At 36.4% G+C, this 72,089-nt stretch overlaps 2 protein-coding genes and 1 pseudogene across 4 annotated transcripts; 1 reads left to right on the top strand and 2 right to left on the bottom strand.

Moving 5' to 3' along the window:
- Positions 1-24,117: 24,117 nt before the first annotated feature.
- Positions 24,118-60,948, top strand: LOC104599480 (uncharacterized). 2 transcript variants are annotated; one of them, XM_010262036.3, is made up of 14 exons: positions 24,118-24,536; positions 35,365-35,526; positions 43,187-43,252; positions 43,399-43,542; positions 43,675-43,788; positions 44,093-44,194; positions 44,295-44,480; positions 44,585-44,674; positions 44,743-44,877; positions 46,684-46,806; positions 57,872-57,957; positions 58,030-58,642; positions 58,736-58,813; positions 59,185-60,948. In XM_010262036.3, exons 1-14 carry the CDS (start codon positions 24,267-24,269, stop codon positions 60,226-60,228), a joined length of 3,213 nt encoding a protein of 1,070 aa, XP_010260338.1. In that variant the 5' UTR covers positions 24,118-24,266; the 3' UTR covers positions 60,229-60,948. The 2 variants fall into 2 exon arrangements, with proteins under 2 accessions (XP_010260338.1, XP_088743111.1); XM_088886985.1 differs by having other exon boundaries at positions 24,167-24,536; positions 35,376-35,526.
- On the bottom strand, positions 36,840-38,071 carry LOC104599596 (flotillin-like protein 4 pseudogene; annotated as a pseudogene).
- Positions 60,949-62,392: 1,444 nt separating the features above from the next.
- LOC104599479 (NAC domain-containing protein 73-like) lies at positions 62,393-65,120 on the bottom strand. Of its 2 annotated transcripts, none has more exons than XM_010262035.3 (3): positions 64,167-65,120; positions 63,807-63,996; positions 62,393-63,528 (listed from the first exon to the last, which is right to left on the bottom strand). In XM_010262035.3, the coding sequence occupies exons 1-3, from the start codon at positions 64,320-64,322 to the stop codon at positions 62,966-62,968; spliced, it is 909 nt and encodes a 302-aa protein (XP_010260337.1). In that variant the 5' UTR covers positions 64,323-65,120; the 3' UTR covers positions 62,393-62,965. The 2 variants fall into 2 exon arrangements, with proteins under 2 accessions (XP_010260337.1, XP_088743118.1); XM_088886992.1 differs by having other exon boundaries at positions 62,393-63,582; positions 64,167-64,581.
- Between the last annotated feature and the right edge of the window lie 6,969 nt (positions 65,121-72,089).

Here is a 72,089-nt window from a genome sequence, read left to right as displayed (position 1 = left end):
CCTGCTAGATACGGGAGCAACTCTACTTGGCTCCCCCTACTGGCCTGCTTTATTGTTATTATTACTTTGTACAAAATTCCTCAGGTATCCGCAACGAATGAGCTCCTCTATCTTGTCGCGGAGGTTTTTACAGTTTTCCGTACTATGACCATGGTCTTTATGGAAATTACAATACAAATTTTTATTCCTTGCATTAGGGTCTGCCTTCAACCAAGGCGGCCACTTCACATACGAGGCGTCCTTGATGGCCATAAGGATCTCGGCCTGCTTCGCGTTCAGGGGCATGTAGTCTGTCCTTTCTGTTGCTGGAGCTCGGAAAGGTTGTCTTGGTCTTGCCCCCCGAGCTTGATCCTTCTTCTTCTTACTATCGCCCTGGGTTGAGGGCTCTGTCTCCCTCTTTCTTTTCTCAAGGGCCTGTTCGCCTTTCTGGTTGATCTCCTCCTCCGTCCCTATAAATTGATCCGCGAGCTTGAGGAACTCGGTCACAGTCTTGGGATGATTCACAACCACATGCCACTTGAATTCTTTATGGGTGATGCCTCGCTTGGCCGCAGTGAGCCGAACTACGGGGTCCAGGTCGGGTATTTGCAAACAACCGTCGTTGAATCACTTGATATAGCTTCGGATGGACTCCCCTTCCTTTTGGACTATGCCAAGGAGGCTCTCTTGAGTTCTTGGACATCTCTTGTTGGTGACAAAGTAGGAAACAATGACTTGCACGAACTGCGCCCAGCTCCTTATCGATCCAGACGCAAGGTTTTGGTACCATGTACGGGCTACCCCTTTAAAGGTGGTGGAGAAAGCCACACACATACAGGACTCACTGCCCCTTTCCAGGTGCATCTGGGACTAGAAGGCGTCCACATGGTCGTTCGGGTCAAAGGACCCGTCATACATATCCAGTGGGGGAAGCTTGAAATCCTTTGGCATAGGAACGACAAGGATTTCTGGCGACAGAGGAGAAGGAACTGAAAGAAGTGGAGTAACTTTTACTTCGCCCGAGTTTACCTCTTCCTTACCCCGGAGCTCGGGCAGATCGTGAGTGGGAGCTCGGCGAGCACGGCGGCGCCTCTGCTGCTTCCTTGTTGGCTCAGCGTTGGTGCTGCTGGCTTCGGTATGGCCGAGCTCGATGGGCCTAGGGAGGGGCTCGGACTGCTGTTGGTAGCTGCAAACTGAGGGGCTCTGGCTCTGCGACCAGCACCTCAAACTGGTTCTCAGCAAGCAGGAGCCCGAACTGAGAATGCTGAGGCGACGCAGGCCTAACTGGCTAGGAGGCCCCCGACCTGACTACAGGTTGTGAGGCAGGGGTAGTTGGTCTCTCTTTTCCGCCACAAGACGACGCCGAGGTCTCTCCTCGGTGAGAAGGAAGTTTGTTCCGACGGCGGGGCTTGGCTTGCTGTGTGGCCGGATGCCGATGAGGGAGTTGCTGCTGGACCTGAGGCAATGGAGGAAACTACTGTTGATACTGATACTGGGAGACTTGGTGTAACACTTGCTGCTGATAAAGTTGAAGCTGTTGGAACTGTTGCATTTGAGCTTGCATAGCTCGCATGCTTTGCATCAAGTCCTCAAGTTGGCTTTGGTTGGCCACCAGTGGGATGATGGAGGGTTCAACAAAGGTTGTTCCGATCGTAGAGGGAAGTGGAACATTTACGGGTGTCACTGTCTGAGACACATTCAGACTGGGAACTCCGTCCGCGGAGAGGGGCACAGTGAACTGTCCAATGCAGACAGTGGAAAGCTGGGGTTGTTCCTAAGAGGCGTTTCGGTTTGCACCTCATCCGGCATTGCTGGAAGAAGCCATGGATGCTGAGTTCTGGGAGTTGCAGTGGTTGGAGGAAGGCTTTTTGCAAGATCCCACAGACAGCGGAAAATGATGTTGCGCGATCTGGACGCTCTTAGCTGGCGGAAACCTGGCTCCTAGCTAGTGACGGACGGTACCTGAGAGGATGAAGAAGGTGAATAATCCCCGGGGGCTTGCCCGGCGGGAACACTCTGATGCTTAAGTTAGAGCTCTGAGGAAGTTGAAGAATACAAAAATAAAGAGTTGGGAGTGCAGATGGCGCAGGTTCAATACCTCCTCTCTTCGATGGTCGGGGTCTTTTTATATCGAAGATCTCTCCGATCAGGCGTAACCGCCTCTGCCACAGCTGTAATTGCCAGAGCCAAGGTGGCGGATGTGGGCAGCCGTTGCAGGGTACGGACCTGTCAGGCGTGCCACATTTGGCAGAAGTGGCAGGCACGATGCTGCCTGGCAAGAGACGTGGGTGCAGCCTCCAGATTCGGCAGGTACTGTTGTCAGGCCGATCTTTTCTGCAGGTCGCCGAGCTACTTTGCACCAAGCTGCCTTGGTCCAAGCTACCCTGCACCGGGGTGTTGGGGTGGCTGAGGTGCGAGTGCTTGAGGCGAGCCTTAAGCAAGTATGGAAGGGAGTGTTAATGGTGCTGACCCGAAGTGTTTCCACTTCGGGATACTTAGCTGCAGGTCGGGGTGTTCCCTTCTTAGGAAGAGCTCGGGGCTTAATGGGAGGAGCTCGGGTCCTAAGAGGAACTCGGTTCGCTCCACCCTTGGAGAGAATTTGGGGTGAACTGGATGTTACTTCCCGGCGAATTGCCTCGTCCGCCGAGCTGTCCGGCCAGGCTTCGGCGAGTTTGTTACGTCGATTTATAGCCAGGCTGTCACGCTGAGTTGTCACTTATGCCAGGTCATGTCCATATGCCCCCATGCTATGAGGTCGGGCCAAATCACCCTCCATCAAAAATCATTAATCTATTTATAAAATAGTAAATTAGATGGATGTTTACAACAATATCACCAATACTGCTTAATATTTAGGGGCATATGAATGGATAAAAAACATTTAAATGATATCCATTCAAAGAGGCAAAGAAGGAAGAAAATCATTCAAAGAGCTGTTAAGAAAAACAATCCATGCCAAACAACCTTTGCAGACGCATCCATCCTCTAAAGTAAGAGATGAAAAATATATGACTATAATCAAATCATCATGTATGGCTGCAATCAACTGATAATTTAATCAGGCCTCCAAAACCCATCCAATAGAGGAAACATGAAAGAAAGGAGAATAATGGGACCACCCTAAGTATGGAAGTTACCTCCAAATCAACTGATAATTTAATCAGGACTCTAAAACCCATCCAATAGAGGAAACATGAAAGAAAGGAGAATAATGGGACCACCCTAAGTATGGAAGTCACCTCCAAGTTAGGTGGCAACGCTTCTTTTGGTCGATCATGGTAACGGATTTTAAGTCTAAGATCTCCATAGTGCACATAGACTCGCTAGAGTTTATTTTTAGGAAAAAGGTAGGGAAACATGTACATAACATAATGGTATGTTTGGATTATGGGAATTGGGAGATAGTAATAGGAAATGTAGGTTGAAATTTTAATTTTGGGCATGTTGATGTGTCAAATTCAAGTCAATTAGAATACTCATAGATTTTTAGTTCATGCATTTAGTAGCAATTTGAATATTTTTTTATTCCATATCTTTATTGAGTAATATAGATTAATAATATATTAATAATTATGAAATCAGTAATGATAATAAGTATATTATTACTACTATTATTTACTAATAATATATTCTTATTGTGTGTATTGATTTCGAAATCAATAACGTTAAATTATTATTATTATTATTATTATTATTATTATTATTATTATTATTATTACTACTTTTATTATGAAATAATAGATTTGTTATAGTAATGATTTTTAGTTAATTCCTGAAATAATAATTGCCTTTATATTTCTTTTAGTTTAACAATAATGGATAATTGAAAGTTTATAATTTAACTTTAACTAAATAAAATATATATTGGAGAATAAAAATATTATTAATTATAATTATAATAATAATAATAATAATAATAATAATAATAAGTAACACTAAATATATATTTATAAAATAATTAATATAAATATAAAATGATTTTATCCCGATTAATAATTAATAATATTAAAATACTTATTAATTATCATTAATTAATTAACACTCCGAGGTAATAATTACCATTGTTATAATTAAGGAATTAATTATCAGTAAGTAATTATAATCAGTAATTAAATTTTATCAGAAATTTAATTATAATTACTGATAACAATAATATAATTAATTATTTCATATAAATGTATGAATTATAATTTCTGATAATAATTCTACTATAAATAATTAACATTAAATATTTATTTTCAAAATAATTATTATGAGTTAGTATAAATATAAAATGATCATTTTCGAACTATTAATAACCATTATAAAAATCATTATTAATTATCATTCCGACTTAATAATGAGAAATATTATCAGTAAATATTTAATATTAGCAATTAAGTATTAGCAGTAATTATTAAAAGAAATTATTATCAATAATTAATTATTATCAGTGAGTTATTATTATTAGTAATTAATAGCCAAAATTAATTAATTAGAAGTCATTAATTATTATTAGTACTCCTCTCTTTCAAAAAGTTGACTCATCATCATCATCATCGTCAATGACAGAAAATTGATAAATACATAATTTGATAAAAATAAGTCAATATCATTAATTTATTTTTTTTATTTTTTGAAAAACTGAATAAGAGAAAAATAAAATGGTTAGCAATGCAAATGAAAAATTATTTGGAACTTTTCAAAAAACAATTATTGAACATAAAAAACCAATTATTCAAAAATAAGGTCGTTAATCAAAGACTATTTAAAATTATTCAGTAAATAATAATTTTAAGAAATTATAATCATTAATTAAATATCTATCTGAATTAAAATGGGTAATTTCAGAAAATAATTTTAAGTAATTAAATTTTGCTATTAACATTTTTTAATAATAATCAGTATTATTAAGAGATTATTAATATATTAATAATTATGAAATCAGTAATATTAAAGTATTATTATTACTACTACAATTATTATTATTTTATTTTTATTTTTATTTAGTAATTAATTTGTTATAAATACGATTTTTAGTTTATTCATAAAATAATATTTTCTTTTATAAATTTTTCTATTAATTATTATAATAGTATTAATTATAATTACTTGTAATAATAATAATGTAAATAAATAACACTAATTATATATTAATAAAATAATTAATATTAATATAAAATGACTATATCCCAATTAATAATTAACATTATTAAAATACTTATTAATAAACATTCTAAAGTAATATATATCATCATTAGTATTAATAATAATTAATGATAATAATAATAATATAATTGTATTAACTAATATAATATTATTAATTATAAATACTTATAATAATATAATTAATTATTTCATATAAATGTATGAATTATAATTTCTTATAATAATTATAATATAAATAATTAACATTAAATATTTATTTTCAAAATAATTAATATGAGTTAATATAAATATAAAATGATTATTTTCGAATTATTAATAACCATTATGAAAATATTTATTAATTATCATTAATAATCATCATTTCGAATTAATAATGAGCAATATTGTGTGTAATGAATTACCAGTAATTAAGTATTAGCAGTAATTGTTATAAGAAATAATTTTCAGTAATTAATTATTATCAGTGAGAAATTATTGTTAATAATTAAGGGTTGGAATTAATTAATTAGAAGTAGTTAACAGTAATTAACAATAATTATTATTAGTCTTTAATAGTTATAATTAATTAATTAGAAGTAGTTAACAAGAATTAATTAATTAGTTTAGTAGTTAACATTAATTCATAACACAATTTCCTTTTTTTTAGGAAAGGATTGAAAGTGGGAGCTTCCCACTTCTCACAACTCTACATGGTGGTAGGCTCCACTGTCCGTGTTAATGGGCTTTTTTCTTGAACTACCACTAATCAGAATTTGACACATATCTAGTGGGCTCTATTTTTGAACTACCATTAATCAGAATTTAACACATGTCCATTTTGTTTAAATGTTTGGAATGAATGTAAATGAGCCACATGTCTGTTTGACAGTAGGGGCTTTGGCCTGAAATCATTACTTTAATATATATATATATATATATATATATATATATATATATATATTAGATTTGGGGATGCAATATGACATCTGAGTATGGGTCATTAACATGTAGATGACACGTGGCATCATATATAAATGTCATGTATCAATTGAAGATAAGTCAATGGTATTACATGTCATATGGCAACATAGATGAATGTCACATGTCATACAATTGTCATTAATTATGTTCAGATGCCACGTGATGGCATATATATATCATGTGACATAATACATGTAAGCTACATGACATCTGAATGTTGGACTAGTGACATGTGGATGCCATGTAACAGCATAAATAAATGCCACATGGCACCTGAAGAAAGTTAACGATATTGCATGTTACATGGAATGCCACATGTCATTGAATACATTAATATGCTTATGCATTCACGTGGCATTCGCATATGCTACCACATGATGAAATGTATAAGTATCACACATGTGGTTGATGCATACATTTTAGAATGTATAAAGTATGTCAGAGGGCCAAAAAGCATGAAATATCAAAAGCTAATTTCATACTTTTTATGCTTTCTTTTACTTTTACTTCATATTTTTTAAAAGTAAAAAACACCCCAAACAAATCGTGTTTTGGTACTTTTGTACTTTCATACTTTTGAAAGCATGGAAAGTATTTTCAAAAGTACCACTAAAGAGGGACTTAGATATTCTTTAAAAATTAGAAGGCTTTTATGTATATGTTTAGTTCTGTTGAAGTTTACAAAGAAACCACTTATTACTTTAAACATTTATCTGCACTACCTTACTTTAAATGTTTCTTGCTTTTTTTGTATTTGTTTGGGCATCACTTTAAACATTTATTGCTTTTTACCTCGGATTAGCACCCATAAAAGCATGCCACATCTGCATTTCATTTCAAGAAATGTTGGGGCAATAGGGGAAATGAAAATTTGACGTTTCCCCAAATGTCCTATGCACAAAACACAAAACCAACCATTTCAGTTTCTTAATGTTCATTTGATAAATAATGAAAAAAATAGTGGTTTTATATACAATAAACATAAACGCCCATGTGGCGCTAATGTGGTAGTGTTTTTTTAATAAATGGCAATAGAATCAATCATCCCCTATATAGGTCTTGATTTAGATTCATGTAATTGTTTGGTCATATTTCTGTTTCACAGTCTTCATGTTTTGTACTTTCAACAAAACCAAAATATAAAATTCGTTGTATATTTTTGGTTTTGTACTTTACTTCAAAAACTGTTTACATGGAAAATTTTCAAAGTAAAGTAATTGATGACATTTGGGTACAACAAAGTGCTTTATACGTATGTATGTCACGTAGCACCATATGCCATATTGTCATAGGGCTAGTTGACGAGGCCCCATGTGGCACTCGATTGGGTGGAATAAATCTACGAAAACAAGCAATAGCATACAAAAGGCAACAAAAAATGCACACAAATTAGTTAAAAAACACTTTATATTGCATTAAAAATGGCAAGCACACAAGTTTGTATTGAGGGGACTTCGTGCTTAATCTTTGCACGATAGTGGCACCACTCAACTACATACCTCTCCTTAAAGAGTACATCAAAATATTTTGATGTAATATTGAAAAATCATAATATTACATCAAAATGTGTTGAGGGAACCCCATGCTCTAACAAAAAATTACATCAAAATACTGAAAAATCATACTGCATAATTATAATAATGCCATGGGCATTCCCCCATACAAAAATACATGTATAACCCCACCCAAGACATACTTGATGGTGCTCTAATGGCATGTTACGGGCATGGCAAAGGCACTTAATGGCATGAAAAAGTGGTCACTTATGACAATCTTCCTCACTTAATTTGGTCTTCGTCCTCGAAGACTAGCTTTTGCTTGCTACTTGAGCCTATTGTTGGTGAATGAGGGTTCTTTTGCTGATCTGCGAACTTCTTCCATTCCAAGGCTCAGGCAAGTGTTTTGGTGATAGGTTTGAAAGTGCTTAAAGTGATGGGGAAACCTATAGGTAGGTCCTAAGTTAAGTCTTTGGCTAATGGCTTGAAGGCAAGTCAATCGTGGCTTAGTTTAGCTTGAGCTACTAGCTAATGTAGGGCTTAGTTTAGCAATGAGGGCATTCAGCTTCTCCCACTTTGGGCAGTGCTTTATCAAGTGCTCCTCCCCACAAATGTAGCAAGTGGGAGGACGGGTTTGTCTCTCTTGATATCTATTGTTGTAAGAGCTTTGACTTTCCTGTGGTTTCTTTCTTTTGTGGTATTCAACTAGCTTGTGGTGGAAGGGTTACTTCTCCTTCGGTGGACTTGGTTGCCTATCTCCCCCACTCAAATGTGTGGCACGCGGGCTGGCTAGTTTGCTTCCTTCATCATCCGACAATCTCAATTCACTAAGTTATTCAACCATGGCCATAGCGAAAGCAAGGTATTGAACATCGCGTTGCTGGAGCTCGAGCTCGGCCCAAATCTTTAGGTCATTCATGAAGTTGAACAATTAGTCTTTGTCTGACATGTCGGTGACCTCCAAGGTGAGAGCTAAAAATTCTTTGACATATTCATGGAGTGAGTCGCCATGCTTGAGTGTTTTCATCTTGTGACGAGCAAGGTACTCCACGTTCTCTGGACATAACTGTCTCTTCAGTTTCCTCTTGAAGTTGGTGCATGTATGAATGGCGCATGTACCACATTCTATGTCAAGACACCTTTTACGCCACCACAACATAGCGACATCAGTCAAATACATAATAGTCATACGTACCTGAGTTAGTTCATCAATCATGTTGGTTGCGGCAAGATATTGCTCCATTTTCCACATGAAGTTGTTAAGCTCCATGCATTGTGTGAGCCTAAATAGGAGTTGGCTCCCTAATCTTGATGTGGGAAGGAGTATGCACAGAGGAGGTGCTAGTTGGATTGGCAATAGTCCTCTTCAGGACTGCACACTCTACCTTCAATTCATCTAGCTGAGCTTGGACATCGGAGGAGGAACACACGGCTGACTTCATGGCTGTCCACTCCACTTTCACCTCATTTTATTGGGCTTGAATGGCCATTTGGGAGGGCATAGCTCTCCTCCATGTTACCCAATTACTTTTCATTTCATTGAGTTGGGCCTAGAAGTTGTCTAGTCTGTCTTGAATGCCGGAGTGGGACGAGCTCCCTTCTTGTTGGTGTGCAGTGTTGCAAACTTCCTTGAGCATCTCGTTTAGCATGTCACGGACCTCATTGACAACACCACTCAGGCGGCCTTCCACCTCTACCACCACATTCTCGATCGATGGCTTCGACATTTTGTTGGAGCTTGTCTACTCGATCATACATCTCACCCATGGTGGCTTCACAATGTTGCATGCGTAGGTTGATGGCAGAATGCTTGTCAGTGGATTTCCCACGCTTGCTTGCCTTTGATGTACGGTTCTTCGATGCTTTGTCCTTAATCATATCATCGGTGGGTGCATCATCAGCCCCATGGGATGGGGAGAGTCCATGTTCGGTCTCCTTCACGATGCCCTTGTTGTGCTTCATGGTGTCGCTTGCATCGTGAGCCAAATATCTAGAAATGAGCTCCTGCTCTGATGCCAACTATCACGGGCTAATCAATAAAGCTTCATTCGACACTCAATTAGGTCAAATAAGCCAATAAAAGCAAGCAATTACACACAAAAGACAACAAAAAATGCACACGAATTAATCAAAAGGCACTTTATATTGCATTAAAGATGGCAAGCATACGCACACAAGTTTGTGTCGAGGGGACCTTGTGCTTAACCTGTACACATTATTGGCACCACTCAACTACCACCTCCTTCAAAGAGTAGCTTAAGCTTTTGGTGCTCTAACAAAATATTACATCAAAATATTAAAAAATCATACTACATAATTACTATAATGACATGGACATCTCCCCCATATAAAATACATGTGTAACCCCACCCAAGACACACTTGATGGCACTCTAATGGCATGTCATGGGCATGGCAAAGGCACTTGATATTGCAAAAAAATTGTCACTTATAACAATATGGCATTTGAATGTAAGTCAATAATATGGGGATGTAGGTGGCATCATATATGAATGTCACATAGTATTTAGGTATGAGTCATTAATATGTAGATGCAACATAGTGGCACATATGAATGTCACATGGCATTTGAATGTTTCAATGGTATCACATGCCATGTGACATCATAGATGAATGTCACGTAGCATACAATTGTCATTGATTATGTTCAAATGCCATGTGATAGTATAGATGAATACCACGTGACATACAATTGTCATTGATTATATTCAAATGCCATGTAACATCCATATATTTCACATATCATCTAAATGTTGGATCAATGACATGTAGATGCTACATGGCAGCATAGATGAATGTCACAGGGCACTTGAAGGTAAATCAATGATACTACATTCCACGTGACATGCACTAAATACATTAATATGCTTATGCTTCCATGTGACATTCATATATGCTACCACATGGTGAAATGTATAAGTATCATACATGTGGTTGATGAACATGTTTTAAAAATATATAAAATATATTAGAGGGCGAAAAAGCATGAAGTATCAAAAGTTGATTTCATGTTTTTTGAATTTTTTATACTTTTACTTTATTTTTTTTAAGTAAAAAACACTTCAAACAAATATGTTCCGGTGCTTTTCGTACTTTCATACTTTTAAAAGTATGAAAAGTACTACCAAACAGGGAGTTATTTATGTAAGTATGCCTTTGGGTTGATGCAATTGTTAGTCTTTTTTTACTTATAATTGTCATTTCAATGTATTTTTGTAACTTGGTAACATGTGATTTTAACTTGGTTTGATTTTCCTTCATTTTCTCTTTCAATGATAAGGTTTATGAAGTCTATCAATGGTTAAGTGGGACATCCCTTAACTTGATATACGTGCTATAATTGATAATGAGGAAAAAGGGCTTTTTGGGTCTAGAACTATAAAAGCATGTTATTGTTTTAAGACCATTGAGTTGTTAAGGTTGGGTTTGGAATTAGTGTAAAAACATCATCGGTGTAAAAATACACCAATGGCGTTTTACATTGAACCATGAAAGTGACCATTGCTTTTTGAAAATAGCGATGAGTAGAAGAGTGTAAAGTTTTACATCAATAAAATTAATATAGTTTTTGCATCGATTATGGATGTAAAACTTTAGAGCTGATGAGGTTTTACATTGTAAAACTCCATTCCATCGATTATCAACCGAAGTGGAGTTTTACATTGATAATAATTACACCCTCTTTTCAAATGCCTACAAAACCGAATTAATGTAAACATTACATCAGTTCTTGATTTACATTGCATCCAAATGCAACCTAAATGGTTTAATTGTACTTTTTCAATTTTTTATTTAACTTGAGTCCTCATACAAGTCAATGATGTTAGAGACCCATTTAGAAGACTTTCAAATATAAGCAAATATGTATTATAAAGCAATTTATTTTTTTCATTTGTTGGATCACTCGAATGGAATCCATTTCTTTCTACTATAACTACTTACATTTTCATACAATAAAATACATGTTTCCTCTTTTTGGTTCTTGATGTAAATAATTGATTTCTAATTACTTGTTATAGTTTTGATGTTGTAAACTAATATTGCTTTTATAGGAGGATTTTCAAGGATTTAGTGATCATTGCAAGAAAAATGAGTTAAATAGAAGGTCACATAGCTCTTAAAACAATCATTATAGACATGCACCAATGGTTTCGTGACCACCAACTTAGGCACTATTGGCTTATCTCAAGGTTGCTAGCTCAAAGATAAAAAACCGCTACCTCATAGGCTTGGTGCAATCATTTACAAGCTAGCGGTTCAAATATAAGTGCTGATATTAACACCCAATTTTTTGCTTAGAACTTGAAAACATAATCAAATTAACTTGAGACATACCAAAACCCAAATTTCCCTCTTTTTGACACAATCTACATGTCAAATGTCTAATTTAACTACACCAATAAACTTAACATCTGATTAATGAGAAAATTAAAATCAACATTTGACACCACATAGGTTTTAGTACCTTGATCAAACACAATCCCTATATATAAAAAACTAAAACTTAATTGCATATTGAATTTTATGACCAAATTTCAAAGATCCATCATTCATTATACCAACTTTCTTTTTTACTATCTTGATCTACACAATATTCAAACATTGACTTCATAAAATTGAATTCAAGATATCCATTGCCTCAAGGATATTAAGATACAATAAACCCAAAATTCCACCTCCTCAAGTTTATAACGATTAACCATAAAATACCAACATTCCATTTCAACACCCTTGGATGAATAAAACTAGAAAACCAAGGCCAACAAATTCTTTCTCATATCTAAATCTTCCACCCAACTCCTTATCTTAGTCTATGCTTGTATGCCAAATTTCAACTCAAATTTCCTTTGTTTAATCGTCTAATCAACAAAAATTTTGATTTGATATTTATGATTAAATCCCACTAGAAATTATAACCTAAGCAACCAAACTTTTCTCATTATGTCCAAAATACTCAACATACCCCACCAATCTAATTTTAGCCTTAAATTCCTTCATTTCATTCCAAAACAACCAAGATTCTACTTAAGCATTTCCATTGGCTGATGAGTTATAAGATAAGGCCTTAATCTAGACCAAATCTTTCAATCCATAACTCTAATTAAATATCTGTCTCATTCATCAGATTTAGGCCATTTAAAAATGCCTACCCACCAATTTTTATCCCAAGATTCCTTCATTCCACCCACTATTAAGCCAAGGTTTTATTTCAACAAATCTAATTAATTATAGCATATCAACCATAAATCCCTATCATGAAATCCTTATGTGACCAATTGAACCTTACCACCATGTTCAAATGCCAAAAAAATCTCAATAAGTTAAGTTTCATGACCTAATCCATCTATTTGACTGTTAAAGTACAAAGTTTCTATGAGATGATTGATGTGCAAACCAAGAACTATGACTATAAGAAGTTGAATGAGTTCTTTGACCAAAATATCATTGACAAGATAAGTAAAATTGAAATTCCTAGGCTAGGTGGGAAGGGCCTTCTAATGTGGAAGCCAAATCCAAAAGGTAGATTTTCAGTCAAATCTGCTTATTAGTGCCTAGTTAATAAGGAACAGTCCATCAACCAAAGTTTAGACCCAAGCCCCTCCGACAACAAATTCAGGAAGATAATCTAGGCCCTGAAGATCCCCTAGAAAATTAAGCATTTTATCTGGAAATGTTGTCATAACAGTATTGCTATGAAACAGGTTTAAGTGAGAAGGCAGATGGGAGCCGAAGACCTGTGCACAATCTATGGTAGAGAAATAGAAACTGTCATGCATGCCCTTTTTATGTGTGATCACGCTAAAGCATCTTGGTTTGGTAGTGATTTAGCCATTCATGTGGACACTTTCATTTTCTTTAACTCCTTTTCTGATTGGTGGTGTTGGTGGCTTAGTCAAGAACAACACCTGACCAATTTGTGTGATGATGCTATGGAATTATCAGTAGATTGTTCTCAAACTAAGAAGATGGTTAACAAGCCTTTGTTGTGTAGCTGGTTGGAGTTTGAAGGTTGCCAAGCTATGACCGATGGCAGCTTTGGAGCAGGCAAAACCGCCTTTGGGTTTTGGGTCTCCCTAGAAAGAGGTCATTTCTTTTTTTCTAAATGTGGACCTTGCAAAGTTATATCTGCTCTTTATGCAGAGGCCATAGCAGTGCTTGAGTGTGCTTTGTTTATTTATGCATTGGGCCTAAAAATTGTTAATATCTTCTATGACTCCTCTACTATTGTATCTATCATCGCCAGGAAATCCTTTGATTGTGATCCAATCATTTGGCCGATTCTCCACAATTTGCATGCTTTGACTGATGTTGTTTTAAAGGTGAAGTTAGCTAAGAGGGACTCGGTTGGACCTGCGCATCGATTGGCTATCAAAGGCCTGGCAGGTGTTCAAGAATTCTGGGGTCATCCCCCGCTTTGGATGCTTCCTCTCTTTAGAGCCGAAGATATGTTGCAGGTGCTTGATTTGTCAAGGGAGGATGTTGATCCTCTTTAGCTTCTGTGAGATCGAGTTTTGTCTGTATTTCTTTGTTTCTGTTCTGGTCTATTTGCATTTTCTCAACAAAAGAAAAGTACAAAGGTTCTATTTGATTTACCAAATTAAATCATTCCTCCATCTATCCCAACCTGAAATCTCAAGAGGTTGGGGAATGATGTCATCTTTAAACTTAACCTATTAAAACACTTGACCCAATAAAGTTTAGCGTAGTAAACATAAAAAACCCAAAAGCCCAATGACACCTCCACTAAAATGATATTTATGGTCGACTCAAATTTATATATTTAGGCAATTGGGAGCCCCAAATATAAGCCTGCTATGTCACGCACACCCTAACCTCTCATTAGATGCACAAAATCCATGAAGACAGTCCAAATCGAGGACAAATGTTGCACCAAGAAGGAGAATGTTGACTACAAACCTTCTCGATTTGAAAATCCTTTGTTTTTTTCATGAAAACACCTTCTTAGAATCCTAGTTATGTAATTGGAATGATGTTTGGCATCAATGCCAATTTCCTAAAAATCATTGCCACATCGGAGCCACGCTAGTGCTAAAGGAATCGGTGTTGAGATTTCTATTTGGATAGCTGATTTTGGTGATTTTTGGGAAGTTGGCTAAAAATCAATTCTTAAAATTAGCCCATTTTAGGGATCACCATTTTTTGTGATTCCTTGATTTCCAACTAATTCCAATTTTTTTAGGATTACATGGCATTCAATGCGGCTTGGAATAATAACTTCAAATGCAAAAATAATGGCCCTTGAAAATTAGTACCAAATTGACTAAGCTGATTTCTTAAAAATTGACTTACATGGCAAAAATGATACCAAATAGCAAAATTTATCGATTTTTGAAAAATTGGTAAGAAAGAATTAGCATTGATGTCAAATATCACTTGGATGAGTTTCAAACCTTTTTTCGCTCTTCTCTCTATAAAATGAACCCAAATCAAAGCCAAAAGGAGGAGGTTTAGATAATCTAAAAGCAATCCCAACCTCTATAGAGTTCTCATTTGCAAGAAATATCTAAGCATTGAGCCTTGATCTTCAAATTTGTTCTACTATGTTTTAAATTTCAAATTTTCAAGAAATCTCAAAGCCTTTGACAGTTTTAGATTTTCCTTGACATTAAAGGGTCGAATAGAAGCACACCACAAGCTCAAGAGCTTGTTTAAGCACCCTTCCAATGTAGTTCAAATTTTGGGAATTCATTGCCAAGGTTATATACGAGAAGTAAGCCTTTGACTTCGTCTTTTGCTCACTAAGTTGTAGTTCCTAGATTTATTCCAATTATGAGTTGCTTGAAGTTCCAAAAACTTGGGGAGCTTGCGTTTCCAACTCTTTTAAGACTTGGATAAATAGGTAGAGAGACAAGAGTCTTAGGGAAATAAATACCTAATGCTCAATAACATCTCACCAAATAAGTTTTAAAAGAAGTTGGAAATATTTTTTGTACAAGACTTCGGAAATTTTTTAGCAATTCTTGTTGATTTTTGTTGAATTTTAAGCTTAAACAATTTTCATAATCAATTGCTACAACAACTTGGAGAAAGGATGCATAACATCCTCCCTCTCTTGTAGAAAAATGGAGTTAGTATTATGCAGATAAAATCAAATTTTGAAGTTGAAATGAGGAACCATTTTTTTCTAAAAAATGAGTGGTGACTCTTTCTCTTTGAATTGACCATGAGCTTCTTGAAGCTTACAAAGACCAAAAGAAAATTCCATACAACTTTCTTATTTATATGAAGTTGAAATAGATGGAGAGAAGAGAGGGAATCTACTTATACGTTTCCTTTAAAATAATTACTTTTATAAAGGTTCCTTTGTAAAAGTACCTTTATAAAAGTGCTTTCATAAAATTTGAAAGAAAACGAAGGAGAAAATAGTCACAAATGCTTATTTAAGTGTTTATTGGAGAAAAAGACTACCAAGCGTCCAATATGAAATATCACTTGAAAAAGTAGGGTGCCAAATGCAAATAAGTGCTTATTCATATAAATACTTGTTTTTAAGCACTTATTTTTAACATAAGCACTCCCAAACATGGCCTAAGAAAGTTTATATTTGAGAAAAACAAAATGTTCAATTGGATATGATATGTAAGTAAAACTATACTTGACCAATTACACAAAACTCAAAAAATAATGCTTGAGTTGAACTTGGACCGACTTAGTTCAATTGGAAATGTCATGGGTTCCTTCCTCTTCAATTTCATACCTGTGGGATGCATGGGTCCCCACTAGTACCCATTATATAAGGGAAAGGTAAACCACTCATTATTGTTACCTTCCTTTTCTTTTTATTATTTAGGGTAAATTACAAAGACCCCCTATACTATGGGGTTAGTGACAATTATCCCCCTTAACTTTCATTTGCGACATAGAAAAATATCATTGTAAGAGTGAATTTAATGAGATGAAAATAAATAGTTCAAATTGCATTTTATGATCTTACAATTAAAGAGAGCGACTAAATTTAAAAATAGGGGTACTATAGTAAAAAAAAGTTTTATAAACTTGTTCATACTTGTAATAATAGTATAGGTATAATGTATTTTTTTATAGATTTGGGAATATATTAAGAAAATCATGGGAGAACATGATCCCAGGCATTGAAAATACATATGAGGTTTAAATCTCTACGAGTAATATAAGCATTGTCAAGATTCTCTACATGAACACGATTAGAACTAGTCATTTTTGCCATGTTGGCCTCTCAATACACATGATTATATGAAATGGTGAGGCTGTGAAGCTTAGCAATCTCATATCTTATTAGTTCTGAAGTATTTTATGGATGGTCTTCAATCCCCAGGAGTTTATTGATCACTATAAGAGAGACACCTTTAATAGATAAACGTTACTCCTATAGCCAACTTATGGGCTTCAAGATCTGCCATGTTTATCTTGTAGACCTCGATATCCTTGCAAACTACATGTTTAGTTCGTCCTTCTTTTTGTCTCTAGCAATGACTCTAACAACACATCTTCCATCACTTCTCCTAGACTCATCAAAGTTTATCTTGATGTCTTCTCTCACCAGTGGCTTCTAGCTAACAAGGACTAGAGATTTTGTAACTTCAATGCAATAGAAACAGGTTTGATGAAGACAAATGAAGCCACTTCAATTGACACGAGTTTGTTTGGTTAAACGTCTAATGGGAGTGTATTTGTTCTTGTTTTTTTTTTTGTTTCCATTTTCTACAAAATCCAAAGAAGCATGTTAGTATTTTCAAGCACCAACTTTTTGCTTGTAGAGTTGGTGTTATTATTTTTTTCTTTGAACACATGATCCCACGCCATTCAATCATTGACTCATTCTCTAGAGGCATGGGAATTATTAGCTCCATATTCATCCAATTTTGCTTGGCTATTTGACAATTTTTAAAAATATAATTAATATGTTCAACCTCTCCACAAAATGGGCATTCCTCTTCAATGCTCCATCCTCATATCTTAAGCCATTCTCTAGTGAGAACGTTTCTTGTTTAGGAGGAGGTACATAAAAGAGGCTACCTTTGGAGGGGATCTTAGAAATCACATCTCTTTCCTCTTTCTTACATTTATCTCTTCATCATAATTTGTTAGTTAAATAGCATAGGTTGTTAATTATCATAGTGAATTTCCCATTTGGGTCAGGCTTCCAAGTTATAATGTTTCTCTTTCTTTTGAAGGAAGGGGAATTGCTCTTGTCTTTTTCCAAACCTCTAGTGAAACATATATAGCTATTTTTTCTTTATCCCACTCATTATTTAGTCGATTAATGTAATCATAAATAATCAAATCTTTCTCTTCAATTGGTGGGCTAATTATCTCTTCCAAATATTTTCCCTATCCAAGTATCCTTCCAAAATTTGATGCTTTTCCCATTTCCGATCATTTATTTCATCCCCTTTTTAAGGAGATCTCTTTGGCTTAGAACACCTTTCCAAGCCCAAGAATCATATTCTTGGGTTTAATTTCCCACAAGTTCTTGTCTTAGTTATTTATTTTTAATAACCTTCACCTAAAAATTTAAATGGTTTGTGATAACATTCCATCCCAGTTTAGCCAACCAGCTGCATTCATTCCTCTAATGTTCTTTACACTCCATCCTCCTTCCTTCTTTTGATTTATAGATGACCTTACATTTTACTAGAGTACATGAAATTTTTCTTATTTTTCCCTAGAGAAAATATTTATGTTTTTTGTCCATTTTATCACTATTTTTGGCAATTTAAATGCTCTCATAAAAAAAATAAGGGGTCATGCCAATAGTGGATTTTAGTAGAGTGATCCTTCCATCCAAAGAATGAATATTTGTCTTCAACCATCAAGTTTCTTATCCATATTTCATTTATTCTTTTGAAAGTTTCCTTGATAACCCTCATATTAATTAAAGGATCTTCGAGGTAGGAATCACTTTTTACCTCAATAAGTTGCATTTGGAAATGATGCAAATGGAGTGTAAATCCTGGTTTAGGGTAATTTTGCACTCTACTTCACTTTTACCTATGTTTAGCAACATTGCATTTAGAGGTGTAAATCGGGTTGAGCTGCCTATGGCCCAGCATGGCACGATACAAAGGCCCACGGGCTGTGCCAGGCCTGACATAGAGGTACGTGTCGTGCTGGGCCGGGGGTTCGAGGCCCATGGGCCGGCTGTCCATGGCACGGCCCGCTTGGCCTACCCAGGAATATAGCCATTGCCCCCCCCCCCCCCCCCCCCCAAAGGGACCCAACGACTAGTTTCAGCTTTTTGGGGGGGTTTTACAGAAATACCCCCAAATAGCTATAAATAGCCATATTAGGGGTATTTGTGTATTTTGCTTATGGGGATTGAAAAAATGACATAAATACAGCTATATAACAACTAGTTTAGGGGGGCATTTTGTGTAAAGTTATAAGTAACTTTACAATGACCAAAATACCCCTCCCAACAATTAAATAATAGATAGTTTTTTGGGTATTTTGGGCAATTGAATTATGTTCAATTCCTATAAATAGCCCTATCCTCCACCATTCTCATCATACTAATTCAACAATTCTCTTAATCTCTTCTCTCTCACTCTCTCATACTTATACATTCTCAATTATCTATAATCTGAGAAATTCTGATTAGCTGATTATCTGATTCTGCATTCTCCAATTCTCAAGTCTCAACTTTATTGAAGTTTTGACTTTCAACAAGAAGAAGGTTGGCTCAACGAGCTCAAGTATCTCAATTTGGGAGGCTTGGACATTGAAAGGCTTCAACCGTTGAAATCAAGTTGGGGTTTTGAACCGACAATCCGGGTAAGTCGAATTAGATTAATTTTTATCTTTTTGGAATTAAAAGAAAATGGTCGACTCTTCTGAAAACCAATTCCCCAACATGTTCACCATTGATGATATTCAATCGCATCATGATAATGTTAGCACTGATGCGATTGATGTCGATGGAAGTGGAGCTTTCACCCCTAGTAGTAGTGATACTAGGGGGAAAAGGAGGGCTTCTAAGATGAGTAACCTGATTTGGAAAGTTTTTAGAGTAGAGGATATTGAGGGGAAGGAGAAAAGAGCCATTTGCCAAAAATGTAGGAAAGACTTTAGTTATTGTAGCAAGAGTGGTACGGGTCATTTGAGCAAACATCTACTCACACATGAGCAAGAGGAAGATGAAGGGAGAGAAACAACCCAAACACAGATTGGGAGGGGGACTAGTTTTGGTACTTTTAAATATTCACAAGAAAAAATGAGACAAGAACTTGCTAAGTATATTGTACATGCAGAACAACCATTTATATTAGATGAAGATCCAAAGCTAGAAAAATGGTTGTGTAGTTCTATAAACCCACAATATAAAAAAGTTTCTAAGAATACTATAAGAATTGATGTTTTAAAATTTTTTATTCATATAAACAAAATTTAATTTCTTTGTTAGAAAATTTTAGTTCTAAAGTTGCAATTACTTCGGATGTTTGGACATCCAAATTTAATATTAGTTATATTTGTGTTATCGACCATTTCATTCATAAAAAATGGCTTTTGAATAAAATAATTTTAAGTTTTACTAGGCCTGAATGGCCACATAATGTCTAGCTATTGCTTCAAGTATTTTAAATACTTTGCATGCTTATGGAATAGAAAATAAATAATGGTTCTGCAATAAATATTTTAAAATCTCAATTAAAATCATGGTTAAATGGTAAATTATTTCATAGTAGATGTGCATGTCACATCTTAAATTTATGTATTCAAGATGCCTTGAATATTATTTCTACTCATATTTCAAAAATTAGAAATTGTATTATATATATAAAAAGTTTAGGGGCAATAAAACAAGAATTTAAATATTTATGCCAAAATTATGGTTTAAAATAAAACATTTTATATTATATGTAAAGCATAGGTAGACTTCTACCTATGCTATGTTAAAAGTTGTATATCTTATATACAAATTCTTTCTGATTTTTATAATTTAAAAATGCCTAATGATATGATATTTGAGGAAGACTGGGAAATGACAATCTGTATAAGAGACTTTTTAAAACATTTTTATGATGCAACTAATGAATTATCTAGAATTTATTATCCAACTAGCTGTAATTTACCTTGTCAATTAATGGTAATTAGTGATTGTTTTGCAAAACATAGAAATAACCCACAATTTCAATGTATTGTTGAAATTATGGAAAATAAATTTAAAAAATATTGGGAGAACATTTCTCCCCTTTATTGTTTAACTACAATATTAGACCCTAGGATTAGGAAAGATGGTTTAGATATTTTACTTGAATCATATTATGAAAATATGAATATTGATATAGGAAATAAAAAAGAAAAAATGAATAAATTATTATTTAAAATGTACAGTTTGTATGAATTTGAAGTTGTAGGAAATATTCCTACAACTTGTTCATCATCTTCTTCTACTTCTGACCTTGAGCCCAGTAGAAGAAGAGAAAAACTTTTTTATTTAATAAGTAGAAGGCAAAAATATGATAATTCTACAACAAATTCATTTACTGAACTTAATTTTTATTTATAAGGAAAATTTTCTAATTTAGGTGAATGATCAAATAATTTTGATATTTTAACCTGGTGGAGTGAACATTCAAAAAATTATTCGATTCCCGTCTCCATGGCACGTGATCTATTAACCCCTCCGGTGTCTATAGTTCCATCAGACTCTTGTTTTAGTGCAAGTACCAAGGTGTTGGATGACAAAAGAAACTGCATGAACGATGAGAGCATAAAGATGTGCATCTACTTCAAGGATTGGCTAGATGCAAAAGATAGATTACAAGACAATGGAGGGCATGATACTACACCGGATATTTCACCCAAAGTAAATGATGAAAGACATGAATGATGGATTCATGAATTTGACTACTTGTATAGATTTTTTTTTTCAAATTATTGTAATTTTTTTAGTTTTATTTAATTTATTTGATATATTTTTTTAATTTTTTAACAATGTAATTTTGTATTTTCAATTTGTAACCATATTGTATTTTTTATATTTTATTAACATTATTCCATTTTCATATTTCATTCATGATTCATCCAAGTATGCAATGATCCAATCATTGTATTTGTAATTTTCAAGTATGCAATGGTAGGTTACATTAGGCTATGTTTGGTTTGAAAGAAAATGTAGGGAAAGGAAGGGAAAGACAAGGAAACCTTTACAAGATAACATAGTCTTAATGTTTTCCTTGGTCTAGTTTACTCGAGTTCACATCTACGCCCAACAATGTCCCACATCACATCCCCGTCATGTATTGGGAACATCTCCCGATCGATTTTGGTACTATCATCGGGAGATGTTCCCAATACACGACAGGAATGTGTTGTGGGACATTGTGGGGCATAGATCTGAACTCAGTTTACTCACCTCTCATGGAAGCCGTATTTGAGAACCACTCTAATAAAACACTAGCGGGACCCGTGCAATGCACAAGATTTATTAAGAGAAAGTTAAATAATAGAAAGGGTCAATATAATAAAATATCCCTTATAGTTTCATGAATTTACTAAAATCTACCCTATAATTAGTATTTTACTAAAATACCACTTATAATTTGCAATGGATTTAATCAATCTTCCATTAGATGACAATGAAAAATGACGTGTTGACCCTAATGTTCATTTAAATAAATTTAATCAAAAGAAAATAAAAATAAAAGTACCATTTTTACCCTTAATAAGACATGGGCAACCACTCTATTGGCTATATTTGGTCAATTTTTGTATACAAAAAAGTGTTAAGGGTATTTTTTGAATAAAAAATCATGGGCCTAATGGCAAAACAAACACTTCTTAATGAAAGGTTGATTAAGTAAGTGGTAAAATATATGGGATGTTTTAGTAAAATGAAAACTATAAGATAGGTTTAAGTAAATATGTAAAACTATATGGTGTGTAGGAATGACAATGGGGTGGGGATCATATTCCCCATCCCTGACCCCGATTCTAAAATTAACCCCATCCCCAATTCCCGATGGGGATGGGTTCCCCATGGGGACCCAAATCCCCAAAATGTTTTTAGATAATAGTATTTTTTTAAATATATTTATTTAAAATAAATAAAATTTTAAATTATAAATAATGTTTTAAATATGTTTTGATATACATATATATATATATGGGTCGGGGCAGGGCAGGGACCTCAATTCCCATCCCCGACCCCGACCATGACCTCGGCCAAGGATTCCTATTAATCCCCGTCCCCACCCCCACCCCCGGCCCGCCAAAACAAACCCCATCCCCAGCCCATCGGGTTGGGGAAGTCGGGTCCCCGTTGAGGATGGGGAAAATTGCCATCTCTAAAAGTGTGTTCTAATAAATGACCCTAATAGAAACACATAGCAATATACAATTGTTTTATATTTTCAATTTTTAAATAATTAATAATTATTCATATTTTATATATTACTTTTAATAAAATTTTTATAATACAAAAATAACAATAATTAATTTTAATTAAGTTTATTTATCAAACTAATGAAACTGACCAACCCGATTAACTCGACCAGAGTTGGTCGGTTTTCTAGCATTTTAGGTTGGCTTTAGTTAAAAAATTTTCCAATTCGACCAAGTTGGATCAGTTTCACTTTGGCCATTTGTAAACCAACCAAAATCGAACGACCTAACCATGAATATATGTTAATATTTTATATTTTAAATATAATTTTTAATACGGAAAAAGTGAGAAATTTTCCATATTTCTTAGTCTAAAATATTTTATATAATAAATCTAAATTTTAAATTTATTTTTTAATAATTGCACTGTAATTTTTAAAATTAAATTAAATTTTTAAGTTTAAATCTTTTGAAGAGATTGACTAAAGCAAAAAACCGACCCAAACCGATACAACTTGAGTGGGTCGGTTTTCACAAAAGGTTAGTTGGCTTCAGTTGACCAACTCCTTAACCTGACCAGGTCAATTTGGTTGGCCAAATAGCCTATGACCGAACTAAACCAACTCATGAACACTCATAATTTTAGCTAAATTAATAGTCATATCTTTGATAAATATCAATAGTTTAATCTCCAATAATTATTGAAAATTTATAGTAAAAATACACAATTATTGAAATTATATTGATAATGAAAAATACAATAAGTACTAAAAATATATTAATCTGGTTAATAAATAGTATAATCTCAAATAATAATTTAATCTCTAATAAATATTAATCAATAACTTATAACAAAAATATAATAAATACAATAAATATAATAAATTAAATTAAAAAATTTCAATAATAATAAGTATATAACCAACTTTGGGAATTGGTTGTGGTCCAAACGGTTTGAACGTCCGGTCCGAGTCTCACTACATTGACATTCTTTGTATCACGTGTCGTGCTCGTGACCAGGTTTATAACCAGCTGTCTTCTTCTTTTACTGACTAAAACACCCTCACCTTTCTAATTAAAGACCAATAATTAAAGCCGATTCAAGATCCCAAGAGAGACAATTTTGTAATTGTAAATACGAAAAAGAACTTAACATTAACTGTAAGCACTAAGCAGTAGGGCTCTTCAATAAAAGAAACCCATAGGCTCCTGAGCTTCCCTCCGCCATTTTAAAATATCACTACCTTCAAGATCTCTCCTTCTATTCCTCACTCTATCAGAATTTAGAAAAGAGAAAACTTGAAAACAAAGAAGCCAGTAAATCGTTAGGGAGAAGATGATGCAGAAGTTATGGGGTAGAGGCAGCTCGTCTGCCTCTACAGACAAAATCGACACTTCTCCTCAATCCGTCCCTCGTTCCACTTCCTCGTCGACTGTAGTCGCTACGGGCCCCGCTAGGCCGCTTCGACTTGTCTATTGCGATGAGAAGGGCAAGTTCAGGATGGACCCTGAGGCCGTGGCCGTGCTCCAGCTCGTCAATGGACCTATTGGGGTTGTCTCGGTTTGCGGTCGAGCTCGTCAGGGCAAGAGCTTCATTTTGAATCAGGTTGGTCTTTCGAACTTAACCCTGTCTTTATGCTTACTGTTCTAGGGCTTTGTAGTCTGTCTTTATTGTCGTTTAGAAATTCAACTGGAAAATAATAAATTATGGTCAAGGAGTGTTTGAGTTTTGGTGTCACAGACCCATCTTTGAATCCCTTCTTCACGCAATAAAAGAACAATGTAAGAAACTAAAACGTCAAATTCCTTTGTTGCTCGTTTGTGTTTTTGTGAACATTAGCTGTCTAGGATTGGCATAAAGCATAAATGCCTTTACGTTTTCTTTCCTCTTTTTCATAATTTCGATAGAATTAGCATTTGGTTCGTGTTTTATGGGTTGTTTTAGTATTATTGTGAAACATCGTTGGGTATATCCGCCTTGACGTTGTAAACTTGTGAGTTCCATGTGAATGTGATTATTCCCTCAACAACAGAACAATCTTTCTCTCACACATAAAGACACACGCACTCATGGAGAAACGCTGGGTTTCGAGGCTGACATTGCTTTTGGGACTTCTAAATAATATGCACTTCCTGGAGGGTACATGACAAGTTGTACCACGTGTCCCTCTATTTCCATATACAGTATACACCATTATATGGCAAAGGGAGTTAGGTTCCACAAAATACCACGTTTCTTGCTAAAGTCCATTGTAAGCCAAGAATGAACTTACCAGATTACCTGGAATGACTCGCTGCTGATCGGAGAGTTCAACAAAATGACATTACTGTTTGAGAAGTTGCAATGTATTAGGAGATGCTGTATTTTTCTGGTTCTGTGGCACACAACACACCTTCACTTTTTTTGATTTTTCTCCTCAGATGTAAGATTCGTTCAAGGTTTAAAATGTCAGTATCAGTGGAAATGTTGGTCATACAAGTATAGGAAATACGTTTCTCATCTTGTGGCTCAGAAGGCCAAATTCACTGATAGTTTTTGTTTGTGGAACTCCTCTCCTGTTTGGTTGGACCTTTTGTTATGTAGTCTTTTAAGTGTTTAATAATATGATCTTCATTTATCAAAAAAAGTATAGGAAATATGTTTAATATGTTGGAAATGTCATATGGAAATACTGTAACAATTATAAACATAGCAGAACTTATAAAATATGCAAAAATGTACAACTGTATTTTATGAAATGATAAAATAAGCACATGTACACCCTTTTAGATTATTCTCCTGTTCCGAACCATCAAATAGAACCAAGAAACTAAGTTTAATGGACAAAATAATATGCTATGAACTTGTCCTGTTGACTTTAGGAGTTAAAACTACATAATGGACCAAGTTCAATCAAAATTTAAACTGACATAAAGTACAAATGATTCTAATAGGTTTAACCCAGTGTTTAGAAAATCAGACCAGACCGGCCGGTCAAACTGGTTGAACCGTAACCCGGGGCTCTGGCCGGTTCGGTCACACCCCAATAACCAGACTTGCTCAAAACCTCCTGAAAACCGGCTGAGCGGCCGTTTTAACCTGAAAACCGGTGAACCGGTCCCGATTTCATGAAACCGCCCGGATCCATACATAAGTGAATTTTTAAAATGTTGTTAATAAGATTTGAACCCAAGACCTCTTATTTTCACAAATTACTTAATTACCACTTATCCACCTCTTTACTTATGCTAAGTAATGACTATTTATTGTATATATTACATAATTATGCACATATTTTAAAGAAAATGTAAGTTAAAAGGTTTGAACCATAGTCATTTGCTTTAAAAATTAAGAAGTTTACCATCCATCCACGATATTCAAGTACATTATAACATTAAGAGTTGCAAAATGTATTATATATAGTATTTATATGTCTCGTAGTATATATATGTATATGCCATGTCATTACGGTTCGACCCCAGTCAAACCTCCGAACCATGAACCTCTCCCTTCTCCGGTTCTATGCCTGGTTCGGTTCTCTGAACATTGGTTTAACCAATTAATCTATCACACAAACAAAACTAAGATTTAACACTACCTCCAAATAAAATTTTGAGCTGGCTCAAAGTAGCCATTATCTCCATTACATTGGCGATAATACCATTGTTCCTCATATTTGTAATGATACCATCTTGTATATAGTTATACACCACATATCATTGTTGGTAATCATATTTGTCAAGGTGACAACCAACAAGGTGCCCTTGGAGGTTCACCTCGCTAATTGCCAAGTAGTTTTGTACATTGTGTTATAAAATACTTTTATATTCATAATTTTTTGAGATTATAATTATAAAATAGACATTATTAAACTAAAATATTCATTTTGTGCGTTTACATACTAATTTCCTTTTATTATTTTCTTATTTGTTAAGGTTTAATCAACACAAACATTGCTAAATGCTGTATTTTCTTCTTTTCCTATAACAAAATAGGGGTTCAGATCCCATATTTTTTGAATTTTATTTTCTTTCTTCTTTTTCTTATGAATATGTTGATCTTCTATACTTTAGCATGAAGTTTATATTTTTCTTATGAAAATTATGGATAATTATTAAGGAAATATGGTTATGGAACCTAGGGAACTACCCTAGGATGTATGTTTTTTACTTAAAATAATCCATCTCCTAGGCGCCTGCCTAGGCGACTAGGGACCTATTCGTTTCCTCTTAATTCTTATTTCTTAAGAGGAACCTTTTAACTTTAAGAGAAAATTGGTTGTTCGTTTCCTCTTATCTCTTATCTCTTAAAGTGCAATCATACAACTTTTTTGTTTTTCAATGATACCCCTAAAAAGACAAACAAAAACTTTCATATATGGGGTCAAAATGGATATTTGATAGTTTTTAGAATTCAGAATTCAGAGCAACATTCTCTGCATTTAGAGTTTAGAGGAAAGAAAAGTTCACTAATACCAATATACCTCTTAATGTAATTATTACACTTTCAGATGTCAGACTTCAGAGCAAACAAACAGGCCCTAGGTGACAAGGCGCTCCCCTATCACCTAGCCTCACCTTGGCGCCTTGAAAACTATGCTAGTAGTTTTTAATGGGGGATGTGTTGACCTCTAGTTGTAGGTATATAGTGCTCACTCAGTCCTTCAGAGCACAGTAAACACCACATTGATACCATATGGACGCTTGCAATCAGTCTGCAGCCAACCTTCCCACTGCGATGAACCCACGGTCCGCATCACAGGACCCTGATAAACCCGCGGTTCATCGCATGCTCTCGATGAGCCCATTCTTAGCTCGAGCCAAAGCAAACCTGGGTTGAACTTGCGATGAGGTTCACACACACTCGGCCATGCGATAAACCCTCAATCGCTGCGGCACCACGATCCACTAAGAACCGTGTCCAGATGCCACTTGCGCGCGTAATGTTGAAGGGAAGAACGTGACAAGGCACCACGTAAGTCTAATAAGATGTCGTCTGCCAGACGGTGACATCACTAGCGCCATGTCAGTTAAGTAAGGCACACAAGAGGTAGTAGCACATGTGAGTTACGAGGATCTCCGAGTGAAAGGAAAGCCGATCCTCGAAAAGATCCCCATAGGGACACGTGGTGAAACCCCAGTAGTGCCCTTAATGATTGACAACAAACCCAATATTCCCTTTCCTAATAGGAAATGAGCACCTTTAGCTCATTCCTTTTAGGATATTGGGATCTCCCCCATAAATAGAGATCCTCCTCATAATGAAATTTTCAGCTATCAAGTATCCTTATCATTGACTCCCAACTCTATCATCCCGGCTTGACGCCCTAGCTTTAGATTCAATCCCCTTGACCTCCGGTCTTTCTCTGTCTTTCAAAGAGACCACTTCCCTAACCTAGCTGCCACCTTACCTACACTAGTAATATTTTATAACTGTACCCATGGAACTCAAACCTTCATTGTCAAGCTTGTAAGCCTAATTTTTTACCAATACACCCATTACACTTAATAATGATCCCTACCCATGAAAATGGAAGTACACTATTGAAATATTAGGAAATATTGGACATTTTAAACCACATTAAGGTTATCTTTGGTCAAAAATCTCTTTTGAGTAGGCGCTCCATATGATACAGATCATCATCATCATTTAATCCTTGTCCCAGTCTTTAACACCGACCTAGGCAAGAAGACCTCTTATTAAGTATATGTACATGAGGAAGTCACGCCACTCAAACTAACCCATACAAGAACCAAAGCCTGCAATTGGTGTGATTCTTTGGTTGTAATGAGGCTATCAGTAGCCAAATCCAGATCTGGACGAACTAAAGAAGGGTATCGAGATTCCCTTTAATTCTCTTCTCCCTCTCTTTCTTTCCCTCTTTCCCTCTTTTCAACTCATCTTTTCTATTTCCAGAGGATTGAGCCCCTTAAAGTGGCTTACATATGTAATTGTTTGAGTAATTCAGTTAATACTGGATGTTATCAATTGGTATTGGAGCCTCACCTATGATGACCATTACCAGATCTGTTCCAATGGAAAAAAGAGTTGATAGAATTGAAGTTGACCTCCATAAGGTTATTGACGACCTAAAGGATATCAAAGAGACTATCAATGATGGTGACTTAGTTTGGAAGGATGTTGAGCTCTTCGGTTAAGGATAGTGACAATGAGGGTTCTAGTAATGGAAGGGCATGGTGGAATGACAATTTTCCAGGTTGGATCACTAAGCTTTACTTCCCTATGTACTCGGGTGAGGATCTGGTCCCTTGGATCTATAAAGCTGAGAGATATTTCAAATATCATGAAAACCTGCTTCACGAGGGTTCGAATTGCTTTAATTCATTTAGGTGGTGAATCCATCATGTGGTACCACTGGTATTGCAAAACTCACCCTTGGTTGACATGACTGGATTGGTTGGGGACTGCACATTGTATTTGAATGGTTGGCTACTAGGGTTCATGGTTGGCCTTAGGAGGTCCAGCTGTTTTATTGTTTGCTTATGGGAGGACTTCAGACTTGAGGTGAAGGAATGCGGCATACCACCATTTTAGCAATAGTTGGGCTAGCAAAGCTTCATGAGGAGTGATTTAAATTGCCCCAAAAAGATCACTAAGCCCATGGGTCCAATCCTCAAGACTTCACCAATGAAACCTGAACTCTTCATAGGGAAGGCCACTATCAATACCACTCATGCCTTACCATTCAAAAAGCTATCATGGACTGAAATTCAAGCCTTCTAGGAGAAATGACTTTACTTCAGGTTGATGACTTAATCGAATTACCGAAGAGGATTTGACCAGTGAATGTGTTTTGGCTCAACCGATAGAAGGAGAAGGTCCTAATGCCGAGTATTATGAAACCTCATCGCAAGCTCTAACAGGATCAAACTCCTCACAAACCATGAGGCTTCATGGGCCTCATAATGGGTTGAAAGGTGTTGATACTAATTGTTAGTAGGAGTTTAGTTGATTTTTTTACCCCTAGCTAGCCAAGAGCTTGGGCCTAGTAGTGACTTGGTGTAGCCCATGAATTCTTTCCTAGTCCATGCTGTAGACAACAATCAAATCACGTGTGATGGGCTTTGCAAAGCAGTTGGGTTGAAGATTTAGGGAGACCTCTTTCAAGTGGACCTTCACCCTTTGGACTTCTAAGGAGCTGATATTGGTTGGGGTCCAATGGCTTCATCAACTAGGCCCGGTTACATGTGATTGGGCCTAGTTGACCGATGTTCAAAATTTTGATGCAATACGCCCTGTATCCGGGCGTATCGTATCCTCTGAAGCCCTAAATAAGGGGTATTTTGGAATTTGGCCACTTTCATGGGGTAGGCACTAGGCATGCTTAAAACTGACCCCCTGAAACAATTTTGGAAAAAAAACTAAAAATAAAAGTTCTGAAGTATCGAAACACCCTATATGCCTATTCATGCATATCGGGTGTATCAATACTTAAAACCTTGAAGTTGACAATGAATTTTACTATTTAGGGCAAATAATACCAAATGAGTACAGAGTACACCACAATCTCACTGGAGGAAGCAGCCCAATTTCAACTCTTGTTGCGAGATTACAATGATGTGTTCAAGGAACCCACTACTTTGCCACTTGAACTAATTTAGGACCATAGAATTCCAGTGCAGCTTGGGCCTTGGGGTCTTGCCCACTATGTGCTGCCTTACCACTACCCTCACTACCAATGGGTAGAGATTGAGAAGATGGTTCAGTATTTACTTGAAAAGGGGCACATACAACCTAGTAGTAGAATGTATTGTCCCTAGTTCTATTGGTCAAAAAGAAAGACGGGTCATGGAGATTTTTTGTTGATTATCGGGCTTTAAACAACATTTCCATAAATGACCAGTTTCCTATTCCACTTATTGATGAGTTGGGCCAAGCCAACTTCCTTTCCAGGCTGGATTTCAGGTTAGGGTATCATCAGATTTGTGTGCACCTGAAGTCTGGACGCCATTTACAAGATTGCCTTTAGAACCTTCAATGACCACCATGATTTTTGGATTAACCAACACTTTGCAACATTCCATTGCCTCATTAACAATGTTTTCAAGCCTTACTCATGTTGGTTTGTTTTGGTCTTCTTTGAGAACATACTTGTCTACAACCCAAGTTGGCCCTATCACATGGAACATTTGGGCATCACATTGAATGCTTTATGACAACACCAACTCTACGCCAATTGCTGATGAAAAGAAAAACCAGCTCTGCGCCAAGCCAACTAAGTGTTCCTTTGACTAGATGCACATTCATTACTTGGGGCATATCATTGTTGGGGGCAAGGTGCAGAACTGCAGACCAAGCTGAAGAAGGTAGGTTTCATGGTCAAATGGGGCCAGCCTACTTCACTCAAAGGCCTTAGGGGTTCCTTGGCCTAAATAGTTATTATCACCGGTTCATTAAGGGATATGTTGTTTTGGCAGCACTCCTCACCCCCAATTACTCTAGAAGAACACCTCCTAATGGAGTGACATGGCTGAAATGGCCTTCAATGCACTCAAACAGGCTATGACAACACCACCAGCTCTAATACTTCCAAACTTCTCCCAAGAGTTCACTGTAGTAACTGATGCTTTTGGTAAGGGCCTTGGAGCCATCCTCATGCAACGAGGACAACTGCTGGTCTATTTCAGCAAAGCCTTGAGTCCACAAGCCCAACTCAATTTAACCTACTAGAAGGAGGTAATGGCTATTACCTTAGCTGTTTAGAAATGGCGAGCACATCTCCTAGGTCGAAGAAGGTTCACTGTGGGGACTGTCACTGAAGCATAAAACATCTCGTTGACCAGCACATAATCATCCTTGAACAGAAAAAATGGACCTCCAAGTTGCTTTGGTATGATTTCCAGATCGAATACAGGGCCAGGCCTTCCAATGCCATGGCCGATGCTCTCTCTATAGCTGAGGAACTCCAATTGATGGGCTTATATATGTCATAATTCCCACTACTAGACCAGCTAAAGAGTGAAGCACATCTAGACCTAGAGCTGGCCCAAATTCAAAATCAATAGTTACAGGACCTGCCACAAGTACCTGGGTATGCAGTATATGATTCTACTTTGTTCTACAAAGGCAGACTGGTTATTTCCAACAGATCTTCAAATCACCAAGAACTCTTGAATCTGTTCCATGATTCAGCTTCTAGTGGGCATTCAGGGGTGCTAGACACTTGCAAATGTGCAGCGCCTAGCATCTCATTACTTTTGGAAGGGAATGAAGAAGATGGTACAGGATTATGTTAATCATTGCATGGCTTGTCAGCAGCAAAAGTATTCTACTTGGACACATTTAAAATGTTTTATTGGGGAAAGGCCCAAACAGTGGACACAATGGCTACCGTGGGTGGAATATTGGTACAACACATCCTATCACATCTCTATTGGCATATCTCCATTTACAGTATTAAATGGCAAAGAGCCACCTGCACTTTTACCTTATGGAAAAGGGTCTTCATCTGTGGCCCGAGGTTGATGCACAATTGTATTCCTGAGATGACATCCTCAAGTGTCTCAAGCTGCACCTGCAGAGAGCACAACAATGAATGAAGAGTTATTTTATGACAAGAAGCACAGGGAGCTGGAGTTTGCTGTAGGAGATCATAATATGCTTGAAGCTACAACCATATGGCAAATCTTCTTTGTCTCTTACAACCGGTGTTTCATGTCTCCATGCTGAAACCATGTGTAGCAAGCCCTGCTAAAGTTACAGCTCTATTACCCCAGTTTTCAGATGAGGGGGAATTCCTTGTAGAACCCCAAAACATCTATATCTATATATTAAAATGCAATGTGCCAAGCTGGCACTTTCCTGCTCTATGGTTTATTCTCAAAGCCACTTATCTTTTTTTTTTTTTTTTTTTCTGGTTTCTTCTCAAAGGCACCTATCTTTTTTTTTTGAAATTTCTAATTTTAAAATTGAACAAAATAACTCAAGTGACCAATTACTTTTAAGACTTTTAACACTCCTCATTAAAACATCATTCTCTCTCTCTCTCTCTCTTCTTTCCCATTGACCTTTTAATAATCTCTCATTAATTATGCCATTAACTCTCTCTTTCAATAACTCATGCCACTAATTCTCTCTCATCTCCGTTACTCCATTAAATTGCATAAAATTCATTAACTTTAGCTATATATATCAATTTCAATTTAACTATAATATATATTAAATATATTTGCACTAAACTATAATTATTAGTAAAATTAATTATATTGAAATTGAGATATTCAATGATATATTATTGTACTAAATAACCTACTTCCATTTAAAATTATAATCCATTTGAAAATAATAAAAATTAATTAACCATAATAAAAATAATTTAGTAAGTTACTTAAATAAAATAAAAATAATTATTAATTATTGTTATTGATTAAAATATTTTATTAATATAATAAAAATAATTTAATTAATAAAAGGAATAAGATAAATTAAAAGTGAATATCAATTTAGAATTAATATAAAATAATACAAAATTATCTAACAATTATTGGTTTTATAATTAACTTTTATTAATTTAAAACAAACTTAAATTCCACTAAAAAATAAAAATTTATATAGTTAATTAAATTTCATAAGGAATTTAAATTTAATAAAAACTTAATATACTTAAATAAATTCAATTTTTACTAATTTCAAAAATTAATAATAAATATTAGTTTTAAACATAGTTTAATCATTTTAAAATCATTTTAAATTCCATTTAAAAATAAGGACCTTGGGTTTTCTAACAATCCTATGAAACTCCCTAGTTTTTTGACCTAACAAAAACCTTTATTGTTTTGAAAAAAGGTGCAAATACCTTCCTTTAGTCAGCATTCGGCATTCCAAATAAAAAAAATGTTGATGTAATACATTAATTTTACTTCACTTCAGCCTTTTTACATTTGCCCAAGAAGAGTAAGGAGAATTGTTCTTTGAAAGTCGTCTAGCAAAATAAGTTAGTGGAGGGTAAAGTTGAAACTTTAAGTTATCTATGATAATGCACTAACAACGATAAGGGTATTTTGGTAACTTTAGTGTCTTTGTTACTGAAGAGACAAGGGAAATGAGGTATTTGCACTTTTTTTTTCTCAAAGCTACTGGGAAAGTCTTTGTTAGGTCAAAACACAAAGATGGTTTATAGAATTGTTATAAGAGGATTGTTTTTATAAACTTACCTAAAAATAATACAAAAATAATAGTAAACCAATAAAAATTAATAAACAAATATTTTTCAAAAAAATTAATAAAAATTAGCATTAAGATACAAAAAAAAAGAATACAAATTTTATCTAGAGAATAGGAAATTGGCAACTCTCACTAAAGCGTAACTTAGATTATGATCAGGTAAACTAGACATAACCCTAAAAAATAATACTTGAATTGAATTTAGATGGACACCATTTAATTGGAAATGTCATAGAGCTCCATCTTCAATTTTGCTGATCAATAAAGCCCGCGTGTCGTACGGGTCCTGACTAGTCTTGGAATTATGATGAATCAAGGTTGGAAGAAAAATCATCAAACAAGCTCAGGTCTCATGGAAGAACCTGCTGCCTGATAATGCCACCTGGGAAGATTTTACTAAGCTGCAGCAACAGTGTCATCACATCAGCCTTGAAGAGAAGGTTGTTCCTAAGGAGGGAGGGATTGATAGATCCTAAAACACAAGTCCAGGTGTGGCCTATACACAGCCAGCTCATTCTCAGGTTGCTTCAACGTGTACCTAGGCAAGAAGACCTCTTATTTTTTTGATGAATAAGAAGACCTCTTATTAAGTATGTATACATGAGGAAGCCACACCACTTGAACTAAACCCATGCAAGAACCAAGGCATGCAATTGGTGTGACACTTTGATTGTAATGAGGCTATAAGTAGCTAGATCCTGATACAAAAGAACTAAGGAAAAATATCGAGATTCCCTCTAATTCTCTTCTCCCTCTCTTTCTTACCCCCTTCCCTATTCTCAGTTCATCTTTTCTATTATTAGGAGGATTGAGCCCCTCAAAGTGGCTCACATATGCAATTGTTTGAGTAATTCAAGTGATTAGTACAGAAGTTTATTGGTTGGCTCCATCTGAAGCAGATATTGATCGGAATATGAGGGGACCATATCAATTGGCAAGGCAATCAATTATTTACTTGTCTTTATTCCTAGACTTTTCTTCATGCCCTGTCATTCTCTCTGCATATATACATTCACACACATGTATCTTTGTATGCATTGTTGTTCTTATTTCTTTGATCGGCAAATAGAGTGAATGCCATTAATCTTTTTATGTTTTATTAATTATGCATGGCTTGTCATAGACTATATGAAAGAACTATAGCAACCTGATAAATTGTTTGTCTTTTTTGTTGGAGTATTTAATTATTACTGTGTTGTAAGATTTTGTTATATCTCAGAAATAGAATATTCATGTGACTTGAGTGAGTTTCCTGTGTAAATATGTATAGCTTCTCGGCAGGAGTACTGGATTTCAAGTTGCATCAACCCATCGGCCATGCACTAAAGGACTTTGGATGTGGAGCACACCTTTAAAGAGAACTGCACTCGATGGAACCGAATACAATCTCCTACTTCTGGACAGTGAAGGAATTGATGCTTATGATCAAACGGTTAGTTCTGACTCTATTTGTTTGCTTTTTATCAGCAACACATAAAAACTTTATTAATTACTTAAAATAAAAAACGGTTACAACAAGAGGATGTGAATACTTGAAGCCCTAGTTATTGCAGATAGGATCTTGGGCAGCAAAATTTCCACTAAAGAAGCAAAAGTGATACAATTGATCATTGATCTACGACCCTAAAATAGAATGAACTGCGACTAAATCACCAAAATCACGAAAGCAGCCACATAGGATTAGGAATGCAAGATGTCTAACATCATACTAGTTACTTGAAATAATGCAACTAAGAGGTAGACAAAAATGTTGGGAGTTTCACATGCTTAAATTGTTGAGTGGTTGAACTATTGAAGCACTAAAGTACAATTTACATCTGTTTGCTTTCACTTTCACTTTGAATTTGTTTGAATCTTAGTTTATATATTCTGATTTGAGCTGATAAGCTTTTTAAAATATTTAATTTCTTTTAAAATTCACGTTTTGGCATTTTTTCTATTAATATTTTCAGTTTTTGAATTTTTCAAAAATTTGTGCCTTACGTTGTCTGGATGCACAACTTACCTTTCTCCTTGTACCTCAGTCACTACAAGGAATTAGAGATTCCTTAAAACCGAAAAACCGAAACCGAAACCGAAAAACAGAACCGAAAATTTCAGTTTCAGTTTTTTCGGTTTTTGGTTAATTTGGTTCAGTTAATTCAGTTTTTGAAAGTTTTGGTTTCGGTTTTCAGAATTAGAGATTCGGTTAACCGAACCAAATTAACCAAATTTCATTATATAACATGTAATATATAATATACTATAGGGTAAAATACAAAAACCTCCCCTGAACTTTTTGACAATCATAAAAACCCCCTATAATTTCACTTTAGCAAAAACCTCCCCACCATTTTTATGAAATTTGACAAAAATCTCCCTTTCGTCAATGATCATGACGGAAAACGTTAAACCAATGATAAAATATTTCCAAATACCTATTTTACCCTTTCTAAATCTTTCCAAATCTCTCTCTTTCCAAATACGCCTTGACGATTTCCATCTTAGCAAGCTGTTGGATTATTCCGCCATTGATCATCATATAGTCTCTCAGTGCACTGTAATTGCCTCCCAATGCTTCCAGCAGAGTTTGCAGATAAACACCCTGCACCTGTGCAAGCACCATTGTTCCCTCGGCCTCTTTCTTCTTTGCGTACAGTTCTGCGTTTGCAACTTGTTGGCGAGCGTAAAAAGATGCCTCTGCAATTGCTTTCTGTGCCTCAGCCTCTTTCTCCTCATACTGTATTGCTTCTACTGCCCTCTGTTTCTTATAAAGCTCCCAATTTGCTTCTTGAACCTTGCGTTACAAACAAATATGTACTTTGGAGGTTAATTCCTCAGAAATCGTAGAAATTTCATCAAGAACAGTTGGACTTATTTAGAAAAAAAAAACAGAAAGAGCATGACTAGATCGATCGGCAATGTTCCATACTCGGGTTTCATACTCCACATTGGCCTTACTTAGTAGCTCGGCCCTGAGCTTCTCTGTGTGGGTCAATGCGTTCATCCTCTCAACTTCTCTCTGCAATTCAGCCTCTCGGATGGCCACCACCTCTGCAACATCGGCCTCCTTCTGATTCTCATATATCCTCACATCTGTCTTCACCTTAATCTCTTCCTTCTTCCCTTCTCCTTGCCTTTGGGTTGATATGATCCTTGTTTCCGCGTCGATCTTTGCTGCATTCTGCAGTGTTTGCCCTTCATGAAGCTTTGCTCCGATCTCACCTTTCATCTTGGCCTCAACCACATCGATCTTAGCTTGGTTGGCAGCCTCCATCTGGGTCTTTTGGCCAAGGTACGAGAAGTACTCATGACCAGGCACGTCGACCAGCTGCTTAACGTTGGCGTTGTAGATCAGAAGGCTGAACTGGTTGAGTTCCACTTGAACTTTCTCGAAAACTTTTTGCTTGAACTCCTTGGTTCCTCTGAAGGTGTCCTCCATGGTCATCGACACTGCCAGAACTCGAGTCTCACCCTCGATGATCCCTTGAACAAGCTCCTTAATGCGGCTAGAGAGCTTGTCATGTGGGGTGATGAGCTTGGCATATTTGAGGAGGCCGGCTTCATCGTCGGCTTGGGGGCCGATAGTGGACACCGTCGGGAGAACGAAGGGGAGCTTTTTTGCGCTCATAGCCTGTACTTCGAACGTGTAGTTTATCGGAGAGATGTCGAAGACAATGCAAGATTGCCCTAAAGGACCCATGCCTTCTTGGCGAGCTTGATGTCTCGTCCCGACGTTGGTGATCACTAAGTACTTTGACGGGCTTGCCACTTTATACATGGCTGTGGGTGAGTATTGTAAGAGACACAGAAGAAGAAGAAAAAGAAGAGAGAGAGAGTGATCGAATGTAAAAGGGGGCGAAATTTGTATATTTATAACCAGTAGGGAGCCGTGCATGGCATGGGATTTTGTTACAAGAAGACGGTAAAGAGGTCGATGGGAAGGGAAAGACGACAATATGTCGACAAGCGTATTTTAATATAAACATGCAAAATGGTAAAATAGGTATTCGGAAATATTTGATCATCGGTTTAACGTTTTCCGTCATGATCATTGACGGAAGGGAGGTTTTTGTCAATTTTTTTTTTAAATAGCGGAGAGGTTTTTGCTAAAGTGAAACTATAGGGGAGGTTTTTGTATTTTACCCTATACTATATATTTATATGTTAATATATTATATAATCTATAATAATATGTTATAATGAAATTCAGTTTTGACCAAAATAACTGAAAACCAAATCGAAAATTTTGATTTCGGTTATTTTGGTTTTCTTGTAATTCGGTTTCGGTTTGGTTTTCATTTTTTATTTTGGTTTTTAAAATTTCGGTTTATTTGGTTTGGTTTTTAACCAAATAAACCGAATGCTCACCCCTAGGTCTCTGTGCTTTTCTTATTACTTAAGTTTTAAAGCACTGGGTGCTCTCAAATCAGACTGTCCTTGATACTCCTTGCCTTTTTAGAACTCTCTACCATTCTGTTTGCTGTCATATGGACTCATTTGAACTAGCAGTTCAGGCTAAATGATATGTTTTTTTTCTTCGTTTTTTTTTTTTTTTTTTGAAAAAGGTAAACTGTCATTTGTATTGTATTAATATCAAAAAGTATACATGGTCCTTTGTACAGAGTTTCTGTACATTATACAAATCCTATGGACTCCCAAAAAAGTCTATTCTCAAAAAAATATGAAGAAAAGTCCTCTTCTCCTCTAAAATATTTTAGATTAGATATCCAGCTTTTGATCAGTTCTACAAAATATTAATTACTACCTCCACATAGTGTGCCTTGTGCTAAAAAATCCTACCATTCCACTCCTGCCAAATTGCCCGCAAAACTGCTAGAGGCACTATTGCCCAGCATTTTCTTCCTCTCTTAAGACATACCTTGGACCTGCCAACCTGCCAGGAGACTCTTCACTGAAGCTGGACAACACCAGTACAATGGAATTACTTTAACAGAAATGGAGCCAAATTCTGTTGGAGTATACTTATAAAAGAGAAATAGATGATTTGGAGGTTCAGTCTCCATATTGCACATAGTGCATAGAGATCAGGTAAGCCTACTCCCTTCCTTACAAGCATCTCCTTGGTCAAACACTTCTCCCATGTGACAAAAAATTTGACCTTTATTCATCAAAAAAAAAAAAATTTGACCTTTGAAGGAAATGTTGTATCCCAAATGGCCTTGGTAGTAAAATACTGATCTGGTTCACCAATCAAACCAAATGACTTAACTGAAAACATGCCTGTGTAGGTACATGTTTACCATGACTGCAATGGAAATGAAGGTACTAAACCAATACTACAGAGACACCCGCGATGAGTTCACAACTCGACATGAACTTGTGATGAGCTCAAAGCCGTCACAGATTTGCAATGAGCTCAAAGCCTCAAAGCCATCGCAGGTTGGTGATGAACGAAAGAATAACAGTTAGCCAAAAACGTTTACAGTAGGATTAAGTTGGACACGTCAGACTAGTCTTGACATCATCTGCACCATGTCAGCCCGGGAGACCTGCAAAAGGAAGTAGCACACGTGTATTATGAGAATCCTTAGACGAAAGGAAACTTCGTTCTGGAGAGATTTCATAAGACACATGGTGAACCCCTAGCAGTGTCCCCCTGATGACTGACACCGAATTAAAGATTCCCTTTCCAAATGGGAATCAAACTCTTTTGGCTCCTTCCTTTTAGGACCTCGAGGTCTCTCCCTATAAAAGGAGGCATGAATCATAATGAACATAGAACTCTATCAATAGAAACCCTTGAGCCTACCCTTGCTTCCAGCCTTTCTTCGTCCTTCAAGGAGACCACCACACTTAGCCTTACCATACCACTCACAGCCTGATTTAGTCCACTTCCATCTTCATGAGTCCTGTTCTTCCCTGTTAATTTGCTTTGGAGTAGATCTATCAAATTTGCTACTTGCTGGTTGCTGCATCTCCCAGTCATTGAAATTCCTTTTGAAGGAGTCCAAGCTGGCGATGTTCCTGCAACTGAATATGAATCTGCTACTAGGGCTTCTCAGTTAGTGGCTATTCTATATGGCTCTGGAAAACAATCACTCAGCACCCTATTTTCACACCATAGGTCTTTCCAGAACCTTGTTCTTCTGCCATATTCCAATTGGTACCTAATTCCTTTGGTAAAATTTAGGAAGGCCTCGTTTATATCCCTCCACACACCACAACTGTAGGATAACTGGGAGTCTTCTGCACCCCACCCATTTGCATGAAACCCATATTTCTCTGCTATCACCTCCTCCACAAATCATTTGGTTTGGTGAAGAACTGCCAAAACCAACTTCCCAAGAGAACTATGTTGAAACTTTTCACTCTTCTTAGGTCCAAACCTCCTTGATCCATGGGTTTGCAAATTTGATCCCAAACAACAAGATGATTTTTCTTTGAGTCTTTCCACCCCAACCAGCGAAAATCCCTCATAAATTTTTCTATCTTCTCTGTCACCCTCACAGAGATAGTGAATAGAGACAGATAGTAAGTTGGAAGGCTAGTTAACACATTTCTAATTAATGTTAGGGTCTGTTTGGTTCGTAGTTGGAATTGGAATCGGAATGGTCTATTCACATAGTCTGTTTGGTTCAGACAGGAATGGGAATGAAAATTGGAATAAGCAGGAATGAGATTTCATTCCCAAGGGAGGGGTAGGGAATGGCCATTCCCTCAAATAGGGGAATGCCATTCCAGCAGGAATGGGAATGGGGTTCTGATTCCACCCAACCAAACAGTTGGAATCGGAATGGCCCGATTCCGATTCCAGACCCCTATTCCCGGGAACCAAATGGGGCCTTAATTCCCCTCCCCCCTTCCCTAAAATAAATAATGTAGTTTTTCATGAAGCTAACTTCCTGTTAACTCTCTCCAATATTGGTTTCCATATTTTGAATATGGGTGCATTTGTACTTGAGAAAGCCACCCAATCACCACGTCATCCATACTGTGATGGAGAGAGTAGCTAGATTATGGCGTAGAGGAGGCTAATGCTTTGGCTGATTCATTAGCTAAGCAAGGGGTAGTTAGGGATCAGTTGTATTGGATGCAATTGTAATTACTGTGCTAGCTCTGATTTAATAGCAAGGCTGCTTCTCATGCCTCCCTTTGGGATGCTTGTAATAGTGCTTTTCATTATTGATTTCAATGAATTTTAATGATCTTTTACTTATAAAAAAAACAAAGCCATCCGATCACCACTTGACAGTTCTAATTCCAGCATCAACCCTATTAATCTCAACGAAGAGGCTAGTTTTAATCCTTGAATTGCAATTGGTTCAACCTTGAGATATGTGCATTCTCCTCATCTCCTGCTGCCTTGAATTTTCCAAGTGATTACTTAGGTGCAACTTTTGTCTGGTTAGTTAAAGTTCCTACTGCCTAATAAACTGCAGTAACTCATTAAGGTTAAAATTTAGTTGGGTTAACCAATTTTACTTGATAATTCAATTGTTCATGGCTTGTATTTTTAGGACAAGACATAAGATGTATAGTCATTCAATTGAACTCTCTTTTAAGGTTTCAACAATCAGTCTCCAAACCCTCCATGGTGGGGCTCTGTGATGCATGGACACAGATATGGGATTCAGGACTCAACGTGTGTCTGGGAGTCTGATGCAGCTAGATGGCAAGAAGGAAAAGCAAGGACTTGCAGGGAGATGCCTATACTAAAATAGTCCATAGTTCAAATTCTAGCATTATATATTATAAAAAAGCCCAAGAACCTTATCTTTGTTACTTGATAGTGGTTTCAAACTTTCAATTTCTGTTAATTTTGTCAAAAAATGGTTTCTAGAAAGAATGGCATTCACCGTATGTATTAGTCATTCATTTATGTCAAATAAGCAAGTAGATAAAGGGAAATGTTATATTGAAGTGTCCATCAAGAACCATGGACTGTTGGATCTGATGTATGTTTGACACTAACACTTCGTCCACTTATGTAACATCGGTGGGGCCACATACTCCTGAACTGTGATGAATCAGTGTTTGGTGAAATGAAAGGGGGACTGTATTTGAGTAGACTCAAATATGCGAACACTTTTCTTTTGTTATGCTGCTACTAAGGTTCTTCTTTGAATGTGAGACTGGCATTCTGTCATCTGAAGCATTTATGGCTCCATCTCTAATGGTTAGGATTTATGATGCATGACTTGCTAAGAGGGCTACATTGGTATGCCCTTGGAAATCCATATTTTGGTTTTGCCTAATTTATCAGATATAAATGTGCTAGTAGAAATAAATTCTTTTTTTTTTTGTTTAATTTTTGGGTGGGGGTGGGGGAGGAGCTGGAAAACTTTGGTGGTGAGACTCTACAGTTACACTTTATTGTTTTCCTGTACCGTACTCAATTTCTTGCAAAGACTTGGGTTCAATTGACCAAAGATTCGGGCTTTCTGTTGAGAGGTTTTCCACGTTAACATTTAAAATAAACTCTTGATCTGCTTCTACGTTGAAGTCCTAATTGCTATTGTTACCTCATGTGCATACTTTGCAAGGTTAATGAAGACTCCACTGATGACCTTTTTGTTACATGTTCTTTTGTTTCTTCTTTCTAGGATCTGGAGTTCTTTTTTTATCAGTAATCTGAAGTTCTTTCTTTTGTAGAAAAAGTTGAGTTTATTATTCCATTAGAAAGTTTGATGCTACTTTGATTGTCATTCAACTTTAGTTATTCTTCTGCAACGGTAATTGTTTCTGTAATGTAGTTGAAACAACTCTATTTTTTGTTCTTGTTGGTTTTCAATTTCTTCTTTGTTCTTCATTTTAGAAATCATATCCTGCAACTGATTATGAGATGAATTGAAATCAATTTTAGCCTTCTTGAGAAAAATATAAAAACTAAGATCTGAGTGTCAATAACTTACTTATTGCTCAAATAACTGCTGTAGTGTCCGGTCATCATGCAACTTACTCTTGATTGGATTCCTTTCTTGCATGAATTTATTCAACTATGTCATTGTAACAGCAGAATTGTGTCCATTAAAAATCATAATACCAATCTGTTATTAAATTTGCAATACATTGATCATTTTATTTTTGTTATTACACTCTTGTAATTATGTTATCTAATTTTTTTTCCTGTGTTCTCCATTCTTCAACAGGGAACATACAGCACTCAGATATTCTCCTTGGCTGTTCTTTTATCTAGCATGTTTATCTACAATCAGGTTGTAGCTTATTGTGCAAATGGAGTGTTTTTGAAAGTTAATCCTTTATGTTTGATGCATTTTTTTAGCCTCACAAGGAGTTTCGGAGTTTTCTGATATTTACTTGATTATTTGGTTATCTGTCTAATTTATTTTCCTTACTTCAGATGGGTGGTATTGATGAAGCTGCCCTTGATCGTCTTTCTCTTGTTACTGAAATGACTAAACATATTCGTGTTAGAGCTTCTGGAGGAAGGAGTACAGCTTCTGAGCTTGGGCAGTTTTCACCGATTTTTGTTTGGCTTCTGAGGGTGATTTTCATTATGCCTTGGAAATATTTTGATGAGACATGACATGCTCAATACTGCAAATTAACTTTTGGTTAAATAAATAACTATATGCTCAGAGCATTGCCTGATAATATTTAATTTGTAACTTGTCAGGATTTTTATTTGGATTTAGTAGAGGATAATAGGAAAATAACACCACGTGATTATCTAGAACTAGCCTTGAGGCCAATGCAAGGGGGCAGAAAAGATGTAGCTGCCAAGAATGAGGTACCATGATCTCTGATCTTATTTCCTATGTTGAAAATTTGCATGAGCTTTTATAAGCAATGGTACATTCTTCCCAACATTCCAAATGCATGTAGTCCACTACTTATTTTTATTTTTGTTACTGTTCCACCTAAGAGAAAGAGCCTTATATTGGGCTTCTTGGATATCCATTAAATTCTCAGATTTGCATGTTATATGGTAAAAAGTGTGCTTTTAGAATTTAAGTATGTCGTTTTTTTCTTCAATTCTTTTTGTTGTTTATGTTCAAATGGAATTTCTGATTCTATAAAGTAATGTTCAATAGATCCGGGAGTCCATTCGTGCTCTTTTTCCAGAACGTGAATGTTTCACCCTTGTTCGACCTTTGAACAATGAAAATGATCTCCAACGACTTGACCAGATCTCTGTGAGTTACCTTACTCCTTGTATGTATGTTCTTGTCCTTTGTAAATGAGATTGGAATGGTACCTCATAGGTAAACTAAGGTATTGTTTCATTTTATACAGTTGGACAAATTACGACCAGAATTTAGATCTGGCTTGGATGCATTGACCAGGTTTGTGTTCGAGAGAACCAGGCCCAAGCAAGTGGGTGCTACAGTAATGACAGGTCCCATTCTTGCTGGCATCACTCAATCTTTTCTGGATGCTCTTAATAACGGTGCAGTGCCTACAATATCTTCCTCATGGCAGGTGAATGATGAGGAAGATTGAGTGCATTTATTTAAGTAGTGTGAGCATGTCATTATGAGGAAACCTAATTATGAACAAGGTGTTTGAACCACTCTTCTTTGCAGAGTGTTGAAGAAGCAGAATGTCGAAGGGCTTACGATTCTGCAACTGAAGTTTACATGTCTGCTTTTGACTGCTCAAAGCCTCCTGAAGAGGTTAGTGCAACATGTGAACAACTTGGTTATTTTTTCTATTTTCTAATTTTCTATTTTTGTTATTGTAGGTTGCTCTAAGAGAAGCACATGAGGTGGCAGTTCAAAAAGCGGTTTCTGCATTTAATGCTAGTGCTGTGGGGGCTGGTACAGCAAGACAGAAGTATGAAAAGCTTCTTCAGAACTTCTTCAAAAAGGCATTTGAGGTAATGATTATATTTTTTTTCCTAGGATGGTGACATAGATAACTGTATAATTTTTAAGTGCGGCTATCTATATTCTTTCCTACAGACAATTCATACTAATGAGGTTTATAGAAACTTTACTGATGGAGTTTGAATTGTTTTGTATTTTGTACAATCTAGTCACCTTTACTGTTCAGCACTTGGTGGTATTATATACTGGAGTCTCCAAAGCTTAACCAATAATAAATTTAAGTTCCATACATGAAACCTAATCATACAACTGTTTTACATATGGGTTCTAGTTTTTCATATACAAGGTTTAAAATGTAGGTGTCGTTTGAAATTCCAGTCATCCAAACACAGTAAACATGTCAGAAATGTTAATGTAAAAGTTATAGATATAGCAGAGACATTGTGAAATATGTGGAAAATGGAAATACAAATGATATTTTATGACTTGATAAAGAAACATAAATATATCCTTTCGGATTATCATCTTATTTGAAAGCATCAAATAAAACCAAGAAACTAAGGTTATAGACAATCTTGGGTTTATACTTTGTTTATTTATATCTTGTTTGCTTTCTTTACTGCTGATTTTAATAAATTCTTTGATATCATTACAGATCGAAAAAGGTAGTCCGAGTTAACAAAGAAAATTGTTCCCAGTTTTTAGACTGGGTTTGGTTTGACAACTATTTTTGGGAAAAGGTAACTATTATATTTATAAGCAGAGAAGAAACAAGAAAGGATATAGCAGAAGTGGGGCTTTGATACAAAAAAAAAGAAGCCAAAAGCCCACTCAAGACATATTTGAGCTGTTTGCACAATAATGGGAGGCAACAGTATCTTACATGGATTTACATATTTCTTGGAACTTTCTTCCATTATTGTGTATTGAAGAAGATCTGTGGCATCCTGATTGATCCTGTTGGAAATCTGAGATTAAGAGATATTAGAAGGAATTTTTTCACAAGATTTTGGAATTTCATCATTTTTGGATTTAAATTCATGAAGTTCTTGATCCTAGACAAAGCTAATATCGGGCTGCCATTTGCAGCTTGGAGAGAGGGGTGCCAAATACCTTCCCTTTCCCAATCCAATTGAATCCATTGGTCTCTTGGTGCATTGCTGTATGAGTGGAGCAATGGAGTCACTAAATAAAAAAAAGGAGAGACAAACAAGATCAATTTTCAAAGCTTATAGGGGATCCATTTCCTCTTGAAATAATTGGGTGATGACTCCTTTGTTGGAACCAGCCGCGGGCTTTCCAGAGCTCACAGAGGGGAATGATGTGATGGGTGGAGATGACTCTGTGGTCTGAGCTAATAAGAAAAAGTTAGAGGGAGAGATGGGAGGGACTAGAGAGGGCTGAGGAGTGTGTTTCATGTTCTACTGTGATTTATAAATGTTTGAATTATGAATCGTAGAATATAGCTTTCTGGATTATATTCCTCTTCTTATGATTGTTTTTTATCATCTTGTTTATGTTTGTTTTCCACAAGCACCATAAAAATATAGAAGTTGCATTTTCTGTTTATGTTCTTTTGTTTATCAATATCCACTAGTGGTATCGTTCCCTTTGAGGGAATCATGTCTCATGCAAACTATAGATGGTTAGCCAATTTTCTTTTTTTTTATTCACTCAAAAGCTACAAGTAGGGGTAATGGTAAACCAAATGTTTTAGCTTCTCTGGAAATATATGATACAAATTTCTTACCCTGGTTTATTTTCCTTAAGTTAAATATCCACTTTTACTCGTGTGTGTGGTTCTTAGAATATGTTGAGCCTGTGGTGTTATTTATCTGGACTGGTAATTGATGCAGGACTACAAGAGGAATGCTTTTATGGAGGCAGACCTAAGATGTTCAGATGCTATACAAGGCATGGAAAAGAAGTTAAGAGCAGCATGTCTTGTTCCTGGTGCAAAAATTGATGATGTTCTGAAGGTAGGTTATTTCATTAATCATTCTTACATTTTTTTTTGCTAAAGAACTCTCTAATATGTCATTGATAATTTGGATTTCTATTTTGTAAGTTACGAATTTTAGGATGGTAGTCACTATCTTCAATTCTGCATATAGTTTTGTTGTCCCATTAAGGTCATATTATGTGTGGTAGTCATTCTTTCTCTTATTATAGTCTGCATTCTGAAAACATTGTATCACCTTCTTGCCTAAAGTCAAGAATTGTTTGGGCTACAAGCACCTGATTCACCACACTTTTAGCATTTAAATCTGGTATATTCTAGTAGGGGACCAAAAAGATCCATGTCCTATCACTGTAATTTTCAGTTAGGATCATGATTCATAATTTTAATATCAATGGATGTATTGCCATGCCGAAATAGGGAAATTTTGGGGATATTTTCACTAAATTTTCTGAGATATTTGGAAAATCTAAAGAAATAAGAGATGATTTACTTAAAGCATGAAATTTTTTATTGAAATTTGAGGAGTATACGAAGTACAATTGCACATTTTAAGACTCAAGAAACCATAGCAGATAACTGTCTATATGAAATAAGAGAAGATTAAGAAGACTTAAATAGGTATATCAATTACTGAAAATATTTAATTCATTACCATGAAAAAATCTCCTCTTTTTCCTTTTTTACTACTACATGTTCTGATTAGATTGAGAATCACCTTTTTTTAATTGTCTGTCTTTATTTTTTGACTTATAGTGCAGAATTAAAATCTTTTATGTTTTTAATAGAAGGTTTTTAATCTTGTTACCGATGAAAAAAAAATCTTGTGTTGCCAGATTCAAATTGGACCTGGTGGTTGAACTGGTAAACTGGTGATTCAGCCAGCAATTTGGGTCTTTTTTTTTGTGATGTGTTTTGCAGGCTGGATGATCGGGAATTTAATTAATAGTTAAACCATCAAATGTGTATTGCAGCAAGCATTCCGGTTTTCTATTCTGTCTGAATCTGATAATATTGGGAAAACAAGATTGCAAACTTTTGTTTTCTTTCGCTGAGGAAATCCACTGAAACATTCCAACATTTTTTACTTGATGAGTTCCTTGGGATCTCAAAACCATGCATTTTTTTTTTCTTTTTGTCAATAACTTAGAAACTGATTTATTACTTTGTTAAAATAGAATGTGTCCCAAATTTACTCACAATCAATACATTGCAGCCCCATGTTAGCATTACATCACTTAGATGGTTCCCCAAAACATTTGATCTCTGTTGATCCCTTGGTCCTTGTCTTGCAAGGGAAGCAGCTATGCCATTGGCTGATCTGTGTATCCATGTGAATATTTTTTTTTGAAGGATAAAAGAAAAAATTATTAAAGAAAAAGAGATTACATGAGAAAGGTGACAAGAAATCACCAGAGGAAAACAGACGCTAACAAACTTACACCCAGAATTGCCTAAAAACATAAAACAATCAAGACAATAAAGACTCCACATCAACCACCTTCAAGCAACTCCGAACTCAAAGACCCTAATCAGAATCCATACACCCAGTCTCCCTACATCTCCTCCTCAAGACTTTCCGCCTCGTCAATTTCTACATCTCACCCCTTTCCTTGACTTCCAATTTCTTCAGCTTCTCTTGATCTCTTCCATCCTCTTTCTCTTGAACACCTCAAAAGCCTTAGCAAACTCCTCGCTTCCCCCCCCCCCCCCCCCCCCCCCCCAAAAAAAAAAAGCCAAGACTTTTACCAATCTCGACTTCTCTCTCAACAATTTTCTTGATAGGGACTCTTCTAGATCCTTCCTTCTGCTCCTCAAGACTGCTCTCATCAAATCTCACTTCAGAACTGAAAGCTGATTCGTTTTCTTTTTCCACCTGATAGTCTGAACTGATGAGAGCCGAAGAATCCACCTCCCCAAACTCTTCAAATGATGGAGCTATAAGCTTCCCCCCTCTTCTTTTATAAACCTTTTTAAAAATTTTTGTAGGTCCAGCACCAACCAAACCATGTTTTAACCGAGAGAATACCTAGGTTAGGTGAACAATGTGAGAATTCCTAGCCCCTTGTAGTTTCTAGGGGAACCTCTTCAACAGGAGTAACAGAATCTAACTCTGTCGCCTTCCTTCTTCCTAGGTCCATACCCAACTTTCCTATCACCACCTCCTCAAAGACATTCGTTGCTTCCACCACACCTATAATTTTCTCAACCTCCTCCTTCCTTCCTGAATCACCAGTCACTCTTCCTTCAATTGCCGTTGAACAGTATCATTTTTCTTAACTCGGGTAGGTGAGTAGAAAACCGCATCCAGACTGACATTTCCTCCATTGTCACTTCTTGAAATTCTTCCTGAGTCGGCCATGAACCCTTTCCAGACCTTCTAATTTTCCTCTAGCCCAACCTCTTCTTTACTGTCCTCATAAGGGCCTCGGGGCAAAACTTTATTTACCTGAGAAATCGAAGATGAAGTGCCAGCATCCTCCGTCAGAGCTGCTCCTTCAGCTTCCACCACCTGTTGCTTGCAGCAAACAGGTGCGTTCTTGCCTATGCCAGGGCTCTGAACAATATTGCTTCCTATGTTCCCCTCCATTGTTCTCACTGTGGCTTCCTCTTTCCCTTTTTTGAACCTGAAAGTCACCCATTCCCAGTGATCTTCCTTTCCCCTTCGAGTTCTAACTGGAGAGGGTTTGCATGATCTTGTCCATCTTTTTGGACGTTTAAACAAAGCTGAATTCCACCTATTGCACTTTAGACCTGACACATTGACCTGCTTCCTTTCTTTTGATTTTTGAAAGTGGGCCCAGTTAAACCAACAGTCGGCTCCTCAAAAGAAAGCATCAAAACTTTTCCAACTCCTTCATAAGGTCCCGATCCCTTATGTTTTTGGTCCACCACGTGTGCTTCAGTCTTTGGCCTCCCTCCTGCTACATTAATCTCTAAGGCACATGTGCCACCTTTATTTACTTATTCAGTTGAATCCAAGTGGTCCCCACTACTCAATACCTCTATCGATCCCTCTCCACCTTCCCAATGCCTCAAAATTCAACCAGCCCCATCCCATCAACCTCGCTATCAAAATTAGCAATGTTTATTCTGGAAATGCCCTCACCTTCAACCTCTGTTTCTTCATCTATTTGGAGCCCGAACAACTTCCTCAACTTCGAACCAGTCGATGTAGAGGGAACACACCACTCCTTCCATTGAACAATGTTGTCTAACCATCTACCAGGGTAAGACCCTTCCACCACCATTCTTAAGTCATACGGTTCTCCACTGTAATGAAGCAACAAGGAAGCAGGAACAAAATGGGCTTCCTCAACCTCGATTAGGATAATGCAGAAAAGAGGTTCTTCCAAGTGTTGGTTCTTGAATCAACAAAATGAAAATTACCACAAGCATCTCCAATTGCCCTGAACGTTTGAAAACTCCATGCATGCAAAGGGATGCCAAAAATGTTTATCCAGACAAAACTTGAGGGCCCCAAGTTTCTTAGAGCCCAAACAAGTGTTCCATCTTCCCAACCTTAGCTCTAGATAATGTAACTGATCTTGTTCGCCATTAAGAGCATCAAGAGCTTCATCTTCACAGCTAAACGAAAAAAGAAAAGAACCTACATTCAGTCTCCTCACCTAGAAAGGATTGTTCAGTTTCCATTCAGCCAAAGCCCAAGCCCACACCTCTTCCACATCTGGTTCAGAATTGACAAATTGCCCAACCAAACTTCTATTGAGCAGCCTGAGCCTATTGAAGTTTCCTTCAGTTGAACTCACGAACACCGCTCATTCATCTCCCTTTCAGGAGTTGTAATCTCTTTCATGTTATGTCCGTAGCACCATGAACCTGGCTTATTTTGGCTCAACCATCCGATGACAGTTCTGGAATCACCTTCTATTCACAGATTTTTTATGTTGAGAGATCTCCCTAATCTCAGCCCATGTAGTAGAGCTATCATGCATGCTAGTTTTATTTTGGTTTCTTGTGGAAGAGCTGGGAGTTAATTGGTCCTAATTCATATGACTTGTTCTATTTGAGCTAGTTAATGATGTAGGAACAAATAATCAAATGTGGGATATTTGGATTTTTGTGCATTTTTAAATACTTCTACATCTACATGGTAGTTTTTCAGTAGTTATTTTCTGATAACGAGTCATTGATGGTTATCCTAGTTGCATTAGGAGTTGGTTCTCCTAATTGAATTAGGATTTCAACTAAACTTAACTAAACTTTGTCCCAACTAGGCAACTATATGAGATCAGCTAAATAAATCATGTTGTGCCATTCTGTTCTAGTTAGGATTTCACCCATGTCCTTTTTGGTCTGGCCCCATCTCATCTAGACCCTTCAACTTGTAATAGGTCACTTCTTTTCTTTAGTGATGTAGATAGTCTTCTTTGTACTTGACCAAGTCATCTTAGTCTACTTTCCCTCATTTAATCACCTATTGGAGCTACTCCTTTTTTGGATATGTTATTTTTTGATTGCCCAACACAATGCTCCATACAACATCACTAGCCTTGTAACCATTTTATAAAATTTTTCTTTTAGCTTAAGTGGTATTCTCCTATCATTTAGGAATCTTGATGCACCCATCAATTTTGCCAATCCTGCTCTAATTCTATGGGCAACATCCTCATCAATCTCTCCCTTCTTATGGGTTATTGAACAAATTTAAAAAAAGAGGCCACATTGAGATATTTCTTGGTCTTCAATCCTATGTCACTACCCCCAAAGTAGAAGGTTGCAGTCTGTAATTTACCCTAAATCATTTTATAAGGCTATTATTCGGAACTGGGTGGGGAACAATGATGTCAAAGGTATGTGGACCAAATAAAATTAATCATTGGAGGTGACTCAAGGTGGCAATAGGCTGCTTATTGAATAGGGAGAAGGTGGGGTGGACCTATTGGAATGAACTGAAAAAAGATTTAAGTGGCTGGTTAGAAATATACAAGTCAAAATTAAATGGGTACCAAGTTTGGCTGATGTGTTAGCCAAACAAGGAGTAAATAGGGATCTTTTGTTTTGGTCACAGTTGTAAAAGGAATATACGTGGAGTGATAGGATGTCTCTATGCTCTCTTTGATTTACTTGTAAATTTTGTACATCTCTTTTTGTTTATAATCAATAAAATTGCTGGTATCCACCCTAAAAAAGGTAGTGGGTCAATTTGGTTCCTCTTTTAGTGGAAGCATTTGCATGGCTGTTGGTGTTTGGTAGTATACTCGCAATTGAAGAAGAGAAGCTTCAAGATGGAGAACTAATTGGACCATTTTGTTCGTGGCAATAGGGGTCTAGAATTGGAATTGGAATGGGCCATTCCGATTCCAATTGTTTGGTTGGGCGGAATCAGAATCCCATTCCCATTTCTGGTGGAATGGCGTTCCCCCATTTGGCGAAATGGCCATTCTGTCCCCTCCCTTGGGAATGAAATCCCATTCCAACTTATTCCAATTCCTGTCTGAACCAAACAAACTATGGACATAGACCATTCCAATTCCGACTGTGAACCAAATGGACCCTTTGTTATATATGCAACAACATAGTTGTCAAGGCGTCAGCCTAGGCGACTAGGCACCCTTGGCTGGGCTCCTTGCCCAAATGCCTTGACTTTTAGCAACTAGGCGCCCACCTAGGCGACAAAAATGACAAGGCAGGCGCCTTTTATAATATCATTTATATTGTTATATCTTATTAAGTTGTGTTAAAAGATTTTATTATATGTTATATATATCAATTATACTTTGTTTTAATGTTTTACTATTGAAATTTAAAAGATCAAAGGGTTTTGAGGAGAGAAAAGAGTAGAAATCTTGCTGAATTAAAAAATCTGTGAAAGAAGATGTTTTCTTGAAGAAGAGAAGAAAGAAGAAGAAGAAGAGGAAGAGGTTTGAGAGAAAAAAGAGAGCTCTTAATCTGGCCGCCCCCTTCACTAGTATTTATATTAAAAATATAAAGTGGAGTACAATGACAAATATGCCCGTGTAGGGCGGCAAGCATCTAAAACTACATAAAACACTTAAAATTGCCTAGAAACGAATAGGAACTAAAGCACACACCATAAGACTTATTGCCACCTCCACAATGTGTCTATTTCAAGGTTTAAAATGTCGATGTCGATGTAAATGTCGCTTACCAAAATATAGGACATATGTCAGAAATGTCGAGGGGAAATATTGTAAAAATTAGAGACATTGTGGAAATATTTTGAAATATGTGGAAATATGCAATGATATTTTGTAAGATGATAAAAGAAGCATTAATACATATTTCTAGACTATTATCTTATTCCCAACCATTATATAAAGCTAAGAAACTAAGATCAATAACAAATTAGTAAATGACGATTTACTGATTTATTATGCATTTTGATGTTTTTACAAGGTTATCTGATATTTTCTTTTCTTATTTTAATTCTGATTTATTATAAATTCTAATATATTTATTTCACACTAGTAAATAGAAATACATTTATTCTGATTTTTTTAAATATTAAAGTTATAATACATTATGTTTTATTATAAATTTAATAAACCGATTCTCCTTTTTGTAGTATTAAGATTATGATAAATTCTGATTTCTTATAAAACTTAATGAATTTATTATGATTTTTAATACTAAACTTATAATAAATTATGATTTAGTATAAAATTTAATAAATTTATTCTGATTTTTTATATTAAATGTAGAAAATGATTTATTATAAAATTTAATAAACACTTTCTGATTTTAATAAATATTTTAAAAAATACTAACTAGTTAATATTTTATTACTTGAAAAATATTTTATGTTTTATATTATAAAGTAATTAATTTATTCTTTTGTTTTTATATTTTGTCAATTATTTTTCATAAATATTTTATTTGAAATATTAAATAGAAATTATTAATGGAATAATTTATATAATGTACTGTATTATAATAATATAATATACTAATATATTATATTATTAATGTACATTAGTCGACATCTTGTCGACATTATCGACATCCTATCGACATAATAGGAAAAACTGTAATTTTTTTGGTTATTTGGACCAATTTGGTCGACATTTCCGAAATATAGGAAATGTCGACCGAAATAATGTAATTTTTATATTACCATCCATTTTCATGTCGTTGAGCCTCAACATCGACATATGTCGGGTGACATTAGCGATATTTTGCGACATTTGAAACTATGGTCTATTTTTCCTCTTTGCTACTCTATTCTGTTGCAGTGTATATGCACAACTATTCTGATGAATTACACCATGCTCTAAAAAGTATGTGGCCAAATCATTTTCAAAGTATTCTTTGGCATTATTTGATTTGAAAACCTTAGTTCTCACTCCAAATTGTATGAGAACCATCTGGTGGAACCGTTGTACCAAAATAGGTACTTCATCATGGGATCTCATCAAATATGTTCAAGAATACCGCGTGTAATCATCCACAAACAAGAGATAACGGTAGCCACCCATGGAAGGAATATGGTATGGCCCCATACTTCAGTGTGAATAACATCAAAAGAAAAAGTACTTTTATTACTTGATTTAAAAGAATGTTTACAATGCTTTCCTAAATGACAACTTTTACACTCCAAACTAGATAATTGGATAAACTCAAACAACTTTGGAAACAAAACCTTTAATGACCTGAAAGAAATATGACCTAACCGACTATGCTAGAGCATAATCTGACTCACCGACTCTGATCCACTATTACTGTTTCTACTAACATGGTGGCTCTGATGTCTTGGTATTTCGTCCAAAAGGTAGACCCCATTCACCTCATGACCACTCTCAATCGTCCTCTTTGACTCCAGATCCTGCAAAACACAATTACTAGGGAGGAAGGTCACTGAACAGTTTAAATTTTTTGTCAAAGAACTAATAGAAAGGAGGTTAATATTAAGTCTAGGGACATGTAAGACAAAAGATAAAGTAATATTATTGGTCACTCTAACTTTCCCTTTCCCAGCAATGGGGACATGTGAACCATTTGCTGTAGAGACTCTGCCTTTACCAGAGCACAATTGGTAAGAACTGAAAAGGGTTGGTATGTTAGTTATGTGCTCAGATGCTCTTGAGTCTATAATCTAGGGAGGTCCCTCCTTACCTGAGGTGGATGCATAATTTGTAATTGCATATGAGCTACCTGTATGAGCAATAAGAGGTGGTGTGATTGGCTCTTGCACTCTGTTGTCCATCTGAAGAACTAGAACCGGCTGAATCCTTCTTACTCATAAGCTGTCCAAACTTCTCCAATTTGGTTCTGACTGCTGTACTGCAATGGTCTCCCAATCAGCTTGGGTAAGGGGTCCCAAAGAGTCTCCTGTAATTGGCACATTTGCATTTCCTTTCTTGTTCTTGACCTGAGCTAGTGTGAGGTGTGGGTAGAGCTTCCAGCAAGCGTCTCTGGTATGCTTAGCCTTCTTACAATAATCACACACCAAGTCCTTCTTGTTCTCCCTCTTAGTCTCACTGCTCCCCTGACTTCATTTGGATTGGGTCTGGTTGTACTAACCATAGCAGACTGATCAATCCTAGGTTGTTTCAACATGACATTCCTCCTGCTCTCCTCTCTAGAAACAAAGTCATAGACTTGAGAAAGTGTCACACTCTCTCTAGAAAGGATATGTTGCCTAGCAATGTCAAATTTAGGGTTTAACTCGGCCAAGAACTCAAAAACCCTATTATTCTTTACCAACTTCTGATAGGTTGCTGCATCATTCACACTTTCCCAAACCATAGTTTCTAAGTGATCTATCTCCTACCAAAGGGTTTTTAGCATGGAGAAATACATGGCAAGTGGTTTATCTCCTTGTTTTATACTAATCACCTGATTCCTTAACTGATAGGCTTTGGCTACATTCTGCTTTTGGGAATAGGTTTCAGTAATTCCATCCCAAATCTCATTTTCTGTATTAGCCCATAGAAAATTTTTGCCAATGTGGGGTAACATAAAATTACATAGCCAGGACATCACCAATGGCCATCTTGGCTGATTTTGCCTATTCTAAATAATTTGTACCATCCAATTTGACCACGACAATAATTCTAGACCCAAACATATCACTTGTACCTCCAACACCTGGACTCATGTTATCGGTGGACTTCTGTTCAGTACTCCAGCCCTCCATTTCAGCTTCAAACAATTTAAAAACAGCAAAACACTAGGTAAAAAGTCTCTAAGATCAGATCGATCTCACTCATAGTGGCGGCTAACCCTTTCGGAAGGAGAACCCTATTTGGAGAGAAAACCCTCTTCTCCCACCGTTTCCCACTGGAGAGAAGAGTAGTTCGATCACTCTAGAAAGCTTAAAAATATCCAGAAACCCAACCGCCCACTATAAAAACCCTAGAGAAGTCCAACAAGGTCCAAGCACCCAAGATCAGATCAAGAAGGAAGAGTCCAACTTACCTAGGATTCTTTCCCACACTCCAGTTCTTCCTGATTTTGATGCCAAAACCTAGATCATCTTCTTGATGACTGAAATACACAAAAAAACCCAAGAACTGGGTAGTTTGAAGTAGATCAATCAGCCCTTTATCTCCTCATGCAATCGGCTGATCTAGGGTTGCATGGGGGAACTCCAAGAAACCCTAACCTTGCTCTGGTACCAAGTAGAAATCTTGCTGAATTAAAAAATCTGTGAAAGAAAAGATGTTTTCTTGAAGAGGAAGAGGTTTGAGAGAGAAAAGAGATTTCTTAATCTGGCTGCCCCCTTCACTAGTATCTATATTAAAATATAAAGTGGAGTACAATGACAAATATACCCTTATAGGGCGGCAAGCATCTAAAACTGCATAAAACACTTAAAAGGCAATCAACAAAGGGCCCAACAAGAGTGCTGTGGTCCCTACTTCCTATCTAAACAATAAGCATATAAAAGATTACTGCTAAATCTTCACAAAACTGATTAAATTCTCAGCAAAAAGAAAGAAAAAAAGAAAGAGGAAAGAAAGAATAGAATTATAAAGAGGTTATTTTTTTCTTTTCTCTCTCTCTCTCTAATTAAATAAAACAGAAACTCCATCCTTGTTTTTTTCTATTTTACTTTCCATCTTTAATATTTATCATACAAAGTTAATAACCTTCTTTAGCTGCTAATTGATATGAAATTGCTCTGTTAAATACTTATTATAGTAGTATTATTTTTGAAAACAATGAAATTAATATATGTAAAAGATTTTTATCTTTTAGATGTGATGATTTGCTACATTTTTAGAGGAAATTTAATGTTCTTGCTAAAGAGAATTGCTATTTTTCAATTAATATACATGCTGAATGGTATATAAAACTAGGGAATTATCCAAAAGTTAGTTTTTTATATTATAGAATTTTTATCGCCTATGTGAAGCCTAGGCTCCTCAGTGTTGCCCAGAATCGCCTAGATGCCTTGAAAACTATGTGCAACAAGGAATGGGGAAACACAAGAAATTTGTTCATTTTAGTAAGGTGGCTCAGATTTGATTTCCTTTGGAGATTCTTCTTTTCAGTGTTTCAAATTCAAGTATTCAGGCCACTTATTCACTAAAAGACAAAGTGATAAGCTTTTCAGTTCAGCCACTTGAGCTGTTATCAAATGCCCCCTAAATCAAATAGGGATTTTCTGAATCCTAGTTCTAAGTCAACTAGGAATTTTTTTATTCTCTCACAGTCCAAGTCAGAAGTTACCAGGGTTTGTCATATTCCTAGTGTCTTAGTAGTATTTCTTGGTTTTAGAGTAGGAAAATAAGGGGAAAGGGATGCCACAATGCACATGTACCACCTGTGTATTTCTTTTATTTTTAATTCTGTGGCTGATTTTCTAGCCAAATCGGGGGAGGATAAGGCTCTTTTGTATAGTCCAATACTTTGTCCAGGTGAATCTGTTTCTTGGGATTTTTGGGCTTCTGCTTTAATGTACATCCCCCCTCTCTTTTTGTTTCTAATGAAAGTTTCCTTTTAAAAAAATCACTATTGAAAATAAAAAAAACAAAGGGGGGCGGTAATCTTCCCCTGCAAGTTCTGCATTTAATTGTTTTTCTATGGTGTTTGATATACTGTATTAGTTATCAGCATATCTTCTTATTTGACATGGTTGTGAATTACCCGTGTAGATTCTTGAAGGTCTTCTATCTGAGTATGAAGCATCATCTCATGGTCCAGGAAAGTGGCAGAAACTTGCAGTCTTCTTACAGCAGAGGTTTGTGTCATTGTCTTCTGTATCATTTGTGCTTTAATGATTACTTTCAGCTGATGCTGTCAAACTTCCCAGCTTGGAAGGGTCAATAGTTGATCTTGCCAAGAAGCGTGAAGATCAAATTGGGTCAGAGAAGAGTAACCTCATGCTGAAATGCCGCTCAACTGAAGACAAGTTGGAGTTACTCAAGAAGCAACTGGAAGCAAGTGAAAAATATAAAACTGAATATCTGAAACGTTATGATGATGCTATCAGTGACAAAAAAAAGCTTTCTGATGAATATATGAACCGTATTACTTCCTTACAAAGCAAATGCAGTTCCTTGGAAGAGAGGTGCTCAAGCTTATCAAAAAGTGCAGATTCTGCCAGGCAGGATTCTTTGGAATGGAAAAGAAAGTATGAGCAGATCTTCTCAAAGCAGACAGCTGAGGAACACCAAGCAAATTCAGAAATAGCAGTTCTCAAATCCAGAACCAGTGCGGCTGAAGCGAGACTGGCTGCTGCTCGTGAACAAGCTCAGTCTGCTCAAGAGGAGGCAGAGGAGTGGAAACGGAAGTATGGTATTGCTGTTAGAGAAGCCAAGGCTGCTCTGGAGAAGGCAGCAGCAGTGCAGGAACGGACAAACAAACAGACACAATTACGAGAAGATGCTCTGAGGGAAGAGTTCTCAGCAACTCTGACTGAAAAGGTTAAGTGCAACCCCCTTCTTCCAATCCCCAGCCATAAAAGGGAAGACCTCAGATAATGATGATGGTTTTCATTTTCCATATATAAATGACAGGAAGAGGAAATCAAGGAGAAGGAAGCAAAACTTGAATCCACTGAGCAGCATGTGACTACTTTGAGTTTGGGACTGAAGGTAAAGTCTTCAAGACTAAATCATAATATTGGAAGATCCCTAGATGAAGTATTTATGTTTGTTATCTCTTTTATTCAGCTTTCTGTAATGCTATCACTTGTGCAAAACATAAATCAAATTGTTGGAAATGTGCATTAGTGTATTAATTATGACCATAAAGCATGCACCTTCAGATGAACATAATCATATAATTAGGCTACAAATCACAGATCAAGGACCAAGAATGATGACAGTACTTGTCTTGAACATAGACAAACCACCTTTTAAGTATGTGTTTGCCTGCATTGCTTGCTTATCTGTTTCTCCATGTATACATGCATGCTTGATGATGATAGCAATAATGAAGTTCACCTAATATAATCCATTTGCAGGCTGCTGAGTCAAAATTGAAGAGCTATGATTCAGAAACATCAGCTTTGAAACTTGAAATCAAAGAATTGGCTGCGAAGTTGGATGCTGTCAAAGCCACATCTCAGTCGTTTGAAAGAGAAGCCAAGATATTGGAGCAAGAGAAGGTCCATCTGGAGCAAAAGTATCTCTCTGAATTCAAAAGGCTTGAGGAGGTTCAGGAAAGGTGTAAAATTGCCGAAAAGGAAGCTAAGAGAGCTACCGAATTGGCTGATAAAGCACGGGCAGAAGCAGTCACAGCTCAAAAAGAAAAGAGTGAAGTCCAGCGGGTGGCAATGGAGAGATTAGCCCAAATTGAAAGGGCAGAAAGGAATATTGAGACCTTGGAGAGACAGAAAGCATACCTGGTGGAGGAAGTAGAGAGGTTTCGTGCTTCTGAAATGGATGCCTTGGCCAAAGTTGCACTACTAGAGGCCAGGGTTGAGGAGAGGGAGAAAGAGATTGAGTCACTTTTGAAATCAAACAATGAACAGAGGGCAAACACAGTCCAGGTTCTTGAGGGCCTTCTTGCTACTGAACGGGCAGCCAGGACAGAGGCAAGCAATAGGGCAGAATCCCTATCTATGCAATTGCAATCAACTCAGGGCAAACTGGATCAACTTCAGCAGGAATTGACTTCAGTTCGTCTGAATGAAACAGCATTAGATAGTAAACTAAAAACTGCATCACATGGTAAACGTTTGAGGCACGATGACTATGATGGGGGTGTGGAATCTGTTCAAGACATGGACGTTGATGACAAAATAACCAGAGGAAGGAAGAGGTCCAAGAGCACAAGTAGTCCTCAGAAGTATACCCAATTAGAAGATGGGGGATCGGTTTTTAAGGCAGGTGATGATAACAATCACAATCAGCATACCGACTCAGAGGACTATACCAAGTTTACTGTACTGAAACTGAAGCAAGAACTCACAAAACATGGCTTTGGTGCAGAGTTGCTTCAGTTAAGGAATCCCAACAAGAAGGACATTCTCTCTTTGTATGAGAAACATGTCCTCCAGAAATGATACCTCTTCCTCTCTTTAGCATATGACTTTGTATAGGGAAGTCTGTAATTTATTACTAAAAGTACTCATAGATCAGGTCGCCCATTAGAGTGGAATCCTGATGGTCTCATCCCCTTGAAATGCCCCGCCTTAATTAGGTACACGGCTTTGAGAAACATCCTAGCACTGTAATTTTTGTAGTTAGTTATTCATACTTCAGACAGCAAAATTTTGGGTATGGGGCTACAAGACTTACCTTTACCCCATCTATTTTGGATTTATTCTACTTGTCTGGTTGCCTAGCTGAGAATGCTACTTCACAGACTTTGTGCTTGTTCAGTTTCTTATCACAGTTCCACTGAAGCTTTTTATATGAAAGCGGGGAGGAGTGTTACACTGATATTGGAGTGCCACTGGACTGGACGAGTCTGTTTTCTGCATTCAATTTTTTTTTTTTTTTTTTTTTTTTTTTAGCTTTTGATTGCATTTCTGTGTTATTTGTAGCTTTGTACAAGTATGGACTCCATTAATGGATATATTGCCTTGTCTCCTTGTATGGGATTGTCATTAAATGTAAGCTTTTGCTTTTATATTTGGTTCTCATCGGTACGTTTGAGGCATGGTTTTAAGTGACGGTGAATTTGTTTAATTTTGGATTTGGATATGCGAAAAGTTTTTGGGTGTTAAGATTTTGAAATTTCACTAGTTTAACGATATTTCTTAACAATTTATTTTCTTACAGATCCGTAACAATTTGAAGGGACTAGATCTGGGGGCAGATCGAAAAGGATATTCTAATGTTTATAATTTAACAATGGATATGGCACTTAACATAACAGAAACATGATTTATGTAGCTGATCATATATAGTTACATGAACCATCAATCTTCCTGTGTATGTGCTGTAGAATGCGAAGCTTTGGCCTAATTGAAACCATGAAGCTGGTGTTATTGAGGTTGGACTTTGTTATCTTTGAGGGAGATGCACTTGTGGTTATTAACTCTCTGTGGAGATGACTACATCACCTATAGCACTTTGACTGACAACAGAGATACCCTCTCCAAAAACCAAAATCTACTGCTGCTCAGTTACTTTTGCTGGCCGTATTTGTCATATCTAAGACCAGCTACTTGGTCACTTCCACATGACTTTCTCTCAAATGCTTTGTTATTCGATGTAAACTCCGAGCAGATTTAATTAAGTCCAGAAATAAAGGGCGAATTTGGATTTTGTATTCGTTGTAGACAAAGTCTTCGAAATGGCTTAAATATTCGAAATTTAAAACCTTGATTAGAGCCTTGGAGGCACCAGGCCGGCAGGCCCTGGGTTCCCCGTTGAAGGAGCTGCGGAAGCTGACACTGAACGTATTCCTGGTTCCTCTTGTGAATGACTTTAGCTAACCTAGCTTACCACCAATGAAAAATAACCTCTTTGTTTTGAGTAGAGATGCATTTGTTGATAAATCAAATGGGTACTGGGTGCAGTTGAGTCAACATGGCGTTCAAGTTGAAAAACTAGATGTCAGGTTGTTTGGTTAGGAGCAAGCCTTTCTCTAGCGTCATTTATCAAGACACCTGCAGCTAGATATCTGCATCCAGTCGTTTTTCTTTGACCTATATTCTGTAACACCCAGATCCTTAAAAAAAAAAAAAATGTTCCCCATCTTTTTTTCTCTAGAGGCTTCTAGAATCTTCTAATGGAGTTTATATCCAAAACTAGAAGCAGGTATGTCCTCAGGCATGCATCACATTTGAGTACCTTGCTCTCAATGCAGAAAAGTGCCAAAGTGCCAAACCAAACCACTGAGGCAGAGAATTTCTCAAGAAAGAATAAAGTACCTATACACCAAAAGTTTGATAGAATGCTTATGCTCAGCCTTTTATGTGGTCCTACTGCTACCTACTCGTGTACCACCCGTCCTACAGAGATGCCAATGTAAAATACTGTTTGTTCCATGGTTGCTTTTCTTTTTCTTTTTTGTAAGCTGTGATGAGTGCACTCAACTGCCAAGTCTGCATTCATTCTCCACTTTCCAGAGCCATTTCATGAATCATGGTTTCCAAGCATCCCTGCATTGTTATCAGTAGAGTTTCTTTCTCTGCCAAATAGAAGAAAACATACAATGTCCAGAGGCAAGTATATATATTTCAAGAAATTCCACCAATACAACATTGGGAGAGAGAGAGAAGAAAAATAAGAAAAATTATGAAATAAAAGTTCTTACATTTATTAAATTTATTCTGAAAAGAACAAAGTATGGAGTATGGACCATTAACACAAAGGGTCGAAGTAAGGACCTGTGAGACTAGAAATAGAATCATCTTTGTACAATTTTACATCAACATTACCCTCTCTCATACTAAAGTGCCATGACCCATGTAAAGCTACAGTGGTCATTGGATAAAGCCTGTATCGATCTATATAACTAAGTACAAAAAACAATATTGGTCTCACAAGGATTTCTGTTCCAGACCTAAAAGAATAACAACTTCAGTGTTTAATGAAGGAATGGTTTCCTCTTATTCCCCCATCACCCCTTCGTTTTTTTTTCCCTATATCAACTTGACATATCACTGATGACAATATAATTTATTTCACTAACTAGTACACAGAACAGCAATTAGTCCTTGCTGCCATTGTTGCCCAAAATACTAACTATTTAAACGTTTCTCTCTATTACTGCTTCACTTTCTTTTTTATTTCTTTTCTCTGTCTGAAATTTGCATGGTTAGCGACGTGAGGCGACTCTTATCTCTCTCAAGGAAGAAATGAAGACCCATCAGGATGAACAACGAAATCAGGTATTAACTGAGGTGAGCTTGCTCTATTATGCCCACTTTGCTCATATGCAATGAGCGAGGAGGAGTTATAGTATTCGACCAGGGCAGCGTGTGCGTGGCCCGTGTCCTTGAGACCAGAACTATCGTGCCCAGCTAGAGCTTTAGATTTAGCAGCTGGAACTGGAATCGCGTCCTTGACGATTGAGCCACATTGTCTGGGCTGTGTCTGATAGAACACCTTGGAAACCACCAGCTCTCCATCCTTTTCTTCCTCGTTATTACCAAGGTGATACTGGTGCATAACCCAGTTCGTCTTCTCAGGCTTTCTTTGCTTACCGTAATTGGTGTAAAGCACTAGTATCTTCTTGTACCCTTTTACCTTCCCACCTGCAAACACCGGTCTGGTCTTGCCCGTCTTGTGCCATCGCGTCTCGCCCCCGTCGGCGTCTGTGTGCACCTTCCTGCGCTTTCTGGTTCCAGTCGTGTAGGCCTTTGAAGGCCGATGGAAGAAGTGACGAATTAAGCCATCCTTGCTTAAGCCTGGATGATCACCATCGCCATCAACATCAGCATACATAAAATGGATCAAATCTTCTGTTGTTTATGCAATTCAGCGATTGAAACAATCAAAGTGAGACATATTAGAACAGTTACAGAAGATGGGTGCATGCAACAGGATATGCCATACCATATATGGACATGTCCATGCAGAGAGCAGAAGACAGGTAAAAGTGTGATTTTGTTCTGAAAAGTACAAGGGTTGAATAGGAGAGAGAGTGTGATGGGGTTGTTTGTATGTGGAAGTTGGATTCACTCACCCGGTAGCTTTTCTGGGTGGGTGTAACAGATTCCGTTCTCCCCTTCGAGGGTAGGTATGAATTCGTCTATCAGAGGGTGGAGCTTATGCAAATCAGGTCGCACCTTCCCTTCCAAATGCTCGAGAAGCTCTTGGTCGGTTGGATCGAATTTCACTCCGGCGGGTAGACCCGGCAAGTCTTGAATTCCCGCCTGATCCAACCAGATTTGTTGCTCAGAATTCAGATCGATATATACTTAAGAAACGAGGATTAATAAATAAATAAACGAAGATTTATATATATATATATATATATATATATATATATATATTTTGAAAGCATTCAACCAGAAAAGAAATAAATAAATAAAAGAGAACCAACCTGGTCCAGAGATTCGATTCGATGACCACAAGAAGGGCAGGTTATGAAACGACGATCTTGGGGTGGTCTGTCATCGACAACGGCGGTCGTCGACAGGGAGCTTCTCTGAATGGCTCTGTCGTTGGTGTCATCGTCGCAGTCATTGCACCATGTCATCTCCTCTCCTGTGTTCTTCTTATGCCCATCCCACAATGGAGAACCCTGGCCTCCTATTTCTTCCACTTCTCCAAAATAAGCAAGCAAACTCTAAGAAGAAGAGACAACAGACATAGATATAACAAAAAAAAAAGTAGGGAAGGAACTAAATTCTCCTCCACTTTTTCGCCTTTCTATCTGCAGCAACGATTTGTATCTTCCTTTCCTACCAACCTACTATACCAGAGAGAGAGAGAGAGAGAGAGAGAGAGAGAGAGGAGAGAGATGGGTATGTATGTAATTGTGAGTATATGAGAGCGAATTAAGAAAATAAATCAAGAGAGAAGGAAAGAAGGGGACTGAATTTTCAAGAAATAATATAAAAAGGTTACTTGGAAGTCAAGTTTTCTTAAAAACAAGGAACAAGACTTGTGGAAGAATAAATGCAGTTTAGGGTGGTGCTTCCTTTTTATTTAACAGTAGCCGGCCTGGTTTTATCTCGTAAAAAACACTGGATAAAATTCTCAGACACAAACAAAAACAAAGCCAAACGTTAAAAAAACAAAAAAGGATGGAGTGGAGATGGGGCAATTCTGACGATTCATCTGATTAAAATACCAAACCAACTACTTTTACACCTTACATCAATGAAAGACGTATCACCACACACCCACAGTCCACAGACCCTTTCTCCTCTCCTCCTCCTCCTCCTTCTGAGAGAGAAAGAAAGAGACTGTGTCTGTGTGTTTGTGTGTGTCTGTGAGAGGGAGAGAGAAAAAGGAGAGAAAGAGAGTCTTGGGTTCAGAATTCAGATACAATGTCACCCTAGAGTGTCTTTAAAGCTATATATATATATGTATACACATAATACCAAATAATTCAAGGACGCAGATCAAACACATGACCCACCAAAGAATGAATTAAAGGAATTCCATTTCTTTACGTAGACTTCTCCATGAGATGGATCGAATGGCAGCCCTCTGATTCGTACGTTGAATTGATTTGGGTAATGGGTATTGGTGTGTTAACACAACAACAGCGTCGGCAACACAGAACCCATACCATACGGACGCATATACGTAGAGGTAGCTTCCTCTGTTTGGTTGGTGGTGTTGCGTAGCTCCACCTCCAACCATTACAATTTACACGTAAATTCGACTTAATTGGTTTATTAATGCAAATACATAGAATAAGGGTTGGCTTATGTGGAAAGCCACGCCACCCAAACAAGTCTTTTGAAGTGGCCAAGGCAAGCAGGAGGAATCGAAGATAATAATATAGCTAAGGCCTAAGGGCTTACTTTTACGTGTGGATTATGTTTTGTTTTGGCTCTGGCTCTGGCTCTGGGTCTGCCCGTCTGCGACTCTGGGGGAGGGTTTTTGATTTCTTTGATTAATTAGTATGTGTTTCCCCTTTCTGGATTTAGGAATGGAATGTATGGTTTCACGCTTCTTGATTTGATTGATGACGACCCCCAACCGTTGGATTCATGTTTGGTACCATTTCATTTGAGAAACTGTTCGGTGTGTATGACTTTCTTTATACGATCAACTGATGTCATATATCTCACTCAACGTACAGCGTTGAGCTTGAGCAGTTCACCCAAAATTAAATTAAATTTAAAAAAAAAAACAGAAAATAAAAACGGTTTTTTGGGATGAGGGTTCGTAAAGAGCGAAATTGCCGATTTGGTTCTGGAATCCATCACGTGACCTAAGAGTATTTTATTACAAAAATTACAATAAAATAGCTAGGATAATGTGGGCATGACATGATGGCATTCCTCCATTTCTGGGTTTTTTTTTTTTTTTTTAATTCTAAATGTTTTTTATATAAAGAACACCTGGCCCACCTGGCCCACAATCACAACTGCCTTTTGTGGGTTTTGAGTTGTCGTCCTTCGGTGTTGCCGTGTAAGTAGCATAGAATACTTAACTCCAACCTGGTTGGATGACATGCGTCCAACCACCGCTTGATTTTCATATTTAAACCCTGAAACCTAAAGTCTAAATCCTAACCCTAAATTATAAAATCTGAACTATAAATCCTTATATAACCTTAAAAACTCTCCCCTATAATCTAAAACTTAAATCTTTACACCCTAAAGCCCAAATCCTTAAACCCTTAAATTCTAACTTAAACTTTAAACTCTAAAATCTAAACTCCAAACCTTTAAGCTTTAAAAAAGCCTAGAAGTCTCTAAACCCCTAAATCCTAACCTTAAACCTTAAATTTAATATATAAAATGGTTTTGGAAGGACCTGGAGGTGGGGAACCAAGTATTTTGCAGCATCAGCATGGATAGCATGGAGGACCATAGCCCTACAACGATTGGGCCAGGTGGGCTGGACCATTAATTAACCCATTTTTTTTTTCTAATGGGCTTCCAGTGTAATCTAAAGATTTAAAGCAAGATGAGTCCGCTCTCAAATTCTCAATGTATGAATACATGCAGTGGCGTGGGGGAGAAATGGCAATGGCAGGGAATGAACAAATTAATCATCGCTCACTTGACTTGAGAACTGAAATTGAATGCTATAAGCGCAAAGCTGTAGTGAGTGAAAACTGAAAAGGGCTTAATTATCTTCTTCCTTCAGCCATGCACAGGACCAAAATCATCAAATGGTTGTTTCTCAATTACGTGGATTACTACTTTCTTTTTTGTCTGTCTGTGTGTTTTTGAGTGTAGTTCATTGGTTGAATAAACATGGTGACACGAATAAGTCCCCATCTTTCATGCATGTGAAGTGAAATTTCTAGGAAAGACCCACGACGAAGATCCAACAGGGGTCCCTTGGCTACTTAAGAGGATGCAAATTAGACGGAGGCATCGGCATCAGCATCAGCATCAGCATCAGCAACTATACATCCTTACTGCCTGGGGAGGGGGGGTTGTATCTTGTATGTTGTAACATCAACATTATGATCCAGTCAAATGCCCAAACAACAATAATGAAAAGGATTTCTTCTCTAATTTAGTTTCTGTGCACGTACGTCGTCTGAGCTCTGTTTGGTAGTTTGTTTCACCATCAGCATCCACAAAGCCATCTATTCTAATGGGTTGTTGAACTGATCGAGTGGTCACACTGGAAGCAATTCAAATGGCATACTCATGGACCTTGATGGATCGGGATAGTACATTGGTCCTTTCTTTTCAAGCAAGTGGATAAACTGTTTGGCCTTATTAACTGATGATAGCGCTCCAAGAATTTCAGCAGTGGAAACTGTCCAATCTGGGGCACTTGTTTCTCCGTCTCATCCCATATATATATATCCATTCTTCTTCTTCTTTCTTATTACCTACTTAGTTATATAGTTTTAGAGTTTTAGCGGGTGTTCTTTAATTCTTCAATTAATGTGAATTATTTTTATTATTGTTGTGAGCTCCAAAAACAAATTGTTTCTTAAAACAAAAATATGGAAAACATGTTCTTGGCTATAAATGTGTTTTATTTTTATGTAAAACATATTTTTATTTTAAATCATGCATCCAATATATCCCATTATATTTTGTACGTAAATCGTACAATATTTTACTCCAACATTAGTTTTTGTTTTAAAAATCATTATTTTGATGGTTTCAAAAACGTGAATTACTTTTTTGAAACAAAACCAAACTTGTTTTTTTGCTTTACATTGTACAACACCTCCTTAGCTTTCTTGCTGCATAAGTCTCAAAATGAAAGACAAGAGAAATAACCCTAATACATAAAGAAGAAGAAAAGAACCAACCAGAAACCTCAGAGTTGCCCTACCCTAGAATTCCCCTAGACAAACATAGGAGAGATCCCACAATTTGTCTTGCAAAATGTTACTCCCAAAATGCTCTTGATGAGCTAGCTGCCTTCTCTCCGATGGAGTCGCCAGACCGTCAATGATCAGCTTTGAATCTCCTTCGATCCACATTTTTCTCCCTCCATGAAATCTGTTGTTAAGTTGATTGTAGATCTTCCTAGGAAATTGGGGTGCAAATGGATTTTTGAATCCGATCGGATTCGGATCACCCCCTTCTGATCCGGAAGCATCAGATCCAATATATATGTTATGTATTTATTTAGTTATATATAATATATATGTATATATGCTATTTATTTATTTATAAATATTTTTTTTTTATTTTTTATTTTTGTAAATATTTGTTGGCGTTTGAGGAATAAGCCCAAATAAGTGTTTACTCTGAGAATAAGCGCTTAGCTTATTTGAGAAATCCAAAATTTGAGTTTATTTTAAAATAATGGTTATTAAAAAATCACTTTTCTAGCCTGTATTAACCCACCACATCATTTTGGAAGTATTTATACTATCCCTATTTGAAATAAGTGTTTTTTAACTAAATGCTCACAAACACTTATTTTTCAAATAAGCACTCAAGGTTTTAAAAGGCCAAAGGCATAGATGAGGGGTAATGGCCCAAAAAGGTGACGCATAAGCCTCAAAGTGTTGCAAGGCGCAAGACTCAAAGCTTAAGAATAAAATTAATTAAAATTTATAAACTTATAAAATACCACATAATATATTAAGTTAGAATATTGATAAAAGGTATAATATCCATAAAATAAAGTTTAAATGGTTAAGCATTAAATAAAATAATAACAAATCAACTAATTCAAATGACCAATTTAGAAGAAAGGAAACATATGAAGAATCGTCCATATAATTGAATATTAGATTTATGGTCATTCAATAGTTTAGAAGAAAGAAAATTGCTTAGTTAATTTGGTCTATGCAAAAAAAAAAAATCAATAAAAAGAAAATAAATTCCTTAGGAAAAGAAATGAGAAAAATAACAAACATAGGAGAATTAGAATAATAAGAAAAATCACTTGATATATCTAAGAAAAACTAAGAACTTGAATGACTTGTTTTGCATTGAACTCATTTTCTCCAATTGATTTTTCATTTCTACTTTTTATTTATTTGGCTCATAATTATTGAAGTATTTATTACATATATTTTTGAACTAAAAAAACATCGAATATATTGTTTTGCATTAAATCACTAAATAATAACTGGTACTGGAGGCTTAGGCCTTTTTACACCTCACATCGAAGTTGTGTTGTGGGGTTTAAGGCTTGAAACATAATCTATGCGCCTCACCTCAAGATGTAGGGCCTCAAACGTCAAGGGATAAGCCTTTCAAAATAATGAACACTCCCAAACTTAGCCTAAATAAAGTTAAAAGACCCGTATATGTATATCGAATAAGGTGGGTCTCCTATGAATTGATCATCAGATTTCCATGAAGAAAAGCTACAAAAAATCATAACCGAAGTACGTAATAAGGATTAAGGACTACTTTCAATGCCAAAGCAAAACTAATTATATATATAATGATGCAGATGGGCAAGTACTGTGGATAGCATACCCATCACCGTATGCTTTGGCTTGGCTCGCATGCAAGGCCAATCAGGGGTGTGGATGCTGAAGTCCTATCTAACTGCTGCAATCATCACCCACCTTCAAAAGAAAGAAATAAAACGTTTAAGTAACGATTATACGAAGCAAAGGCGAAAGCGATGCCAGATGCAGCTCTCTGGGTTGCGTAATCGCACTTCTTTTATAGTATGGATTTTTAGTTTTTGGCAAAGGTCATATGACTTATTGATAGGCTATTACTATACTTCATTTCGGTTAACGGTTAACCCTCCATTTTTAAAGCAAATTTTCCCTATCTAGATCTGAAAGTGAAACAAATGCATACATTATTATTCTGAATAATCTTTACTGAAAATGTAGCTTCATTACGTCAATCTGGGCACTGTTGTTGGTTCATAATCATAATTAATCTTGTCTTGCCCCTAGATCATTAATGACTAAACCTTGATTGTATAACCCTCCTCCCCCAATTCTCAACGTTCATATTACCTGACAGTTGAATCAAATCCTAAACTTTAATTAATCCAGATGAATGGGTAGTGGTCATCTGATTAATTAAATTTTAATAAAGAAAGAAAGAGATGAGACTTACTTAAATACCTAGCCCCACCCCAATAGGAAACCATAGATTATATAAATTAATGATGCAGAAGAAACACAGTCCCATTTCTAAATTCCAATATAAGGCAGGCTTGAGTGATATATATCGAGTGAATTACACTTTTTTTTTTTTTTTTGACTAGATAGGTTGCCCAATAAGCTCCCTCGTTGAATCTTGGAGACTAAAATCTTTCTCAAACCCAAACAGTTAACAAATTAAATCATGCGGAAAGCAGGTATGGGAGAATGTCAAATATATATTAGAGCCTCCACGCATTCCGGACAACTGAAGAAAACTATCACACGTCATTTCTGAGTTCGAGTTCTGAGATAATATATATATATAGACATTCCATCTAGTTTTGTCGTTATACATATAGATTAACATACATCTCCTAGCTCTTAGAAAAAAAAAAAAAAAAAGGACGCCAGTTGGGTTGGGTTTTCAGAAGCTAATAGTTGAGTGCAAGTATAACTCAGCTATCTCCGTCTCTCTCTTTCTTTATGATTATTCTGGAATCTCATCCGCGATTAATAAGCTTAGGTTGACTGTTATTAAACGATTAGGTTTTATGCTTCAGAAACAGGCATACAAACATATACGTTGAGAAAGCTAAGATAATAATAATAAACTAAAACACCCTATTTGAGATGGGATCAACCATTGGAGCATGCAAATCAACGGTGTACTTTTAGTGTGAAGTGGGTTGAATTGTGCCACCTGATTACTCTCTTTATAAATGAATTCGCCCTCACTCAATCACTTTAGAAAATGCCCAAATTACCCCAACCCCAACAAAGAAATGTATCTCTTTCGAATAGCAAGACACAAGTAAGAAAAAGACAAAATGGTTTAAGACAGAAAACCGGCTAAGAAACAGTTAAAAAGGTTCAACGTTTATACATTACCCCAACCCCCCACAAGTATGTGAACACAATCTATAGTGTATTTTCATTGATGAATCCCTAATTCCCTCTCTATACTTATAAGGTTAGCTCGGGCTTAGGCTGGGTCCGGGCAAGCCTACTCCAAAAAGTTAAAAAGCCCAATTTTTAGGGCACAAGCCCTTCTTAAGAACTGAAATTCCAAGTCCAATTTGTATAAAATTATATATAGAATCAGTCTAGACTTGGGTTGGGGCCGTTCAACCCATGAGGGAGAAAGATTCATATATTTTGAATTGAGTTCCACAACGATGCTCAAAAGGCACCATACCAGAAAAATTTATAGTCATTCAATCGGCATAATTAAAGTAATAATCAATCAAGTGGGCTTTTATCAAAATTCATGAAAGTTTTGATTGGCCAAAGCCCTTCTGGTATCATGTCTTTCTAACATCAATAATTTTTTCTTTTGACTTTTCTCTCAAACACTTTAAATCCAACTAACAGTTCAGCTAATCTGTATAACTGCATTCCCCAATTGAGACTGACGTGGGACTTTATCATTGATTGACATATCACCCCACTGTATACTATTATTTTCATAAAATGTTTTATATAACTTAAAATAGTATAATATCACATATATACACAAAATATATCTTGTCTTGGTCCGGTGGAATGATATTTTATTCAGAATGGAGTCCTTTCTGTTGACAAGGAAAGAGAGCAAATGGAATCATTTCATTTCATACCCATAATAATAATAATAATAATAATAATTCGCACGAATAGATTCCATTTTCTACAAGGAGAAACCACCATATCCTTTTAATATATATATATATAAAAGATTTCATTAGTTCTACAGTGATTACACTGTAGTAAAACCCTTGAATCCTATATTTAGTCCGTTTTTGCCAGATTTGT

Source organism: Nelumbo nucifera, chromosome 1 (assembly GCF_055504915.1).
Source record: "Nelumbo nucifera cultivar China Antique chromosome 1, China Antique-T2T, whole genome shotgun sequence".
Lineage (NCBI taxonomy): Eukaryota > Viridiplantae > Streptophyta > Magnoliopsida > Proteales > Nelumbonaceae > Nelumbo > Nelumbo nucifera.
Note: the sequence above shows the minus strand (reverse complement) of the source record. Positions and strands in the feature narration are given on the sequence as shown.

Excerpts from the sequence above, each read along its gene's own strand:
- LOC104599480 (XM_010262036.3), top strand. The coding sequence starts at position 24,267 with ATGATGCAGAAGTTATGGGGTAGAGGCAGCTCGTCTGCCTCTACAGAC. Across the intron at positions 43,789-44,092 it reads ATGTAGCTGCCAAGAATGAG|ATCCGGGAGTCCATTCGTGC; the intron begins GTACCATGATCT and ends AATGTTCAATAG. Across the intron at positions 44,878-46,683 it reads TCTTCAAAAAGGCATTTGAG|GACTACAAGAGGAATGCTTT; the intron begins GTAATGATTATA and ends TAATTGATGCAG.
- LOC104599479 (XM_088886992.1), bottom strand. The coding sequence starts at position 64,322 with ATGACATGGTGCAATGACTGCGACGATGACACCAACGACAGAGCCATT. Across the intron at positions 63,997-64,166 it reads GAATCGAATCTCTGGACCAG|GCGGGAATTCAAGACTTGCC; the intron begins GTTGGTTCTCTT and ends TGGTTGGATCAG. Across the intron at positions 63,583-63,806 it reads CCACCCAGAAAAGCTACCGG|AAGATTTGATCCATTTTATG; the intron begins GTGAGTGAATCC and ends CATAAACAACAG.